The sequence below is a fragment of the Podarcis erhardii genome (genome assembly GCF_964252035.2).
Source record: "Podarcis erhardii genome assembly, chromosome: 5".
NCBI lineage: Eukaryota > Metazoa > Chordata > Lepidosauria > Squamata > Lacertidae > Podarcis > Podarcis erhardii.
The window spans coordinates 21,534,202-21,606,290 of NC_138509.1; the positions used below are offsets into that span (position 1 = coordinate 21,534,202).

The 72,089-nt window shown below is 42.9% G+C and overlaps 1 long non-coding RNA gene across 3 annotated transcripts; it reads right to left on the minus strand.

Annotated features, from left to right (window-relative positions):
* Window positions 1-2,772: 2,772 nt before the first annotated feature.
* Window positions 2,773-34,089, minus strand: LOC309341623. 3 transcript variants are annotated; one of them, XR_014156445.1, is made up of 5 exons: window positions 33,972-34,089; window positions 21,221-21,352; window positions 20,039-20,164; window positions 16,251-16,397; window positions 2,773-3,002 (listed from the first exon to the last, which is right to left on the minus strand). It is a non-coding gene; the product is annotated as an uncharacterized lncRNA (long non-coding RNA). The 3 variants fall into 3 exon arrangements; XR_014156446.1 differs by lacking the exon at window positions 16,251-16,397 and having other exon boundaries at window positions 2,776-3,002; window positions 20,039-20,167; XR_014156447.1 differs by lacking the exon at window positions 16,251-16,397 and having other exon boundaries at window positions 2,778-3,002.
* Window positions 34,090-72,089: the final 38,000 nt, after the last annotated feature.

A 72,089-nucleotide genomic window follows, 5' to 3' on the forward strand; every position in this document is an offset into this window, starting at 1 on the left:
GACTAAGAAGTTGGAAGAATGTGGAGAGCTTTCCTACAGAGTTTTGGGATTTCTTATCACCATAAGAGTCTGGGCAAATGTTAACATAATATGATAAAGTGCTTGGAAAGTTTGTGGTTCCTCTATCCCAACCAGGAGATTGCTTCCCTGTTTTTCATTAGCTTAGATTTTCTGCCTCTCTCTTGTGCCCCAACTTCCTCCCATCAGAAATGACACCCTCCCTGTAGAATACCCTCCCATCAGATGTCAAGCAGATAAATAATTATACAACTTTTAGAAGACATCTGAAGGTTGCCCTGTATCAGTAAGTTTTTAATGTTTGATGTTTTATTGTGTTTTTATATGTGTTGCAAACCACCCAGAATGGGTGGGGCAACTCAGACAGATGGGTGGGGTATAAATAAAAAAGTTGTTGCTGCTGTTTACAGCAACGCATAATGATTGAGTGCCCCTGCCCTCCCATTTTGGCTTCATTTTGGGAGCCAGTGTGGTGTAGTGGTTAAGAGGAGTGGACTCGTAATCTGGTGAACCAGGTTCGCTTCCCCGCTCCTCCACATGCAGCTGCTGGGTGACCTTGGGCTAGTCACACTTCTCTGATGTCTCTCAGCCCCACTCATCTCACAGAGTGTTTGTTGTGGGGGAGGAAGGGAAAAGGAGAATATTAGCAGCTTTGAGACTCCTTTGGGTAGTGATAAAGCAGGATATCAAATCCAAACACTTCTAATTGGACTTGGAAAAACAGAGCTGGAAAATAACCTGGATAATTCTGAGCCCACTTGTGGGCCACATCAGAAGTTGCCATGCCCTCAGTGATGTTGTCCAGGGCATAACAGAAACGCAACCTTCTCTCAGTGAGCTTCCTTATCAAGGAGATGCATAAATATAAGTATTGAACAGAATTAGAGCTCAAATGCAAAGATTATGTAGTCAAAGTGCTATACACTGAATGTGTGGATGATACTGCTTGGACTGGGGACTTCTTGACTGGCTCCATCAGCTTGACCATCAGGCTTCCAATCCAAAACTAGATAATTTCTGCCCTGCCAGTTTATCATCCCCTGCCTGATACTGCTACCACTACTGAGAGCCTGTGTGGTGTAGTGGTTAAGAGCGGTAGTCTCGTAATCTGGGGAACCGGGTTCGCTTCCCTGCTCCTCCACATGCAGCTGCTGGGTGACCTTGGGTTAGTCACACTTCTCTGAAGTCTCTCAGCCTCACACACCTCACAGAGTGTTTGTTGTGGGGAAGGAAGGGAAAGGAGATTGTTAGCTGCTTTGAGACTCCTTAGGGTAGTGATAAAGCGGGATATCAAATCCAAACTCCTTCCTTCCTTCCTTCTCCCTGACCCACAAAACACAATCCCTCCATCTTCCCGGGTGCTCCTAGGCTTAAGGCCCAGTGCATGCATACCTGAGTTGGCAAGAGATTTGTGCATGGTCTAAGCACATGAGGTGGAATTCAGTGTAACGCTAAGTGGGGAATGCATGTGGAGAACTTGGTCCACTTGTACAATTGGATTTTTCCATCCTTTTCTCCAAGAAGGCCACTTCCGCCTAAGGTATTGGCAGTTAGGTATTGGCAGGTATTGGTATTGTTCTGTAGATGGAAGAGGGGAGGTAGCGCCATCACCTGCCCCAGATATTGAAGGGTAGTCCATTAAAGGATTTGGGGGGTTATGGCCCTGTCCGAAGCCTAAGGAGGTTAGGGCCCAAGGCATGCCCCCTTGCAGTGACCCCAGGGGTGTTCCTAGTTGATGTGCATCAGCAGCACTCCCCCTACTGGTGGTTAACCCTTCCCGGACTTCAAGCAGACGGGCTGGAGTCAGATATAGTCGGTTAGGACCAATGCCTTTTTTTAGCCCATTAACCTTAATAATTGTGTCATGTGTCATTATTTCCACCTGGGGGGGGGGTCGGGAACTCGCCATGCAACATGCTCCCTTATTCCATGTACACAACAGCTTAGTTGAATCCTGCCCATTGAGTCTGACTTTTCACAAATGTCCAATTACATTTTTTTAAAAAAAATGGCCTCCATGGGATTGAGTAATCATGCAAAGTCCCCAACCTACAAGCGACAGAATCTCTTTAGTGGACTGGGCAGAGGGCACCCATGTTGCTCCACCATCAGGCAAAGTTTATTGGTGATCCATGCATATAGGAACTGAGCTTTGGTGATAGAGCATCATGTGATCATGTAGGTGATGTTTGCACCATTCAGTGACCACTCTAAGGAATCAAGCAGCCTCGAATCCCTTTCTCAATGAAAAAAAATTACCCAAAGCTCCCACCTTTTGGATTTCAATAAAAAGTTTCTTTTTTTCTTTTCTTTTTGCAAAACTGCCCCCCACCCCCTCGACCCACCACCCTGCAGATCAGCACTAATTGGAGGTGACATGAGATATATCCCTTCCTTGGTCCAAATGTCTGGAAAGGAGAGTATCTATTGTGCTTTTATGTTTATGCCTGTCCTAAATAATAAAGGAAAGGGGAGTCTGACAGCCACAACACTATTATCCCAGTGGGAATCCCTTGCAAAGAAGATAGAAGATAAAGCTGTTGTGTTTTTTTTTAAAAAAGGCAAGGAATAAAAAGGATAAAACAATACAAGTCTGCAAGACTTTCACTGAAAGTTTTTTTTTCTTCCTTTTTAGTATATTTAATACACTGTGAAGAAAATGCATTCTTGCTGAAGGACATTTCCTAGATCTGAAAATGAGAAATTAAATTGCTCCATGATATTTTGATCATTATCAGGTTGGAGACAGTTGCTAAGGTTTTATACTGAAATATCCATTTCCCACATAATCCCCTCTGTCCTTTCATCTCTTCAAGCAGATCTCTCCTTAGCCTTGTGGCTTCTTCTTTCAGGGGAAAAAAAAAGAGGGGAAGAATTTTGCATTTAGAGTTAAGCTTTAATGGAAGATTTCATCTTCTTCAGAGTTTTCAGAGGCTTCTCCTCCACCCCCACTTACATAACTGTTGGGCATCCTGTTGATGAATCTAGAGAAGAAGCAGAAAGGAGTGGAGGGGTGTGGAACGAAGAAAAGAGTGACGAATAAAGACAGGGGTGAAGAGAAGAGGGCTATTAGAGACTGCTCTGGTTCAGTTTGTATTTTGATGCAGACTAAACTAATCCACATACCCTCAACCACTGCATGAAAGTAATACCAAGTTGGACAGAGGGCCTCCACAATAGAGGCCACCATGGGGACATGGTATATTACAAAACAGCTGCCATGGGCATTTGGCGTAACACAAAATGGCTGCTGCAGGGTTGCAGCATAATCTTCATAAGATGCCACATCTATTTATTTTAAAAAAATATTTTTATTGGATTTTATATTTTCATCATTATCACAAGCATGTATAATACAAAAAACAATATCGAAATCCCCCTCCCACCCATGACTTCTCCCAACTTCATCTTCTGGTTTGTTTGTTTTCTGGTACATTTATTTCTTCTGCTTATTTTGTTATTCTTAATTTTTCATTTTCTTATTGGAATTTTTAATATTCTTATCCTTCTAACCTCTTGTTCATAATTTCTATGTTATTTTTCATTGTAAGTGTTCAATCAAACCCTGCTAATGAGTCCATTTCTTTACAATATTTTTTGTAAATAACACATAAATGGTTCCCAGTCTAGTTTTTTTAAGTCTCTATTGTCTTTATCTTTTAATCTCTCAGTTAGTTTCGCCATTTCAGCGTACTCCATCATTTTTTGTTGCCGTTCTCCTTGGTTGGTACCTCATCACTTTTCCATCTTTTGGCTAGTAGTATCCTAGCCGCAGTTGTGGCGTACATCAAGAGATTCTTCTTCTCTATAAGATGCTACATCTAAAAGAGCAGAGAAAGAGAAAGGACCACAAAAGGATGCAAGCACGATGGGGAGAAAGGCACTTAGATCAGGATGTCTGAGTTTTAAGGGAACTGCTATTTATTATTCTACTACTGAAATTGTGCTTGAAGTGGTTTTTGATAAATGGGTGAAACACTTGTTGTTTGGGGGGGCATGGAGATGAAGGAGGGCAGCCAGGATTTATTGAGGAGGGAATGCTCACCAGGTTCAGGTTTTTATCCAAGCTGGGGAAAAAGAGGGGCTTAGAACATTGCCTCTCCTTTGAGGTGGGTTTTTTAAGACCCCAAAGTTCATGATTCGGCTGACTCTCCCCAGAATTTCTAGACGATTCTGGGATAAATTGAGCTAATATAAGGCTGTGTTCTCTTCTGAGAGGTGGTGCAGTTTGGGCCCAGTTGAAGAAGTACAGTGGTACCTCAGGTTAAATGCTTAATTCATTCTGGAGGTCCGTTCTTAATCTGAAACTGTTCTTAACCTGAAGCACCACTTTAGCTAATGGGGCCTCCTGCTGCTGCCGTGCTGCCGGAGCACAATTTCTGTTCTCATCCTGAAGCAAAGTTCTTAACCTGAAGTACCATTTCTGGGTTAGCGGAGTCTGTAACCTGAAGCATATGTAACCCAGGTACCACTGTATATGAATAAGCACCAGCAAAGATAGGGAAGAGGTAGACCTATTCAGGGAGGGGAGGCCACCAAGAACATATTGTCCAACTCCAACCCCTTGGAATTTGAATTGGCTAGTCCACAAGTCCGCTAGCTTCCTGTGTTGCTAGAGGCAATTGTGCAAGTTCTACCTCATGTATGACCTGGCCAGTACAATGTATCCTAAATCAAAGGGGAAGATTCCATGGCTTCCCTCAGCCTATTAATTGTTATTAGATTTTTCTTCCTCCTAACTCAGTGTGAATAATTAAATGGCTCAATCACCAATGCTCATAGGAAGGACTTCTGGACGTACCAATGGCCAAGCTCCGTTCAATTACTTCTAGGGCGAGCTTCCTCACACTTCTACTTTATCATCATCCTTCAAGGAAGATAATGAGCTTTTTTTTTTTCACTTTCCCAAAGTATTTAACTTGTCAGCCTAGCATCATTACAACAGTTTTGAGGAGATCAATGGGAGCAAATTAATCTTACTGGTACAGTATAATAAGGTTCAAAGCAATTCTTGCCTTCAGAGGTTTCTCCAAATTATTCTTTTGATGTAATCGCTATTTAGGCCAGTGGCTTGAAGGGACTGATAAGGGAAAATGGTGGATTGCTCTCCCAGTGGTTTGTGCTAAATATTCCTAAATAGAAACAGCTCACTAGGTCAACAAGCATATTTTATAGCTCGGATTATACACTGATACCTTTCGTTAAATAAAAAGCACATTAAATATGACTAGTAAGAGCTAGTGCACACACACACACACACACACACACACACACACACACACACACATAATAAGGATGTTTTCTTTCAAGATACTGCTCTTATGAGCCAAATTATTCCATGTTTCCGCCACAACATAAACCATGTACAGTTAACATATGGAAATCACAGGAGGCTCTTTCAGATGTACTACTTATTGTGCATTATTCCTGACTTGTTTGCGGGGAGATTAGATGATGCTGACAGCTTAGTGAGCATTCATTCTGATTTGTTTGTAAGGAGGTTAGATGATGTGGCCTCAATGCAAGTGTTATGCCATACTTTCCAGTGCATCCCCCCTTTCTTTAACACAGTAAATCTGAACTTTGGGGGAAGACCGTTTCTTACACAAAAACCTCCCATTCTTTAGTGGATTGCACCCTGAATTTATGGGTGTGTGGTTGAAACGCACCCAAAAATAGTGGACAGTCTGGAAGTGCTCAAGATTTGGTGAGAATGGCAACTAGCTAAGTGTTGTCTCTTTGTTTTTTATGAGACTAGGGAGAAGGACCCTAAGCAATGGTTGCGTGGCAAAACCCTCAAGCCAACCCCCATTGGCATAAAGAAATTCACACAGACACAGAATTTTTGTTTAAGGTTATTGGGCAATTTTTTTGGCCACAACTTTATTGATTACAGGAAATGAGAGCGGTATTGGCTTAGGCATTGGCAAAAGACTATCTCTGACTCCTGCCCCCTTTGCAGGAAGCCTGTAAGGGTAAACCACCCAAAGGGAAATTGCTTCAGGGGAACCCGCCTGCATCTCCCCTGGTGTTCCCAGAGGCCTGGCATGGCCCTAGCCCATCAAGCGGACTTCGGACAAGATCCAGGCCCCAGATTCCTTTAACAGAATACCCTTGAAATGGAGGGGCAGGCGATGGCTGACGTCCCCTCCTCCACTCAACAATAAGCCAATACCTAATCGCCAAACCTTACAAAGTTGTGACAATTGCTAGGAGGTAGGCAAAAACCAAGTGGCCCATGCCAATTTGCCAAATGGAAAAATTCCTACCCGGTCCCCAACCCAAGAAGGACAACCAACCAAAGTCCAAAGCAAGGCCAAAGGACACTTAAATTAAAGGGAGAGTGGGCGAGTGTTTGGCACATGTCGTGCTGCTGCTTTTATACATTCCCCCACGATCACCCATTCAAATTGATTGGGCAATAGCCCTGGGTGATCATGGTGCCACCCTGCATGAGGGTATGGCTCCACCCACGCCAGGGTGGGGGGGACCGGGTTAGGAGCCTGCCCGTAACCAGGACCATCTATTAAGATGATCCCACCTATTAGTCGTTGTAATGGGGTTTGGGGTTGCTTGTGCGTAAGGCGCAAACTGCTCCAAGCTGAGTAGTTTGGTTAAAACTTTCCCCTGGCTGGACAGTCAGTACTCCGTGACTGTCTCAATCACTGGCAGAATCCGTCAGTGGGCGTTTCCTGAATTTCTTCCAACATAAAAGTTCTTTGACACTAAGTCGCCGCCTAGCTTCTCTGCGCGGAAGCTTTCTGCGCAGAGTGGGCGTCCCAAGGGGAGGTCCTGTGCTCTCCCCACTGGTCCCACTGGAAGAGAACTGGAGCCTTCCCTCTGAAGCTCCCTCAGCCTCCCCTTTCTCCCTGGCGTCACGTCTATTTCCTTCCCCAGCGGAAGCTCTCCCTCTCTCCTTGCTGGTTCCCTCTCCAGCGTCATTGGGGAGCCTTACCACCACCCTTGGCTCCGATGGCAATTCCCTGACAGTCGTGCTACACATATAGAACTAAGGGAAGCAGAGCAAAGCGTTCTGAAACCTTGATCCTATGAATGGTGTTAATCCATCAGCTCAAACTGGCTGAAACCTTACATTACCTTTGGTGGTTTCTGATTCTACTCGCCACCCACTATTTCTGCTAGGAAAGCACCTTTTAAACCTCATTCTTTCCAAATAAAGATTTCTTTAATGAAGTAGGGTTTGTTGTATGCAAAGTAGGAAAGATAAGATTGTTTCCCAAATTGACGGCCCTGTGCTCATGCACTCGTGAAATGTTCCCGCTTTGTACCTGGTAATTCAAAGTCTCTGGAAGATCCACTCTTGGAAAAGATAAATTGGAGCTGTTTTGGTTGGGCTAATTGAAATCACCAACCTCCCAGGGATTTGCTTCTCAGCATTTCCCTAGATAAGCCAGGGTGCCACAGCTTTCCATCCACATGTCTCGCTGAACTGCCTTATCTCTTGCATATTCCAATTGTCAATGTCATTAAGGCTTTGCTCATTTCAGGAAAAAACTCGTGCTGGATAAGTAAATCAAAATGCACACACAAAAACCAGGCACTTTAATTACTTCTCCAGGAATGTGCCAACTTTACAAAAGAAGGCAAGGATGCTACAAGATCAACCAAGAATTGGTTTGAGAACTTTCAGGGTGAAGGGATCTCATGTGCTCTATTTATGTGCCTCATCACCAGAGGCCTTTCCCATGGAACCCCACTTTCTGACGTTAGGAAAAGGACGGCAGCCACTGAGTGGCAGTAATTGGAATAGGGGAGCAAGCACTGTTAATTTAGCCTCTCCCTGCTCTATTGTTCCCCACTGCCTCTGCTTCTCTGCTGCCTTCTTTTATGGTAAACAAGGGTTCTCACCCTCCTGTTTACAATCAGCCTTTCTGATTGGTTGCTGTCAAGCTGGCTTGCCGACCCTCCTCAGAGCCAGCTATGCAAAACTGTGTGCCCCATGAGCCTCTATCAATCATTTCTGCTGTATACGTTTGACTTTTCCAAGCAATCTGACAAGGGCAACAGGGAGGAAGAAGTGGATGAAATAAGAAGCATGGTGACAAATAAGCCTGAGTAACTGTAGCTCTTAACTCAAGGCTGACTAACCTTTCGGGGGGGCAGGAGCTGATTTGTTCTCAGCAATCAGTTGGCAGCTATATGCTTATAGCAACTGTGGCTATCCTGACACACACTCGGATGCATACACACCACATGCATGTATACACCACCTTCTGACTCTTCAGATAATCGGTCCAGTGAATGGGAAGGAGACAACTTCCAATTCCATTGTGGGGCTGTGTTTAACTCTTTCTGCCCAGCCCCATGCTGTTGGGAAATAACTTGAGGAAGACCAAGTTAGTCCTGCAGTCCCATGTGTGGGGAAACTACAAAAGAAAAATGGCTGCCTGCCCAAATTCTAAATAATCACTGGACTTGACTCACTTTCTAGTCAAAAGAGCCCCCAGCAGAGTTTAAAACAAAAATATGTGAAGCATTTGCAAATCACGGGAAATATAGGTTGTTAAACTTTGAAATGTCCCAAGAGGAAGCGCTCACAAACGTGCTCCCCTAACTTTAACTGGATGCATCCTTCCATTGCCTGCTAGTGCAAGTAGCTTATATCCTCTTAGCACACACACCCCATAATTGTATTTCATAAATAAATAGCAGATTATCATTTCCACCACGTTCTTATGAACTGCTTCCTATTCAGCAATTTTCATATTGCTGACAAATAACCATCCATCTTATTTTTGAGTGGCCAGATGCCTTTGGCCTGCCCTAACATTTGTCAGTTGACATGCTTTCTAAATGTCTAGTCAATCATTTCTCAGTTAATGTATCTCTATTCTGAAATAATTTATCAAGCAGATCAATGGTGGCAAGTCACTGTGTACCCCGACAATGGGGTGTTCTGTAGATTGTTGTTTGTTCCAATAAAGTACAAAAGAGATGGTTTTCCAGGGGAGAGCAGCAGGGTAAAGGTAAAACCACTCACACCTGTGCTTTCTAGGCATGGGACAAGCAGAAATGTAGATGAGCCCTAAGCTGAAGTCATTTTAACTTGGAAACAGAATGGGATGGAGTGGGCTATCAGTGGATGGGTCCTATTCTCTTGTACTATTTGGCAATGGATGGAGATGGTACCTTAATAAAGGACCTTATCTGGGCCTGGCACACAGCTAGCACCCACACGGACATGCCTTTAGAACATTTGTCATTGGGCAGGCTGGTGAAAGGTGGTCTCCTGGTGCTCAGGGTTCTTTATTGGTCCAATCTACTTAGGAAGTAAGATCAAAGCTTAGTGATGCTGTAAAAGGGAAATGGTTGTAAGGAGACAAACGGTATTAATATGCTCAGCATGTCAACCTGTATCCTGTGTTAGCTGTTCTTTATTTTGTAACTGATGGAATCTCAATGAAAAGAAAAAAAGGAGGGAGGGAGGGAGGGAGGGAGGGAGGGAGAGAGGGAGGGAGGGAGGAAACTATGGGAAAGCATAGCTTTAACTGCTAGTGAAACACACATCCCACCACTGTATCCCGAGGTCTGATTCAGAAATGATAGATTAATAGCTACACAACAGGATCTCAATGCCTATATATATATATATATATATATAGGCATTGAGATCCTGATATATATATATATGAAGATGACGAGTGAGACCTCGTCGAAACGTCGCCTAGACACCCCAACTTTTACACGGGAAGACACCCGAGGACACCAAAACCTGCATATATATATATATATATAAACACACACACACAGCCTGGCAAGGTATCTAGGTCCCAGCATGATCTTGATGATGAAATACAAAAACCTGCCAAGTTAAATATCAATCTATAATAATTATTTTTTAACACTCTCAATTCCCAGTAAGGTAATACAAGTGATATTCCAACTGCAAACACAATATCTATAAACATAAGTCTGTTTGCAAATCTCAGGGTGTTTTATCCTTTCAAATTACTCTGCCGAGTGACAGTAGCTATTTAAACCTGGCTAGAGGGGATTTTTCCCCCCACCCCAGAAGGTACATCAAGTGGGCAGTGTGCTACTTTGTACACTGTGAAGTTCCCAAGGTACTGGTTAGTTTCTTTCCTGGAAAAAAACCCACATATGTATCTTGCTACTGATCATGAAGGAGGAAGTGCCTAATTTCACTATACAAGGGAGTACTGGTCTCTATCAATGCATGGCCGCGCCCACATGTAGGGATGAGAGAATTTGTCCATTTTAGTTTCTCTCTGTAGCTCATTTTTTTCAGTCTTAAGTTCAGTTCTCCACATTTCCACATCATTTCTACTTTTTACATCCTCATGAAAATTTATCAGTGAATTTATCTTAATGTGCACATCTGTATACAATTCCCCTAATATACAGAAGAACCTGCCCAGTTATTGAGCTCCCTCAATAGGTCCTTCTACCTTCTGCCTGATGAACTGAGGCAGATTATGAGCAGCAATCTAATCTTTTCAAGCATAATGATGATGATGATGATGATGATGATTAATTTCTACCCTGCCCATCCCCAATCACTCTAAAGCTACTCTGGGGTGGCTCCTATCTGAGAGCAAGCCATGTGAAGGCCTTGGCATTTCCTCAGGCTATAAAAGACAGATTCCTTTAATCTTCTATCACTTTGGTCCTTTCCCTCAACCCTCCAGGACAGATTTGGGGGTGCAAAAGCGGCTGTAGAGGGAAGGGAGGATTAGTGAAAAATCACCTCTCTTGCTCTGCTGTTAGGACTCTAAGGTTGCTCCCTCTAGAGAAGCCTAGTTAGTAGGATCCCAACCTATGACTGTTTTGACTCCCCAAGGTATGAGGAAAAACCTAAAACTAAACCTATACCCCTGTGGGGTCTGAAATATATTCACTACTGAGAAGAACATTAATCTTGTGGTTACACCAATCATTTTTTAAAACAACAACAACCAAATACTCACAATTCTGGTGGAAATAGAAATTGTGTCAACTATTAACTTTTCTCAGTGCCATTCAGTGAATGTTTTCTATTACTTTTGTCTCATTTCTTTGTCTCTCCTTCATGGATTGGCCATATGGGGTTTTTTCCTCCTCTCTGGATTGGCCATGTTGGTGATGCTAAACCACCAGTGATCACCCAGCAGCCAGGATCAAATCACAACAATATGGTAGCCAGTTAGATCCGTTTGCATAATGTCATCACTGGTAGAATGTGATGGCAATGTTTCTTGGATCACATGGGTGATCTCATGCTGCCAAGAACAATGCAGTGACTGGTATGATGTCACAGTGCTATAAAGCCAATAAGATATGGCTTTCTTATTATTACACTGGAGATGACAGTGAAAGTGAAGTATAAGAAAAAGCAAACGTTTTCACAGAGGGCAAAAGTAGGTGGTTCTGAACTGGCTCTAGCCTTGATGCACTCTTGGAAGTTTCAACCCCCAGGGCTTGTCAGTTCCTCAAAAAAATAAAAATAAAAATGCTTACTCTACATAACACACCCTTCAACTGTTCTAACCAGTGACATTCTTCTATTTTAGCAACTTTTTATTGTGTGTAAGTTCCATTAGAGATGAAATTATGGCTATTATTCTTTACAAAAAAGGGAATCATTTCATGCTTGCTTTAAGCTGCCTCAGAGATATCACTATTCTGTATTGCCACTGCAGAATTGCCTATACGTCTGTCTACTCACTGTGACCAATATTTCTGAAAACCTCATTTTTGTGTGTGTGTGATCACGTTATTTTCTGCTTTGACATTTTCTGTTCCCCTTATCTGGATCAGTGTTTTCATGTCAAAATAAATCTTACAATTAAAGTGCACAGCTGGAATGCAGGACAATCGTGTCACCAACAATGAGGGTGACAATGTATAATTTATGCTTTGAGTTTTACACAAGGAAACAAATTGACACTGTGGTAATACCGAAGTGCATAAATGAGTTTCATAATTTTTTCCCGTCAGATCCAACCATTATTATAGCCTTTACATCTTTTCCTCACTATTTTTCCCCCAGATGAAGTTAAATACAGTTCCCCTTCTTTCATGCACTTGCTGTGAGCAGATTTTTCTTTTTCATTATCGCATTTGGCATTCAAAGTTATTCATTGGAGAACTAATTTTAAATCCATTGAAGCTGGTGGACTTGTGTTGGGGAATAGATTGTATCCTGTGGCTTCTTTTTGTATTATTCAGCTCGCCTAAGATCTTGGCTTGCTGAGCCCTTGATAAACTGGAACATTGGTCTTCTGCTGCAGCCTCAGAAGGATGAGAACTGAATGCTTGGAACTTCTGGAACATCTAAAGCAGGGAGATCAGCAAGCCAGCAGAAGTGATTGGAGAGCAAGTAGAGTGATAGTCAATGACCAACGCCACCGAGTGCAACTGGTGGGCACCAAAGGTGTGTGTGTGTAAGTCAGCATCAAGTGACCACCAGCGGACTGCTTGATGTCATTGGCCTACTTAGGAAACTGCTGCCCACTCTGCAGCCATGCACCTGGACACTGCCAACACTATCAATCCTGCCTCTACCACCACACAGAGCTCCTGGTGAAGGTGTGCATCCTGCCATTGAGTTGCCTCTCTCTGGTGGCTATTGTACCTTCTTTAAAAGTGAGGAACGTGTCCAAGATGACTGGCCAGCTTTTACAAGGTGTGACCAGAAAGTACGGTGAATGGTCACAGAAATCAGACAGCAAGAAATATTTGAACATAGATACTGTCAGGGGTTCAGGGAGAGAGGCGCAGATGAGGGAGGAGACAGAGAGCTAGGGGGAAGGATTCCAGGGTGACGAGGAAGAGGACGACAATGACCCAAGATTGTCCATGAGTCCGTCCAGTGAATCGGAGGACTCCCAAAAGGGAGCCCCTCTGGTCAAGCCAAGGGGAGCTAGAGGGGGAAGCAGTCAGGAGCAGGGGAACGAAGGGGGAACCCCCAGGGGGAGTTGGAGATCAGGACCGGCTTCTCCGCCGGAACGGAGTGAAGGGGCTGGAGTGGCCAGTGTGTCAGAAGGAGCAGAACAGGGAGCAGAGAGGGGAAGGAGATCAGGGCAAGACGTCCTGCCGGAAGGGGCGGAGAGTAGTGCCGAGAGCAGTGTAACACTCGGAGGGAAGGTCAGAAGCAACGTACGCGCGCCAAGTTCAAAATGGGAGGCGCGCGGAAGTGAAGAGAGTCCTGGGGAGGAGCCTGGTCCCAAAGCGCGAAGGAGGGGGGAGGAGGCGCCAGAGGATTCAGCCTCTGGAGAGTCCCGAAGGGAGAGAACACAGGGGGGCAGAAAGACCCTGCGGAAAAGGAAGGAGAGGAAGAGGTGGACCAGTACAAGCCTCTTAAACTGGTGTAGAGGCGGGACTGACTCAGAGGGGACTTCGGCGGTCTAAGCGTAACAGACGTAGAGCCACGGAGCTCGGATGTAAAGCTAAGAATGTTCTTCAATAAAAGCTTTTGTACATAAGCCGGACTGGACTTTGGTCTCTTGTGAGCTGGGACCACGGGTGGCTCTGACAGATACCTTACAGGCCTTCAAAGTAGGCCCCCTTTGATACAATGCACCACTGACAACGTTCGTAGAACTGTTGGAAACTTCCGGAGAAGTCCTTTTTTCATACTGCTTTCAGTTCCCTCATCACAGCAGCTTGGACATGTGAAATGTTGGAAAATCTGTGCCCTTTCAGTGCAGGTTTCAGAAAAAAATCCAGTGGGGCTAGAGATCGGGAGAATTTGGAGGGTGGGACAACTCAGTAATCTCAGTAGTGATTTCACGTGCAATATGCAATTCTTCCGATGATCCTGCATCAATAACTCATGAATTCTATATTTGCCACTGTTCTGCTCATCGATGGTCTGCTAGACCAAGGGTCATCTTCAACGGTTTGCCGCCCTTCACGGAAACACATAAATCACTCATACACTGTCTTTCAAGTTACAGCTTCATCTCCGTACGCAATTGTAAGCATTTTGTGGGTTTCCTATGCTGATTGTATGTTCAAATATTTCTTGCTGTCCAATTTATGTGACCATTCACTGAACTTTCTGGTCACACCTTGTAAGTGCCAGAGGCAATCCTGAGTCTCTGTTGAGTGTAATGGTATGATGCGCACATATTCAAGCACCTGTTTATCTGGGTGTGATTGCATGTTGCACATCACATGGGGCTGCCATTTTAGGCAACAGCTCTGTATTAACTTGCCTACTGTCCTTCTGTAATGTCTAGTCCCCTGTGTCTTTCTCTACTCTCACTCCACATCATGGACTGCCACTGGGACCAGAGCATGCCAGGCACTACTGTCTTCCACTGCCTCCCGCAGTTTGGTCAAACTCATGTTGGTAGCTTCGACAGCATCTTAAAAAGCTAGACCTAGACAGCATCTTAAAAAGCAGAAACATCACCTTGCCAACAAAGGTCCGTATAGTTAAAGCTATGGTTTTCCCAGTAGTGATGTATGGAAGTGAGAGCTGGACCATAAAGAAGGCTGATCGCCGAAGAATTGATGCTTTTGAATTATGGTGCTGGAGGAGACTCTTGAGAGTCCCATGGACTGCAAGAAGATCAAACCTCTCCATTCTTAAGGAAATCAGCCTTGAGTGCTCACTGGAAGGACAGATCATGAAGCTGAGGCTCCAATACTTTGGCCACCTCATGAGAAGGGAAGACTCCCTGGAAAAGACCCTGATGTTGGGAAAGATGGAGGGCACAAGGAGAAGGGGATGACAGAGGACGAGATGGTTGGACAGTGTTCTCGAAGCTACCAGCATGAGTTTGACCAAATTGCAGGAGGCAGTGGAAGACAGGAGTGCCTGGCATGCTCTGGTCCATGGGGTCACAAAGAGTCGGACACAACTAAATGACTAAACAACAACAACAACAAATAAACAATATTATTGCCATAAGACATATATTTATAACTTACTATATTCTGTATAAACTCTTTCCAAATGTCAATATATTTGTCCAAACAATGCCTGCATCTATAAGCAGTCTGTTCGTATTTTGCGAGTGCTGTCATGTCATCAATCCATTGATTAAAGGGGATCATATCTTTATTCTTCCAAATCATCAATACCAGTCTTTTGGTCACCATTAGGACATGTATAATCCACTTTTGTTGTCCAGTTGTCAACTTCCATACAATAGGTATATAATTCAGAAGATTGTTTTCCTCTGAAAAATTTTGGTTCCCCATCCTTCATATACACACCTACAAAATTTTCATTTAAATACACCCTAGCTAAAGAAGCAAGGTGAACCTTTTCTGTAATGGTTTTCAGCAACTAGGCTTTGCAACATGAACATTCATGTCAGGATTATCATCTTAATCATTCATCCATATGCATGTTATGAAAAGTGACTGCCAGTTCATCAGAGGATTGCCCCAAGGGTTAAGCTGTGAGAAGAACCCCCTTGATGCACCACACATCTATCTATTACCCTTTCGTTTCACACCCTTAAGCACTGAGTGAACTTTTGATGTGTTGCCATGCCCGCTTTGGTTTCTAAATAGGTAAGAGAGGCATTTTGTTTTTCTGTGCTTTTTAACCTGTCTCACAGGTGAACTTGTATGTTGTATATTTGGTTTTCTGAGTCAGCAGTCATGCAGATATCCTTATCTGAATAGCTCTGTTCCGAGCCAAAAGAGTGATGCATTTTGGTCAATAGCTCCCCTTCCTTGGTTGATTTTTCAGTTTGGTTCTAAAAGTGACCTGCATGTTGACCTGTTGAAAGTGGCGGTGTTAATGATCCAGAAACAATTGTTCACTATCAACGAGCCTTGTTTGCTCTTCAAGGAGCCATAAGGTAGCCAATGATGGTTTGTTTTGCAGCCTTGTGGCATCATCAAAATCACCACATGGTCCCTGATCAGCAGGGATAATGTAGTGAAGAAAAATAAGCCCTACCAAATGGGGTAAAAAAGAGCACCAGAACAGCAGAAGGCTGGATGAGTTATCGCTGTGAACTGGCCATGAAAAAAGGCGAATATTCTGAGAGGCAGAAATTCAAGAGGCCCAAACCACATCTTTGCTACACCATGGCAACCATGGGAGAGGCTGGAGAAAGTGAACATGGGGGTATGCATGGAAACCCCTAACTAAATGCACAGAGATAAGTGTCATACCTGTTGCTGTACCTACTTTGGCTAAAAAATGTTTCACCCCTGGTGTATAGTGTGGTCAGAGCTTGTGAGTCCTCCTGGCTTGTGGCTTTTGAAGACATTTTTCTCCAGGCCACGAATGGAGCCCTTACCAGAAGAAACATGACTGCAGGCCTTGAGGATCTATGAGCCTCAGATATAGCAGAGGCTTGCTGGGGCTGAGGGGATCAGAGAGTGCTGTTCTGTGCAATGCCCTCCAATGTTGAACTGGATGATGTTATTGTAGATGCAGCAGACATCTTGAAAGAAAGGAAGGATTAAATGAATTACAGAGCTCTCGTGCAAATACGACATCTCTAGCTACTAGACCAGTTTTCAGTACTGAATTTATGTTGGAAAGGAATCAAAAGATTTCCTTGTTTCCATTAGAAAGCAATATTTCAATGTGATGTTTTCTGATCAGAAGCCACATGGCTGCAAAGATGGACCATTTCCAGTATAGAGAGGATGTAAACAAATGGCAGATGATTAAAAAGAAAATAAATTTGACTTTCTACAAATTGTTTAAAGGAGCAAATTATCGGGCAAAGAGTATATTCATCAGACCATTTATTTATTTATTAAAAAGCCTTATTCCTGAAAATTAGACTTCTTTTTTTACTAACGTCTCAAAAGACAATGGAATGAAAGCTTAATTCAAGGTATAACACAGACAGACACTAGCAACCTCAAAATGGCATTACATCTGTCCTAAACTGATAACAACCAGGATGTTCAGAATAAAGGCAGGGATTGGGCTTTAATCTCCCACACTGTGTTCCAGAAAAGCAAGCAAACATTATTTGAAATCTGTGTCTGTTGAAAGGGTTTCCTCCTTGAAATGAACAACAGGTAACAACATATATTGGAAAAGGGCAAAACAATAAAGCCATGGAGGCAGAGGAAGGAAAGGAACAACAAGGGGTGCGTGTGACAAAATGGGCATAACATTGGTACTAAGATATGTTTATAGAATTCCTTTCCTAGGGAGGTCTGTTTCTCCCTCTAGTTCCAATGATCAGGTTATGAATGGTGTTGCTTATGAAGCCAGAACATCACCACTCATACCCAAGAAACAGACATCAGTGGACTTGGGAAAACAGCAAAGTTTACAGAAGAATGGCAAAAATGGGGGAACCCTTGCTGGGGGGCAGGACCACTCAAAGAGCTCAGTGAGGACGAAGCATGCTCAGTGGGCATAGAATGCTGACTCAAGAGTGAAAATGGAAAAACACAGAGAGGGAATGGAATGGAATCCTGAGGATAAACACTCCAGACAGCAGCATATTGTTGCAGATCCTACATATCAATGAAAGCCACCATGGCATAATGGTTAGAGTGTTGGACTAGGAACTGGGAGACTAGGGTTTGAATCCCCACTCATCCATGAAGCTCACTGGGTGACCTTGGGCTAGTCACCATCTCTTAGCCTAGCCTAGCTCACAGGGTTATTGTGAGGATGAAATGGGGAGGATAAATATTATATATCTATATCTATATCTATATCTATATCTATATCTATATCATCTATATCTGGAATAAACCAGTGCTTTTTTCTAAACAAAAATGTTTAGGGGTACTCTCATTTTCCTACACATATTGAAATACTGCCCCTCAATGAGGCCATACTTAGATTCACAAAATGTTTAGAGGTATGCGTACCCAGAGGGAAAAAAATCACTGGAATAAACAAATAAAGATCAGAGCCATTCTCCCTTGGCTTTTAGGAGACTGACAAAACCTCTCTTGGTTCCAAAGGCTCCTGAAGGAGATAGTTGAGGTCTGACCCAGCTGCTGATAATGGACAGAGGTTAGGGCCAAACTACATGCTCTGAAATTAAGGCAATGCTTGTCTGTTACAAAGAAGCCATTTGCAAGGGCAAAACAGGAGGTGGCAGATGCTGTACCTATTGTCCAAGCCTCTCACTGCCTGCAGCTTTAGTCTTGCACTGCTTACTGCCCTCCAACAATGTTCCCAACATGTGCTACTGGTGGAAGACCATAGGAGAAGGCACTGCTGTGTAGGCATTCTAATGTAGTCATGCTCATTGATGTCAGTGGTTTACTATGGGTAAAAGTTAGTAGACTATCACACTGTATGTTATTGTACAGCTGTACTATACTTTGTAGGGGGTTCCTATTAGACCAGTGGTGGGGAATGTGTGGCTCTCCAAAAATTGTTGGACTACAACTCCCATGCTGGTGGGGGCTGGTTGGAGTTGGAGCACAACAACATCTGACTCTCCACTGCTGTACGAAACTCATATTGCCAGGTTACTCTAGTGCCACATCTGTGAACCTTGGAAGTGTATCAACAACTTATGGAAAGTAGAGTAGACTGCCAGGGCAAAGTGCTAATGTGTGGCCTGAGAACCTGGACTTTCCTTACAGTTCCAAAGCTTGGTTGTTTCTTTATGTTTACCCTAGGCTCTCCACTAAACATCAAAGCCAGCAGGATTCAGCTGGAGTTAAGTCTGTGCAATGCAGACCTTGAAGGAAGCAAAAGCTTGCAATCTGTGGACTAAAATTATTCACTAGGCAGACCAGAACCATATAAATGTATATGTATGCTATAAGATAGTAAAGAAAAGAGAATGCAGGAAGATTAAAAAAAACTACATCCACAGCAAAGTTCATTTATGGTTAATTTTTCTTTTAAGTTCATATTGGTAGTGGAGGGAGGGAAATCTGGGTCAGGGAGTTCCACTCACTTGCAAAGAGAAGCAGCAGCCACTCTGCATAAAGGACTATAACATTTTAAAAAAAATCTGATACAAAGATATTGAAGCCAAGGATCCAAATTATAGTATAGATAAATGTATTATTTGGTATGTCAAAGTTTTATAGGGGATGCGGGTGGCGCTGTGGGTTAAACCACAGAGCCTAGGACTTGCTGATCAGAAGGTCGGCGGTTTGAATCCCCGCGATGGGGTGAGCTCCCGTTGCTCGCTCCCTGTTCCTGCCAACCTAGCAGTTCGAAGGCATGAAGTGCAAGTAGATCAATAGGTACCGCTCCAGCGGAAAGGTAAACAGCATTTCCGTGTGCTGCTCTGGTTTGCCAGAAGCGGCTTAGTCATGCTGGCCACATGACCTGGAAGCTGTATGCCGGCTCCCTCGGCCAATAAAGCGAGATGAGCGCCGCAACCCCAGAGTCGGTCATGACTAGACTTAATGGTCAGGGGTCCCTTTACCTTTACCAAAGTTTTATAACAACAAACTTACATTTTATTTACCACAAAATCCTTTCTTTATTGTTTGCACACCCCATTTTTCCTCCATTGAGAACAAAATAAACACCTAAACATTTTGTCTCTTTCCAAATGTTTAGGCCATGTGCCTTTTACCTTACCTATGTTGTTAGCCACTCTGAGCATGTCTTTGTGCAGAAAAAGTGGACTGTACATTTTGACATAACTGATGGCCTACGACTATCCTATGAATACACAGTAAAGTCTTACAACGTCATTTTGCTTCATGGCTCGTTGGGAATAATTTATTATTGCCATTTATAGGTGCAACATTATTTTTCCTTGTGAAAAGCAAATCTCTTAAAACATGTCAGGTATACATATTCTAATCAGAGTTGCAATGTTCAACTGAACAATCATTTAGATTAGTCCATTAAAACAATTTTTAATTGACTAAGATGTTGCTCTGGTTATTCAGACAGCAGCATTTTAGTTTATATATATATATGTTTATATATATGTGTGTGTGTGTGCGCGCGCGCTTCTAAAAACTGAAGGTGGCAAGCACCATTGTTGTAAAAGAGGTTCCCTCCATTTTCTCATACAGATGAGTTCCTCCTCTAAGGCACAAATTATGTATGGTTCTTACTTCAGAAGTACTGTTTACCCAATATGCACATTTATGGATATTTCATTAATCGACTAAAACTCACATGATTAATCGACCAAAATTTCTGTCAACGGGTTGCAGCCTTAATTGAATGGACAGTATGTTATTCATAAGTTGTTTGGTTTTTCTTTGGAATTCTGCATCCCTTCCTCTCTCCCTCCATCAATACCTGCTTTGAAAACAGAAGATCAGCCTTCCCCATCAGTCTTTCCCAGCCTGGTACCCTTCAGAAACATTGGACTACAGTGCCCATGTGTGCCATCCACTATGATTATGGGATCCAGCAACAACTGATGGGTCACCAGCTCCCCCTCTCCCAGTTTAAAATAATCTAATGTGATAAACATTTGGAAAGATCCCTGCCTCGGGCTTGGGTGAGAGACTGCCACTTAAAGCATGCAATGTTGTGCATAGATGGGCCAGTCTTGGCAATGGGACAATCCCCACCACTGCACCAAATGTATGTTTTAATCCAGGGATGTCCAACAGGTCGATCGCGATCTACTGGTAGATCCCCGTGAGGTTTTGGTAGATCCTGGTCGATCTCTGGCTCCCTTTCCTTAGTATCGCTAAAACTGACTCCTGCCCCACCCCATCACCCTGCATTGCTGTATGATCTATGGAAGGGAAGACAGAGCTTTCTCTGTGCTGCTGTTTTGATCCATCGCGATCTTTTTGTGAGTGACTTTACCACTTTGCCCCTTGCCTTTAACCCTCCCCCCAAAATGAAACTTTCTCCTCCCCTCAAAAAGCTGTACAACTTTGAGCTGCCCTCCCAAATGGGGCTTTTCTCCTCCGTAAAACAAGCCCAACAACTTTGAGCTGAACCCCCCAGAAATGGGGTAGATCACTGTCATTTTTTAATTCTGAAAGTAGATTGCAGTCTCTTGAGAGTTGGCCACCCCTGTTCTAATCTGTTCTAAATCCAAAACTTCATCTCTTGTTTAAAACTGCCATCATCTCACATAGGCAGAGAGATTGTACCAGCAAGTCTCTCCCCTCACGCTCTCAGACATACCAATGTGCATTCACAAAGAGACAGATGGCATTTTCCTTCCCCCCCCCCCCTGCACTATAAAAAGGTTTCAGCGGTCAGGGAGAGGTCTTGGGTTAAATGTGTTGTGGGCTGAGTAAAAAAAAGAAAAAAGACCGTGGGTAGTGCCTTTCAGGGGGGGAAGAGTGCTTAACTGCCTCCTGCAATATTCATTTCATTTTGATACAATACCTTGGGAAGGTTCTGATTTCTCCATTTCTTTCATGAATGGGTCATCCGTCTCTCCAGTTGCTGCTTCATTCACAAAGATCCTTATGCAATATTGATGTCGCACTCCATAAAGGCAGGAGGGAACTTTCTTTCCTGCAAATGGCAAAAACCTTGCCGTAATGTCCAGGGATGTCTGAAGCATATTTCCAAATATGCCAAAGAGGTTCACTATGTGTAACAAACAAGAAATGCTGCATTGCAGCATATTTTCTCATTATTCAACAACACCAAAAGGGGAAAGGAGACTACGATCTTGCCTTTGCCTAGCCTTGGCTCTGGGTTGGGACTCTTTGCTCTGAAGAGAACATCTAGAGCATCATCCAACATAATGGGCAGGGTTTCAAAGTCCCACATGAAGACCTGCGCCCAGTGGGAGGGTGAGGTTGGTTAGGAATGAAAGAATGGGTCAGACTGCCATGTTCCTCCATGTTACTCCACACACACACACACACACACACACACACACACACACTAATTTTGCCCCTCAGTGCTAAGGTCTGATTATGAGGCTCTGCACATGTCGAAGATGCCAGTGAAAGACGAAGCAGATGGTGGGCAGAGATGAGGGAGAAACTCATACAGTTTGCATTTTAATCAGAGTCGGTCTAACTCACACATCCCAAACCAACACATGAACACAGCTTATATTTTGAAGATCACACCTCTCTGAATTTTTTTTTGTTGCAGCACCCCAACCAAGGAATTCGCACCCAAAAGCAAACATGCACATTAGGGGGGAAGCGTGTGCACAAATGATAATATAAGATGTGCAAAAATGTGACATTGTGAATTGAGCAAAATGGAAGGTGAGAGATGGAGGGTGTCAAATTTTGGGCTTGCACGGGGCACCACTGAAATATGAAATACCAAAGTTTGCCGCTGATGTGCTAATTAGACTTAAGCATGTTCCTTATATGAGGTCTTCTATCTTACAGGAATTTGATAGAGTCCCTGAGGGCAACCATTGTGGTATTTGCATCACAGTGGAGCCTAGTGCATTGGAACAAATGGGGCATTCAGCCTGCCTTCATTCACCCCCCCTCCCCAATCTGCCTGCCTGTCTTCTTACAACTAGCCCTGCCTGGCAGCTTGTAGGGCCTTGTAGGGAGGAGGAGGAGGAGGAGGAGAACAAAGCTTGAATTAACTGACTCTGCCTGCCATTGGCTCTGGCTCCACTCACTGTTGACCTGTCTGCCACTGTTGACCTGTCTATCAGTTCTAATGGGCACCAGCCACCACTGTGGCATCACATACATCTCGGCCATATTTATTTCCTGCAGCTTAGCTCTGCTTCAGAACTACATGATCCTTGCACAGACCCTCTCCCTGTGCGTGAGCATCTCATTACAATTTCCACATAGGCATGCACTGTATGCCAGTTTTAAAAATGGATGGAAGCGTTCCTCTGGGGCCAGTAGTGAGAGATGTTCCTTTTAGAACATTAGCTACTCTGTATGGCTAAAGTTAATGAGCCACTTTATGTCAGGCTCCCAAAGCCATTTATGCATGTAGCCTTTCAATTAGCTTTGTTGATGAATCAATTAATACAGTTCAAACCTTTTAGAATATTGTGAGTGTGAAAGCAGGGTTTTATTCTTTAGTCACCAGGAAAACGTAGCATTGCAACTTTACAAACTGCTCTGAGTAGAACTAAGCCAAGGGTATTCAATTTTTCACAATTGCTGAAAGCTGTCTTTCCTTCCTCCCTTTCCTTACTTACTGGTCAATCTGAAATGTTCACCAGAGCTACTGTGCATTGTGGAAATAATAATAATAATAATAATAATAATAATAATAATAATAATACCTAAAGGAGCGTCTCCACCCCCATTGTTCTACCTGGACACTGAGGTCCGGCGCCGAGGGTCTTCTGGCAGTTCCCTCCCCGCAAGAAGCAAAGCTACAGGGAACCAGGCAGAGGGCCTTCTCGGTAGTGGCACCTGCCCTGTGAAATGCCCTCCCACCAGATGTCAAAGGGAACAACAACTACCAGACTTTTAGAAGACATCTGAAGGCAGCCCTGTTTAGGGAAGCTTTTAATGTTTGATGAACTACTGCATTTTAATATTTTGTTGGAAGCCACCCAGAGTGGCTGGGAAAACCCAGCCAGATGGGCGGGGTATAAATAGATGGTTGTTGTTGTTGTTGTTGTTGTTGTTGTTGTTGTTGTTGTTGTTGTTGTTGTTGTTGTAATACATCACCCATCTGACTGTGTTGCCCCAGCCACTCTGGACCGCTTCCAGCATATACAGAAACATAATAAAATATCAATCATTAAAAACTTTGCTATACAGGGCTGTCTTCAGATGCCTTCTAAAGGTTGCATAGTTACTTATCTCCTTGACATATGATGGGAGGGTGTTCCACAGGGTGGGCACGATTACTGAGAAGGCACTCTTCCTGGTTCCCTATAACCTCACTTCTCTCAGTGTATGACAAAATGATGTATGACAAAAAACAAAGAATGTCATTTGCCGTCAATCAGTCCATGTGATGTAAGAGCTAAAGCTCACTAATCTACTGCAATGTTTCCTGTGTGTAAAGCGGCAGCCGACCATGTACTTCATTTTACCTTATTTGGTTGCATAAGCCCCTGTGAAAACATTGCCTGCCATAAATAGTGCTGCCAACCCCCCCCCCCCCCACATCTCCTGTATTTTTTTTAACCACAGTTTTTTACTGCTTTTTTGTAATTGTGTAAATGTTGCATGCTGTATGTTTTAATAATTTTTAAAAAACACACAACAAGAAAAACAACAACAATGCATACCCCTCAATTAATAAGAAAAGAAATTGCATTCAAATATTATCAAACAAACACATTTAAGGTTTGGAAGAATTGGCAAGAATGCCTTTCCCCAACTGGCTCACCATTATTCCCACTTGGTCATAAATTGACTACAATCAACTATCAACTTTGTCACATATTGGCAGCTAAGTTACTTAAAGCACAGGCTAATGGATTTCTGATTAATTTGAGTCCATTGCATCACAAAGGCAAAGAACTGGTCTCTATTATTTACAGACTGGTCCCTTCATGGGCCTTAAATCTCAGGGGAATCTCAGGAGAAATCACTGTGTGGTCAGCTAAGCCTGACAAATCTGTTTCATCACATGTGAGAGAATTTTCCCTCAGAATTCTGCATAGATGGCATTGTATACCTGGACAGATGTCTCATGTCACATCAAGAAGAAGAGTTTGGATTTGATTTCCTGCCTTTCACTCCCCTTTCAGGAGTCTCAAAACGGCTAACATTCTCCTTTCCCTTCCTCCCCCACAACAAACACTCTGTGAGGTGAGTGGGGCTGAGAGACTTCAAAGAAGTGTGACTGGCCCAAGGTCACCCATCAGCTGCATGTGGAGGAGCGGAGACTCGAACCCGGTTCCCCAGATTACGAGACTACCGCTCTTAACCACTACACCACACTGGCTCTCTGTTCACAGTCAGAACAGAATTGCAAGTGGGGCTGTGGGCTCTGGGGGACATTTTCCCATCGTTCTGGTCTCAAGTCTATCAAGAAATATATGAAATAATTAAATGACCTGTTTAGGCTTCTCTGCAACCACCTCACAATGATAAAGGAAGCTCAAACTCTCACAACCCTAAATAAATTCTAAAGGACATGGGCAGGGGGGGGGGGAATTAAACCTCCTTCACAGGGGAAGAAAACTTTTGAGAAACTGGAGGAGATATTTCAGTGTGGCACTAGTCATAATGTACTTGCTATGGAATATCACAGAGGGTGGAAACTCTCTTGCACTACCATGAGAAGGGTTATCCTTAATGACGTGCCAAAAACATTTGAATGAAAATCATTTTAAATAGGAGCATGCTTTAATTCAGCAATCGGTTCTCATCCCACTAGGCTTTTCGGAGATTGATGAAGAGCTGCAGATATAATTTTAAAAGGGCTGCTTTCTGTTAAAAAAAAGAAGAAGTGATGTTGGAATGTCAGAGTAATTATTCAGCCTAAAATAACAGGGTGACATAGTCTTCATAAATTACTTAGCTCACCTGCAATAGCAGGCTGCCAAAGTTCTAATTCTCACTACTTAAGTGCTTCAGAATATTTTTTGCTTCTGTCCTCCGGAGACAGTTGTAGATGGATTTTACCTTTGAGGAAGGTCATATGTCTATTAGAAAACAGAACTCTGTGCTTTTTTTATTTTATTTTTAAGGGTACATCTCGCTCTTCTTTTGTACCCTTCCCCTGCTACTAGATCAAGTCTCTCCTTGCCAAAACACCATGACAAGTGTAAACTTCCTGTCCCTTGAAACAGTTTGCCATGCATCCAGAGCAAACCGCAGAAGAGTCGTTGCTGAAAGAACCGACAATCCAAAGTGACAACATGCACTTGCCTGCAGGAACTCAATCATGTTAGGGTGTTTTTAACATGGAGGCTAATGTGTGCTGCCATTGGACTGTATGTAATAAGCAGAGATTAGAGGATGAAGGAATGTCCTTGAGGCAGCAACTGAATTGGCCTCTTTGCAGAATGCCATGCAGGGTAAAATGTCGGCAGCTGAAGTAACAGGCCTCCTCTGTATCAACACTCTGCCAAGTAAGTGAAGCTGGCAATGGGTGACTTAGATCCAGATGTTCATTGAGATGCAGATGTGCATCTGGATGGACCTTCATATGCAATGTGATCCCACAGGCACACAAATGTATTTATTTTAAGAATGTCTACATTGCCCAAACTGAAATTGACCAATTCTATGAAGACTTACAAGACCTTATAGAAGTGACACCAAAGAAGGATGTTCTTCTCATTATAGGAGATTGGAATGCTAAAGTAGGGAATCAAGAGATAAAAGGAACAACTGGCAAGTTTGGCCTTGGAGATCAAAACGAAGCAGGCAAAGACTAATAGAGTTCTGTCAAGAGAACAAGCTGGTCATCACAAACACGCTTTTCCAACAACACAAGAGACGACTCTACACATGGACATCACCAGATGGGCAGCATCGGAATCAGATTGATTATATTCGCTGCAGCCAAAGATGAAGAAGCTCTATACAGTCAGCAAAAACAAGACCTGGAGCGGACTGTGGCTCAGATCATCAGCTTCTTATAGCAAAATTCAAGCTTAAACTGAAGAAAGTAGGAAAAACCACTGCGCTGGTATGATACATTCTAAGTCAAATCCCTTATGAATACACAGCAGAAGTGAGGAACAGGTTTAAGGATTTAGATTTGCTGGACAGAGTGCCTGAAGAACTATGGGTGGAGGCTCGCAACATTATACAGGAGGCAGCAACGAAAACCATCCCAATGAAAAAGAAATGCAAGAAAGCAAAGTGGCTGTCCAACGAGGCCTTACAAATAGCAGGGGAGAGAAGGCAAGCAAAATGCGAGGGAGATAGTGAAAGATACAGGAAATTGAATGCAGATTTCCAAAAAATAGCAAGTAGAGACAAGAAGGCCTTCTTAAACAAGCAATGCAAAGAAATAGAGGAAAACAACAGAATGGGAAGAACCAGAGATCTGTTCAAGAAAATTGGAGATATGAAAGGAACATTTCGTACAAAGATTAACATAATAAAGGACAAAAGTGGTAAGGACCTAAGAGAAGCAGAAGACATCAAGAAGAAGTGTCAAGAATACACAGAGGAATTATACCAGAAGGATATGGATGGCTCGTACACCCCAGGTAGTGTGGTTGCTGACCTTGAGCCAGACATCCTGGAGAGTGAACTCAAATGGGCCTTAGAAAGCACTGCAAATAACAAGGCCAGTGGAAGTGATGGTATTCCAGCTGAACTATTTAAAATTTTAAAAGATTATGCAATAAGGTGCTACACTCAATATGCCAGCAAGTTTGGAAAACTCAGCAGTGGCCAAAGGATTGGAGAAGATCAGTCTACATCCCAATCCCAAAGAAGGGCAGTGCCAAAGAATGCTCCAACTACCGCACAATTGCACTTATTTCACACACTAGCAAGGTTATGCTTAAAATTCTAGAAGGAAGGCTCAAGCAGTATGTGGACCGAGAACTCCCAGAAGTGCAAGCTGGATTTAGAAGAGGCAGAGGAACCAGAGACCAAATTGCAAACATGCGCTGGATTATGGAGAAAGCTAGAGAGTTCCAGAAAGACATCTGCTTCTGCTTCATTGACTATGCAAAAGCCTTTGACTGTGTCGACCACAGCAAACTATGGCAAGTTCTTAAAGAAATGGGAGTGCCTGATCACCTCATCTGTCTCCTGAGAAATCTCTATGTGGGACAAGAAGCTACAGTTAGAACTGGATATGGAACAACTGATTGGTTCAAAATTGGGAAAGGAGTACGGCAAGGCTGTATATTGTCTCCCTGCTTATTTAACTTATATGCAGGATTCATCATGCGAAAGGCTGGGCTGGATGAATCCCAAGCCGGAATTAAGATCGCCGGAAGAAATATCAATAACCTCAGATATGCAGATGACACAACCTTGATGGCAGAAAGTGAGGAGGAATTAAAGAACCTCTTAATGAGGGTGAAAGAGGAGAGCGCAAAATATGGTCTGAAGCTCAACATCAAAAAACCAAACATCATGGCAACTGGTCCCATCACCTCCTGGCAAATAGAAGGGGAAGAAATAGAGGCAGTGAGAGATTTTAATTTCTTGGGCTATATGGTCACTGCAGATGGTGACAGCAGCCACGAAATTAAAAGACGCCTGCTTCTTGGGAGAAAAGCAATGACAAACTTAGACAGCATCTTAAAAAGTAGAGACATCACCTTGCCAGCAAAGGTCTGTATAGTAAAAGCTATGGTTTTCCCAGTAGTGATGTATGGAAGTGAAAGCTGGACCATAAAAAGGCTGATCGCCGAAGAATTGATGCTTTTGAATTATGGTGCTGGAGGAGACTCTTGAGAGTCCCATGGACTGCAAGAAGATCAAACCTCTCCATTCTTAAGGAAATCAGCCCTGAGTGCTCACTGGAAGGACTGATCGTGAAGCTGAGGCTCCAATACTTTGGCCACCTCATGAGAAGAGAAGACTCCCTGGAAAAGACCCTGATGTTGGGAAATATGGAGGGCACAAGGAGAAGGGGATGACAGAGGACGAGATGGTTGGATAGTGTTCTCGAGGCTACCAGCATGAGTTTGAGCAAACTGCGGGAGGCAGTGGAAGACAGAAGTGCCTGGCGTGCTCTGGTCCATGTGGTCACGAAGAGTCGGAGACAACTAACCGACTAAACAACAACAACATTGCCCAATGTGGTTCACGACTCAACCTGCCTACCTACTTGGTGTCAGGCTTTGGGGAATCAGCTCTTCCCCCGTGGTCGTAAATGAGCAGATCAAATGAAAGGAATTCTTACCAGTTAGTTTCTTTAATAAATACAGTGAAGGACAAAATAAAGTTTCCACCCAGAATGGCAGCGCTCCCAATTAAGCTTACACCCCCTACGTCCCTATTCATCTACTCACTCCTACATTTTGTAATCTGAGCTTGTACCCTCTGTGCTGTCTGTTCTGAAACTTTCTGAGCTCTTCGTGACCTTGGGGAGATCAGAGGAATGCTGTCCAGTGACTGTGAATTTATTAACCCTCTCTCTTCCAGTGTCACTTCTCCTAACTGTTCCCCATCCAGTATTTCCCAGCTTCTGCCTTCTGAACTATGCCCCTCTGCAAACCACTGTTCCAAATCTATACTGTCCTCCTGCTCCTAGGAAGATTCAGGACCAGGAGCAAGAGCAGGGGGAGGGGGTGTCTCCCACCATTCCTCCTCAGTGCAGCACGGTCCCTGACACTTGGACTGCGCACAGTAATTCATACGCAAAGGATATAGAATGGGCAGCATACAGTAATTCAAGTTTGCAAAGGGATTTTTCCAGTGATTCTATCTGTTGCAGTCCCTCATAGCCACTGAAAAGACACTCAGAAGGGTCAGAGGGAACCTCTGGAGAAGGAAACAATGTCATAAAGAGAGACACAATAAATAGGAAATCAGCCATTCCCCTGATAGATGAGCATAGGACTCAGGATGGGAAATGGCATGCTAATTATCCTTTCCCATCCCTAGCCACCAGACCCAGCTCTGAACGAAAGCATCTTACACAATGCCTGCAATCTCACCCAGAATATGCCCAGAGGAGAGTATTTCGGATTGAAGAATGAAACTCAAATGTAGCACAATGTAAAGCTTGTATCCAACTGTGTCCCTCTGCTGGCAGAAGGCTCTTTGATCCAGGAGAAGTTTGCATGAGTGGAAGAGTGGGTAGGTGATTCTTAGTCATTCCCCACTCCTCCCACACCCTCCCTCTCAAATCTCAAATTAAGAGTAGGAAAGCATTTCTCTTAACCAGCCAATGCACTCATCTCCTGTACTCCGCCAGAAAACAGAAGCCTTTCTCATGGGAATTATAAGGATAGAACTCCCAAAACTCTATAGAAATTTATTCATCTATGCGACCGCAGAGACAAGAATGTTACTTGCCCAAAAATGGAAAGAAGAAGAAGTCCCAGCAAAGGAAGAATGGATACAAAAAAATATGGAATATGCAGAAATGGCAAAACTTACCGGAAGAATAAGAAATCAAGATAACAAACTTTTTATAAAAGAATGGAAATGGTTTATTGAATATTTACAGACAAATTGCAAACAGATAAAAACACTGGCAGGATTGTTGTAATAACCTGCAGTTACATGAGAGTATATATTTAAAGAAGATAAATAAATGAGAAAGTTGAGTTAATTTGGAGATGCAGAAGATATTTAAAATTAATTTAAGGAACCGCAGAAAGAGGGGGAAGGAAGTCAAGTTTTAAAATGTCAAAATGACTGTAAAATCAATTAAATGTATATATCTGAAAAGAATAAATTAAATTAGAACAAAACAAACCAAAAACAAATGTCCTATGGATGAAAGAATAGTGGGTAGATATTTGATATATTCTACATCAGTACTTTGCTGTCGCAGTCGACACTGAAAGGAACCTGAAGTACCATAATGGAGTCAACAGATAGTATTGAACAGTCCCCAACATTTAGCAGCCAACATTTGACAGTATCTGATAACTGACAGACAGCAGCAGTCAGTATTCAACAATATCTCCTATGTAGTGTTCAACTATTTGACACTAGTTGATAGCTGACAAACACAGTAGCTATCAGAATTTGACAGTATCTGATGTGTATCTTGAGAGGTTTCTCGTATGTTTCTTTTATTGTGTCTTTAAGAAACATGAAGATGATATTGTATACCCTGCCCTCATTGGACCTTTCTTCCAAGTAAGTGCCCTTAAGGTCATGTGCATGTTGTCATCAGTTTTGAAAGCCCAGGGGATGACCAAAACAAGAAATATCTTATACCCAAGTTGTGAGTGCTCTGCACTATAACAATTCAAAAGGTGAATTATTAGATGCATGCACGTTGTGTAAATCAAGGAAATGCTTTGCTCTCGATTTGTGCAACTTATTTTGTTATTTTTACTATTTTGCTGATAGGCATGTGGAAAGGGAACATGGACTTATACAAGGCGGTGAAGCCCTGCCTTCAGGCCACAGGAAATTTTATTCATCAATTCAAATGAGATTTGAGATTCAGCAAGTGCTGTCCCTACACTTTCATGGATATCTTCACAGATCTTCAAAAATCTGAATATTTTAAAAGCAATAAACAAGCACAAACACCTGGGATTCTTAGGGAATGGGATTTTGTGGCAAGTAGCAAGCTTGGAGAATTGTGTGCCAGACATGCAGCCCTGAGTATATTGCTCATGCAGCTAATAGATTTGCATGAGCAAAGCTAAGCCTGTGCCAATACGTTTCACTTTTGAACATTTATGAGGGAGGAGGGGCAAAATGAAATTACCATTGCTATTGTGGAGGAAATTTCAGGGGGTGCACAGATTTCACATTTACCTTAAGTCTCCATAACATTATGATGTAACTAAGTTTTGTGTGTCTGCATTCTTGTCTGAATTTTTAAAACAATTATTGTGCTGTATTCTGCAGCCTTCCTGGCTGCCAGCATTTCCCGCAAGCATTTGAGAGGACCACAAAGTGTAGGCAGCCCAGAAGGCTGCCTGTGGAGGGGCCTAAGAGCAACACATTTTTTTAAAAAAAGATAAAAGGAATTCCTTTCAAATTGTTTTTAACTTTTGTCACCAGATATAAGGCACTCCACAGACAGCCTCCAGGGTTGTCTGCACTTTGAGGTCCTCTCTTCTCAGGGGCTTTCAGGAAGCTATGAGGTCTAGAAGGCAGCCATATTTTAAGCAGGGACACATGCAAACACAATCGATGGCTACCTCATAATGCCTTGAAGCCTTAAGGTAGTCCATCTTTAAAAACAAAGTTTGCTTCCCCTCTTTCACTGAATAAGGAAGATAACAACTGCATCTTTTGCAGGGGGGGAGAGGGAAGAAAGATGCACTATAAGTGAGAGTTCTGCCTGAAACCAAATATGAAGCACCACCTTTTAAGAATGCATTAACTTTTCATTTTGAAGACAGGTTTTGGAAGTGTGTCAAGCAAGAGTTTTCACAAACTGAAAATGCTACAAAGAGGTGATAGTGGCGCAGACAAGGATACCTTGTTGGAGTGACATATTCTTGAATCTGATTTGGGTGTTCAGACCCAGAAACCTCCTCCTTAAATAAATTCACACTTGACTCAAATTTTTGGTTTGCTATTGGCAGAATTTAGGCCACAACTTTATTGATTACAGAAAGTGAATGGTTGCATAGGCTCTGGTTCCAGCATAGGTCAGCCAAGGGTGAACACCTGGATAAGTGGAAAGCTGGGAACAGGCTATCTCCACCACCCAAATGTCCCCCTGGACTCAGGCACGGGCACAACCTCCTTGCAGAGGTTGACCAAACCGTCAATTTCATAGACTCATAGTATCATAAATTGTAGAGTTAGAAGGGATCCCACTGCAATGCAGGTGTCTCAGCTACAGCATCCATAATGGATGGCCATCCAACCTCTGCTTAATATCCTCAAGAAAGGAGAGTCTACAACCTCCTGAGGAAGTCTGTTCCACTGCCAAACAGCTCTTATTGTCATAAAGTTCTTCTTGACGTTCATTCGGAATCTCCTTTCTTGTAAGTCAAAGCCATTGGTTTGAGCCCTACCCTCCAGTACAGGAGAAAACAAGCTTGTACCCTCCTCCTTGTGACAGCCCTTGATATATTTGAAGATGGCTATCATATCTCGTCTGTCTCCTCCTTTCCAGGCTAAACATATCCAGTTCCTTCAACTGCTCCTCATACGGCTTGGTTTAGAATTTTAATGTAGAATTTTAGTCCTTGGTTTCCAGCAGAGCAGTGGGGAGTTGGGAAACAAAATCAAAAGGCACCCGTCCCTTGATTTGTGTAACACACCATAGTGACCAAGAAAGAAAGAAGCAACGAGAATAGACAGCAACCAAGGCCACCAAATCAACATGCAAGGCAGGGAGCTGACTCACATTTACAAGATATATAGGCAGTCTTCCAAAGTGACTTCTCTGTGTAATAAAAACTAATGGCAGTCACAAACTATTGAACAGGGTAACTGATAAGAATTACCTTTGACTTTATTTGTATTGTTACTGGCCAAGGCGTTTCTATAAAGCCATGTGCCTGCCATAAGATAGACAATGAGTCAAGTCCATTTCCAATTAAACTACTGATGGGTGTGCCCCAGAGCCTGCAAATATACAATGCAAATAAATCGCCCAAGACACTGTTCTCTGTCCAACTAAGCACATGACAAACATGGTTGGTGACCTCTCAGGCCATTAGTGATTCACTTGCAGTCCTCCTATGGAAGGATATGTGCAATGAAGACTCTCAGCTAATAGTGAGCTTTAGTTCTCATAGCTAGTATAGGCAATCATGGGTAGGGGTACGGGCCAATCAGATGGGAGACTGCTTGGGAACTAGGGGTCATCGAGGGATTTGTCCCTAGCAGTGGCGTAGCGTGGGTTGTCAGCACCCGGGGCAAGGCAAGTAATTTGCGCCCCCTAATCTGTGGATTTGCGCCCCCTAACCCTAACCCCCAGATGTTGCGCCCGGTGCGGCTGCCCACCCCCCTGCACCCCCTACGCTACGCCACTGGTCCCTAGCAAATTCTCATACAAAACTGGTGTGATCCACACCTCCTAGATGTGAATGGATCAGAATGCAGTTACCTTTCAGATAACATTTGGTGGTTCCCTCATTGCAAGAAGTAACCAGGCATAGGGCCTTCTCTGTAGCTCTGCCCACCCTGTGGAATTCCTCCCATCAGGTGTCAAGGACATGAATAATTGTATAACCTTTAGGAGACATCTGAAGCATAGCTGTCAACGTTTTCCCTTTTTAAAGGGAAATTCCCTTATTCCAAATAGGATTCCTTGCAAGAAAAGGGAAAAGTTGACAGCTATGATCTGAAGGCAGTCCTGTATAGAGAAGCTTTTTAAGGTTTAATGTTTTACTATGTTTTTATATATGGTGGAAACTGCCCAGAGTGGCTGGAGCAACCCAATCAGATGAGCAGCGTATTGACAACAACAACATCAACAACAACATCATCATTATCATCATCATCACCACCCCAATCACCATCACCATCGTCATGTTTTCTTATATTCTGTTGGAAGCCACCAGGAATGGGGCAGGGTACAAAATTATCATCATCATCATCATCTTAGCCCAAGCTACAGATCCATTTATGAGTCTTCACATGCAGTTACAAAGGCAAGTTTTCCATGCAACCATTGTGTCAATACACTTAACCTTACTTACAGTGATATGCTTGAGGCTCCTGATCAAAACATATAAAACACTTTATCTTCCTGAAAAATGTAACTTAGCAGAATTCTCTGGGGACCAAATAGCTCAATCCTTTTCTGGGAAAACCTCCATAAGTAAGGTACACAAATATTACCTAGGCAACCACATCTCTACCCACCCATGTGTGAGGTCACAAAAGGCTAATGAAACAAGCATATGAAACTGTCTCACCCTGAGTCAAAATTCTGGTCCATCTGATTCAATATTGCCTACTTTGGAAGCAGCTCCCAAAGGTTTCAGGCAGAGATCTACCCCAGTCCTGCAATCAGATCTTCTTTAACTGGAAATATTAAGGATTGGACATGGGATCTTCTGTGTGGACATGTATAAATCTCAGGTTGGTTGAAGCCCTTACTTGCAAGCTGAGAGTCAAGGACCAGGCATCTCAAAATACTTCTTCCCCTAACACTTGATGATGTTGGAACACCACCCATTCAAAGTTTTTGTATCCCCAAGGTGAGTGTCCTTTTTTGTACTCAATTTATTCCTCCCTGTCCCACCTCTTCTATGAGATTTCCTCGCAGCAGCAGCAATTCTGACACTGGAACAACTTCACTGCAAAGAAGTGGGTTCTGATACAGAGAAGGTGAGTCCCATTTATCTTCTGAGCAACAAATTCCTGCAGCCTCAAAGCCTCATTCTTCATGAAGGGACTTCCAAGGAATTTCAAGGGAAGCAAAAATAGTTTCAGTAAGTGACATTTCTCAAGGGAGCTCTGCAGATCCTTATCTATTACAGACAGGAGGGAAATTATGTGCATTATGGATGAGAGATACGCAGCCTTCAGAATACCCATGCACAATGTATTCATGGTGAATTAGCATATATTCTAATATGTTCTATCCCTCTGTTATGTTTTTAAACCACCCTTCATCCCAAGGAGATCCCAGGTCAGCAAATTGTAAGGAATACACACAATTGTGTGTATTCCTTACAAGTGTGTGTGTGTGTGTGTGTGTACACACAACTAAAAATCAAGACAAAGCAGAACATTATCAGCTCACTTTCTGAAGGAGCAGTAACATCATTCCCTGATGATGAATGCCTGGTAACACGAGGGCGGTCTTTTGAAGAGAAGAGGGTTCTACAACCAGGGTGCCACAGAAAATAAGGTCCTATCCCGGGTCACTGAATTGCAAACCACAGCCATAGGCAGGAGCACGAGTAGGGTCTCCTCCACAGATCATAAGGCTCAGGGTGGAAGATAATGGAAAATATTTGCTTATATAAAAAAGGGCAAATCAGGGGAGGATTGGCTGGGCAAGTGCAGAGAGTCAGTAATGGGTGGTAGTTATCTAAAACCTCAGAATCCAGGTAGGTCCTCTTAAAGAAGATATGTACCCTCCCCACCACTTTTAGATTGATTATAGGAGATTATATCTTCTCCCAATGAGGCAGTCTTGACTGTCTGCACTCGCCTGGCCAGCCCTTCCTGGCTTGCTCTTTAATGCCAAGATGGGCAAGTGTCAAGAGAACCAATGACTTTTAAAGCAATGTTAGTATAATTCTGACTGTCTGTGAGCTCATATGTGGGTGGGTGGGTGTTCCGGGACAGAACAGATCCTGTTACATTCCTGATTACATCATCAGAGATTGAAATTGGGCTCAGAATCAGACCTGGAATAAACCAAGATATTGCCCAAGTTTGTTTGTATTAAAATCTTTTTTCCAAGCCTGACTGGGTGAGTTCTTTCTTTCAATAGTAACTCTGCACACCTAGTAGCAAGCTATATTTTAAGGACGCTGTCTGTCACTGCTGATCATTTCACATTGGAACTCCCAGGAATGCAGATCAGAATGCTTGCTGCATTTGGGTCACAGATGGTAACAAACGGTGGAATTCAACATAAAGCTAATACAACGATTCCATCAGCGTAACCATTTCTGCTTGCCAGGTGGAACAATCTCCCCTCTCCCTGTTAGCTGTTGTGGGGGTTCAACCTGGCCCAGCTTGCTTTAGGGGACACAGGGGGGCTGTGAGGGAAGAAGAAGGTGGAAACCCCATTGCACAAGTGGGAATCATTGAGCTGGCTTCCGCTAGTGCAATTATTTAATGGAATCCAGCCTTTCAAGCAGCCTGGATTTTTGTTGAAGTGGTGAGGAATGCCCTCTGGCCATTATGCAACAGCCAATCCCTATGCTGCTTTGCCCTCGGATAAGAGGCAGTCACGGGGACGCGGGTGGTGCTGTGGGTTAAACCACAGAGCCTAGGACTTGCTGATCAGAAGGTCGGCGGTTCAAATCCCCGCGACGGGGTGAGCTCCCGTTGCTCGGTCCCAGCTCCTGCCAACCTAGCAGTTCGAAAGCACGTCAAAGTGCAAGTAGATCAATAGGTACCGCTCTGGTGGGAAGGTAAACGGCGTTTCCATGCACTGCTCTGGTTCACCAGAAGCGGCTTAGTCATGCTGGCCACATGACCCGGAAGCTGTACGCCGGCTCCCTCGGCCAATAAAGTGAGATGAGCGCCACAACCCCAGAGTCAGTCACAACTGGACCTAATGGTCAGGGGTCCCTTTACCTTTAAGAGGCAATCACAGCTGCAGGCAACACCAGAATGGGCCTTTTCTGCGGTGGTTCTCCATTTGTTGAATGCTCACCTTCACTACACATCTTTAGGCGTCAGGCAAAGACCTTCCTCCATAACCAGGCCTTTAGCCTTTAACTATATTTGGCCTCTTTCCTCTTGGTTTTAATATATCTGTGTGGTTTATTGTCTGTCTGGTTTGTAAGTCACTTTGGGTTGCCCTGGGCAAAATCAAGCAACTAACAAATTTAACAAATAATAATAATGTACAGACATATGAATGTACATGTGAATGGCCCAGATAACATATGACATCACACACACTGTGAGTTCCTGCATAGTCCATATGCCCTGAAGTTCTCTTAAAGTTCAAATGAGTTAAAATTCACTTTGAAAATTCTAAAATGCAATCCATTCTATAGTTCCAGGGATTTTACAATGCAATGTCATGTCATGAGTTGTCTTTGAAGATCTGAAATACATAGTTAAAAATATTCCCTCCTTATCCATCAATTTTCCATGGAACGAAAGACAGGCTCGGGCAAAGCAAGTCAAGACTTTCTCAATGACAGATTCCATGTTTTATTAAAGGACAGTTCAGCATGCCTCCATTAGCTGATATTACTTTCTGTACTCAATTTTGCAGATTCTTCGACTTGGCTTATCTTTATTAAACATACTTTTCCTTTGTTGTTCTGAGTTTCCTCATAGCTTCATCTCCAGAGTAAAGGAAGGAAGCTTTCACTTTTTTTTTTTTAGAACAGGTAAAAGCAGCTCTTAACTTGTACAACTGATTCAATCATTGTTTTGTTTTGTTTTTTGAAACATTTTTACCAAAGTTTGGTAAAAAGTTTGACATTTTTTTAAAAAAGAAAATACCTGTGAAAATATTTTTACATTTACTTGCATAGCCACTTTTTCTGTCTCTCACTTAGTGTCATGGAGGTCAAAAGAACTCAATTAAGCAGTCAAATTTGATTAGTTGTCCATTACAGTGATGCCATCCCATTCTCCACTTGATCCCTGTGTGGTTGGGATCCCACCCCCTTCAATCTGACTAATTCTGGAAAGAAATCAAAAGAGTAAGAACCCAGGTTGTGCAGAAGGATGGTAGCACTGTAGCAGCTGAAGTAAACTGTGGCACTGAAGAGGTTTGGAAAATGTGAATGTTCTCACAATCAAAGGAGTCTTGAGGAATTCCTCCCCCTTTAAATATCTATTTGTGATCTGAGAACAAGCTGTGTCAGGGGATTCCCCTGCAAATGGACGCAGAAGCAGAAATTGCTGTAGTTCTTTTTTTTTAAATATAATTTTTATTGAATGATTTTATGTTACAAAAAACAATACAACCATACCACCACCAAACATAATCAAGAAATAAAAATTACATACGTCAATATTTAGTTTGTTATTTGTTATTTGCCATCTTATTTCCTCCCGAACATTGCATACAAAAACACTCATATGTGCAGACTCCCCCACCCCCACACCCCCACACAAAATGATAATAATGAAAGTAAATATTTTTCCAACTTTTATCTTCCAAAATCTTTTCTTCAACTTTGACTTCCTGTCAAGTCCCTTTGCATATATTTTATCTTAAATTTGAATGTACACAAAACAATAAACCTTTCTATATAATTTTTCTGATACATTCTGAAAACATAATAAATCCTTAATTGTTGTCCACCTCCTTTTAGTTCCTTTATCACTCTAATGCTAGCACGGAGTCAAAACTATTTTTGTATTTTTGAACATATCCTCTATAACCATCCCATTTTTCTGCAAATTTCTGCTTTGAGATTCCTCTGAGTTTGCTAGTCAATTAAGCCGTCTCCACCAATTCCTGTAATTTGATTTGCCAATCTGTTATTTTTGGAGCCTCATGATCTTTCCATCCCTTGGCCACAAGTATACGAGCTGCTGCGGTTGCATACAAAAATACCTCTCTTAATTTTTTTGGGATCTCTTTGTCTAAAATACTTAATAGAAATGCCTCCATTTTTTTAGTAAAAGTTATCCCCATCATCTTTTTTAATTCATCGTATATTTTTCCCCAAAATATCTTAATCTTTTCACTGTAGTTCTTGTGTTCATCTATGATCAGGAACGTGACTCAATTGAGCAATTGGGCTCACAACGGTGCTGTATAAAAGCTGGAAAACAGTGCACAATTGATGAGGTTGTTTTTAAAAATTGTTTGGGCACCTCCTTTATATTGCAAGGTTGAGCAGAGGAACATGGGCACTCAGTCCACCAAGCAGGTTTGAACACGCACACACTCACACCTATCAGAGTTAAATCCTGCTTTCTGAATGGTTGAGCTCAATTTGGGAGCTCCCTGCAGGATTTTCACACATGCAGTCAAACCAAGGAGGATTGGACCCACCCCACATCGGCTGATCAGCTGGGGTTAAATCCTGCTTCCTGCAGGGTTGAGCGGTGCCAGCAACAATAATTAAGACAGAAAGCCAACAGAAATGCTTTTGTAGGAGACTGATTCACCCCCAATTCATCCATAATTCATTCACGCTGTTCTAGAGCAGCTAACATATGATAACATATGAGGGGTAAAAAATTTTTTCTTTCAGTAATCATGTTCCCACCAAATCAAGTAGATTTCCCTAACTGTAATATCACTATTAAGATGCATCTTAAATGCAGCATAAATGCTTTCCATATTGCATTGTTTGTTGTTGTTTAGTCGTTTAGTCGTGTCCAACTCTTCGTGACCCCATGGACCAGAGCACACCAGGCACCCCTGTCCTCCACTGCCCCCCCGCAGCCTGGCCAAACCCATGCCGGCAACCTCGAAAACACTATCCAACCATCTCGTCCTCTGTCGCCCCCTTCTTCATGTGCCTTCCATCTTTCCCAACATCAGGGTCTTCTCCAGGGAGTCTTCTCTTCTCATGAGGTGGCCAAAGTACTGGAGCCTCAGCTTTACATTGTACCAGCTAGTTATATGTCAATAATGTTTGTGTTTGTGTGTGTGTGTGTGTGTGTGTTAACATCCATTTGGAATATTGCATGTAGAGTTGCCACTGATTTACAGATTGCCTAAAATAAATTTTAATGCAAATGTAGCACTGTGGGATATTTTGCATGTTTTACTGAAGATATTAAGGGGGGGGGGAGGATTCCAGTCCAGGTTATGTAATTTTGTGATTCATTAATTCAGCTTTTCTGGTGGAGGAATATGCTCAAAGCTTCATTATACATCAAAGGAACACATTGATAAAAGAAATTTATAATATGCAATGTGCTAGATATGGAATAACAGCAATGCTAGTACATTTTGGAATGGGTGGACTCTCTAAAGTTATGGGTTGAAAATTTACAGAATTTTTATTTCTGGGTATGGAATTGAAAAAAAGATGAAATTAACTTATAAACTCACTGATATACTGAGCATACTTTTATGTGCAATCTCAATCCTACATGGATCATAGAATGTTATTCAAGAGCTGTTATGTAATGACTAAAGATGTTTACACTGTGAAGTAAAAGTGGATTAGTGGACATTTCTTCACCCAAAAGAAGCCTAGAAACTAGTTCTTTTAGAGTGGTTAGGAATTTATAATGGACAATTCTCATCAACCTCATCAAGTTAAAGCAATATATTTTAAGGATTGCTTTGGAAGATGCCATGCTCGCATATAAAATTTGGGAAGTTTAATTTCATTATTGAGGGGCTCCTTTGCTTACATATTTCCTCCACTTATGTGCAAAGGGGGGGAAGGAATTATAGCCAATTTTTGATCTGGCTGGCTAGGTGGGTGTCCTCTTCCTCCCTAACCTCTCCATGTGCATCCCTCCCAAAGTTGAGTGCTCTATCGAAGAGGAGGACCATCCCACATATAAGGAATGTACCATTATTGTCCTGATATCTGGGATGGTCCTCCTCTTCGATGGAGCACTCAACTTTTTTTGTCAAGGGACGCGGGTGGCGCTGTGGGTAAAACCTCAGTGCCTCGGACTTGCTGATCGCATGGTCGGTGGTTCGAATCCCCGCGGCGGTGTGAGCTCCCGTCTTTTGATCCCAGCTCCTGCCCACCTAGCAGTTCAAAAGCACCCCCAAGTGCAAGTAGATAAATAGGTACCACTTTATAGAGGGAAGGTAAACGGCGTTTCCGTGTGCTGCACTGGTGCTGGCTCGCCAGAGCAGCTCCGTCACGCTGGCCACGTGACCCGGAAATGTCTCCGGACAGCCCCCAGCCTCTTAAGTGAGATGGGCGCACAACCCGAGAGTCGGACACGACTGGCCTGTACGGGCAGGGGTACCTTTACCTTTACCTTTACCTTTTACCATTATTGGCAGTTGGGGCAAAAAAAGATTTTTCGATTTAGCATTATCTGATTCGTTACTGAATAGCGAATCTAATCAGAGTGACACAGAATGCATCCAAAACAGATCAGGCTGCTCCTAAATGCTACAGATACAAAGGGAATCTTGTGATTGCTGCATTTCTCTGGAATACACACATTTTTCTTTGAATCTCCTGCTAATGTACACATTTTTCGACATGTTTATTGGTAGACAGCTATATCACAAAATTCAGAGGAGGGCAAGTTTTGAAGAATAGCTGCATTTCAGTTTGCATGCTGGTTCACCTCCTGAAATTCCCTCTTCCACACCACTAATAAAGGTACAGCAACTCTTTCCTCTTTTCCACCTAAATGCAGCACCACAATTTCCCCTGATTTAGCACCATTTCCCTCTTGACTTGCTGCTCCCTTTTCCTTTCTGGAATAATATCATCCATAGCTTCACCCAGTTAGTAATGATGTAATGAACAGGATTCCATTCAGCCAGCCTGATTTGGCTTTGTGATTATTTCGCTTAGGAAAGGCAATGTAGAGTTACAAATGGAGGAAATTTAAATAAATGGGGACTACCCTTAAAATGGTCCAAAAGCTACAATTATTGCAGAATGCAGCTGCATATAGACTGTTGATATTCTCATCAGATGTCAAGGAAATAAGTAACTATCCTACTTTTAAAAGACATCTGAAGGCAACGCTGTTTAGGGAAATTTTATAATGTTTAATGCTGTACAGTGTTAGCTCGGGTTACAAACACCTTGGGTTACAAACACCTCAGGTTACAGACTCTGCTAACCCAGAAGTAGTACCTCAAGTTAAGAACTTTGCCCCAGGATGAGAACAGAAATTGTGCGGCGGTGCGTCTGGAGCGGGAGGACCCATTAGCTAAAGTGGTACCTCAGGTTAAGAACGGTTTCAGGTTAAGAACGGACCTCCGGAACGAATTAAGTTCATAACCAGATGTACCACTGTATTTGTTTTTAATATTTGATTGGGAGCTGCCCAGAGTGGCTGGGGAAACCCAGCCAGATGGGTGGGGTATAAATAATAAATTATTATTACGTTATTATATATATAGCTCAAAAATGCTTTTAAAATCTACAATGGCTACCTATTTGCTTCTGGGCTAAATAAAAGCTGCTAATTTCTGAATTTGTTGGCATCTGTCTGTCTTGAGATACAATGAGTACACCTCTGGGTGGGGTGAAGTTAAACCACTGGAGAATCACAGCGCCTGCTGTGGCTGCTTCCTCTGTTGTTTTTCCTGCTTTAGCAGTTCCAAAGCGACTTCCCAGGGGTGTGAGCCTGAGCAGTGTGTCTGGAGGTCCTGGGCTGCCCAGATGACAAGGCCCCACTCTTGGCCTTACTGATGCAGTCCAAAGGAAAGCGGAGCAAAACATTTGGCACCAGCTTGACTGCAGAACTTGTTGAAGAGGTGTACAAGACACCATTCATCCGGACTCCAGATTCATGTAGAGTTTACTCCTTAGCCCTTTCTTCTCCTAAAGACTGCCTTCAAAGCAGCAGGTAAATTACTTGGAACCCAGCTATTGGGGGCAGTGGACGGTGGACACACTCCTCCCTGTGTCAGCCTGTCCAGGTTGTCAGGTCTAGAGAGCTAGTGTCTGGATCTCAAATTTCAGCAGCACCCTGTGTGATGCTAAAATTTGGCACCTCTGCCTCTCACACTCCATCCTAAATCCTATTTATGATGTTCCCTTCTGGCTCCCCCAAGGCTCCACACCTAGTGCCACCAAAGCAGTCCTGCTCCCCTAAATCCACCTCTATTTGGCAATTGTAAAAAATGTTCACCCAAAGGCAAGGTATTGTTTCTGCCTGGAATAAACAAGAGTCTATGATTATAGACAATAATCAGTGCAGGTTATCAAATGGCTCTTTCCTGCCCTCACCCCCCAGGGGGGGTCACTTGCAGCAGAATCCTGCATATGTCTATCCAAAAGAAAACTCTATTTAGTAGCATACTCTGCTGAAAATCAAGAAACGAAAGCGGGTATTGGAATATGCCTCTGCCAACATCATACGAAGCCCTAAAGTTTTCATCCTCACGTAGCCGCATGTTTTATCATCCTTCTTTGCATTTACACATTGTAGGCACCAAATGAAACTAATAAAATGTGCCTTTGATCCTTCAAAGGAGTAATTAAGCTGAAACACAGAGAAAAAATATTGCATTATGAGGAAATGAATGTAGGCTTTTCAAGAAGTCGGGAACATCATTACATTGAAAGGTGCCAAGATGTTAATTTCTGTACTCAGTGCGGAGTTCTGAGACCTGCCAGTCTCTTTGTTTTTTTATCAAATTTTACTTCATTGCAGATTAGCAGAAAAAGATTTTAGATCAGATTACCGCATTTGAAGTAATTTGCTTAATTACCAAGCTGAGGTTTGAATAATGGTGATTGAATTAAAACTGCTTGGGTGGGATGGGGGCAGAAAAGAGCTTGTGGATGTCATTTTAAAATAATAATAATAATTGTGTAGCAGAAAAATCTATTATTGGCTGGCAGCTAGTCAAAATATATAAGCCACTCATAATTATGACTGTCAGTATACGTGTGTATATAAAATGAGCAGCCTTTAGGGGAGGGGGCAAAAATCTGTTCTGCTGCTTTGGTGACCCCAATCTCTGGGGCAGGTTTTGTCTCCTCTGCGCCCCCAATCACAGCCCACAAAGTTTAGACGAAGCCAAGAATTTATCAAGTGAGCAACTTCATCTAACAGCCCAATTTGTGCTTCCTAGTGGGTGTTTGTGCCTGGCAACGCAAGGCAAAACAGCAGAAAGGATTCTGAGGCGATAAATGTTAATTATCTCTCTTTTTGTTGTTGTTATTAGTCTTAGCTATTGTCTCTTCGCTGCCTGTTCTCATGCCTCAACTCTTAACATTTATAGGTTCCCATTTCTCGAATATAACCTCTGTAGATACTGAGGCAAAGTGATGTAGCCCCATGCATGCTTCCGCAGGCATGAGATCAGTGACCTGGCAGAGACTCACATTCTCCTGCTAGTGTGTCATGATCATCTGTAGAGTTATGCCCTTGCAAGGCATTCATTCATTGTATCTAAGGAGCAACAGCATGTGTCGACCTAGTCTCCTCCATCCCCAGTCTTCCAGCATTGAGTGGGAAGGTCTGAACAGGGACTTGCATTTTGCAAGATGTATTTAGTCACCCCCATGCTCAAGAATGTGGGTGGCGCTGTGGTCTAAACCACAGAGCCTAGGGCTTGCCGATCGGAAGGTTGGAAGTTTGAATCCCTGCGATGGGGTGAGCTCCCGTTGTTCGGTCCCAGTTCCGGCCCACCTAGCTGTTCAAAAGCACATCAAAGTGCAAGTAGATAAATAGGTACCGCTCCGGTGGGAAGGTAAATGGCATTTCCGTGTGCTGCTCTGGTTCGCTAGAAGTGGTTTAGTCATGCTGGCCACATGGCCCGGAAGCTGTCTGCGGACAAACGCCGGCTCCCTCGGCTTAAAGAGCAAGATGAGCGCGCAACCCTAGAGTCGGTCCGCGACTGAACCTAACGGTCGGGGGGTACCTTTACCTTTACCTTTATGATCAGGAAGCCTGATCCTGAAGGATGCCCACTCAGTGAAGGAAGGTTGGGGCAGAGTACAGCCCTGCAGCCCATTCACAGGCACAGTTAGCAAATTCCTGAACAGGGCCTTAGAACATCATTGTTATTTATTTTAGGAATTGCTTCTCATAAAGCATCCCAAAACAATTTATAACAGTGTTGCATGCCACCCAAATCTCTGAGCGGTGCGAGATTCTAGGTGTTCCAGGCTTCAGTTTCTTTAGAGTGATGGACAGCAAAGACTGTGGTGTCTTTAAGATATATGGTTTATTTACACAGATATACAACCTGAGCCCATGGTGGACGGGATCACAGCATCAACACTCTAAGAGGGTCTTGCTTCTCCCATAAGCAGCTGCCTTGGATTCAAGCAGAAGTCAAACATCTATCTCTCTCTCTGGTTTCTGCCAGATTTTAGCTCACACACCGCAACTCTGCCATTTGTCTTAACTACCAGACAGTTGAAGGAGAGCGGTCCATCCATTTGTTCTCTGGCGCAGAGCCACTTCCTTTGTTACCTTAACAACCCATGATTAGACCATTAACAAGAAACTTCCCTGGCTATTCCAGCACTCGGAACCTTGTTGGATCCAGAAATTAGAAGGAACTCAGGCATACAGCTTACCCCCCCTCAAAACACTATAATAAAAATTCTATAGATAGATAGAGAGGTGTAATGATATTTTGCTACTGGATGCAGGGCTGAACAACTCTTGAGTGAGTCAGGATTCCAACTAAGTGCTGCTCCTCACACTCCAAGACCCAGATATATCGAGTTTTCTCTCTCCATCTGATGTCATCCTGACATGATCAAAGTTCTACTGCTGCTATCTTCCCGAGAGTGCAAAGGCATCACCTGGTTTGCAATCACCTCCCCTGCTGCCATTGTATCTCTGTGGTCCACTGGGGGACTTAGGAGTCGCCCATATCATATATTTCTAGGAGGCATAACTCAACTATAGGATTTGTGTATTCAATGTTGTACAAACGGTGCTCTCATGTGCTTTGGTCTAATATTCCCTATGGGTTTTCCATTCCTGAATTTTAGATATCTGATTGTTTGCCCTCTATAAAGTTGCTAGTTTGTTTCATTTTGGTTTTTTACATAGTCATTGTATAGCATAAACAGCAAATTTGATATTACGTGGAGTAACGTCTCTCAGAATATATTCCTTCGCAGCAGCAGGGTTTAAAAATTGCAATATTTACATGAGATATTTGATTTCTTCAGTCTCTGTGTCATGAAAATGACTGGAAGCTACTGATGCCTCTGGTTGTAGAGTCTCTTAGGTCAAGAAACAGTTGCCAAAGAAATATGGTAATGAATTATTTATTGATTAGAACAATAACTGCCTAGTCGGTGTTAACAGATCTCGCCCATCGACACCACCACTATAAAAACAAAATGGGGGTAGCAGTTAATGGAATATAGAATCCCCTTTTAGGCATTCTAAATTCCTCAAACATTGAAGGAGAGTATGGGAGAATGAGGATAGATCCATCTTGGCATACTGCTGTCTGTGTCACCTTCCACATGCTTCTAAGGAAATTTCAGCAATGTGAACCTTGCTCTCCTCATGTAAGTTCTACCCTTAATTTAGAACCCTGGAAAAACAGGGGGACCAAACCCAGAAGAAGCCTAGTTCTGTGAGTGACAGGGAAGGTGATGGGCAGGATAGATGGTATACTCATCCTTGTTCTCTCTCATCACATGAGGGGCTTGGAAGACCTGAATTGTTGCTGGCATCTGTCTGTCCTGAGAAACAATGGAGTGTGCCTCTGGGGGTCAAGTCAAACCACTGTGTCAGCAGCATCTCTCTGGGGTCAGGCAGGGGTGCCAACTTGGATACAACATGGGGGGCAGGTAAGCCCTGCCCCACATAATTGATCACAAGATGGTGCACACAAACCATTTGAATGGCAATGCCCATCAACTTTTGGAAGGCCCTTGGGGAGCCAAAGGGACCACAGCCCCTAGGAATTGGCAAGTCTGGGCGTTATGTTCAAAGGTGCTGGTCTGCCCAGATGACAAGACCCCCTCCCCTTGGCCTCGTTGATGTGGTCCGAAGGAAAGCAGAGCAAGTGATACATTTCACAGTAGTTTGACTGCTGGGGCACCAGACGGAGGCGCCATCCAATCTTCTTAGGGACTCCACTCTGGATATGTGCAGGGTTTACTCCCTAGCTTTTTCTTCTCCCAAAGTAAAGCTTCGTACACCTGAATAGGCTTACAGTACCTCTAAATCACCTGTAAACTAAAGTTGATCTCTGCATGTGGTAGGTGATAGACAACTATACAGCAATAATACGCAGGTGGCGCTGTGGGTTAAACCACAGAGCCTAGAACTTGCCGATCAGAAGGTTGGCAGTTCGAATCCCCGCGACAGGGTGAGCTCCCGTTGCTCGGTCCCTGCTCCTGCCAACCTAGCAGTTCAAAAGCACGTCAAAGTGCACATAGATAAATAGGTACTGCTCCAGCGGGAAGGTAAACGGCGTTTCCGTGCGCTGCTCTGGTTCGCCAGAAGTGGCTTAGTCATGCTGGCCACATGACTCGGAAGCTGTATGCCGGCTCCCTTGGCCAATAAAGCAAGATGAACGCCGTAACCCCAGAGTCGGTCATGACTGGACCTAATGGTCAGGGGTCCCTTTACCTTTACCTTAACTGTGCACATGTCTCAGACATAAGTCTCATCGTCACCAATGGGACTTCTCCCCAGCTAAGTGTGTATAGGATTGCTGTCTAACACATGGAGCTGTGACCCATCAATAATCTCACTGATGCGATGAACACCCTAGGCCAGGGATGGGGAACATGTTGGACTGAAACTCCCAGAATCCTTGACCATTGACCATTCTAGCAGTCCAAGAACCCATGGAGGGTCGCAGGTTCCCCATCCCTGCTGTTGTCCATTTTAGACAAGCCATTATTACTCATTCCCCATATGCAATGCAGGGTTAATAATACAAACCTAATTCACAGGACTATATAAGGATAGTGAAAATATAATACATGTGAAGCAAACGTTAAGGTGTTGTATTATTATTATTATTATTATTATTATTATTACTATTACTAGTGATGATGATGGTGATGATACAAATGGATGGTACATGGGTTCTGAGATATTTCTACAAGATTTAAAGGATCTCTCTCACAAGTACTTGGAAAAAATTTCGCCACGTTGGTGAACAAATATTGATCAGTGATGGCTTTGAAGTTCAATAACATCTGGCTCACCGCATGAATTTGCCTAGCCTTCAGTATGTGGATGTATTCAAAGGTGAGCTCTGTTGGCCCTTAAGATGGTTTTTTGCTCACAATTTAAACTGAGGATATGGTTTTTTCATTGTGTGCCCGTTTTGTGCCTGTGTGTTCTGCATTAGGCAGTCTAGACGCTCAACAAGGCCGCTGCTTGTGTTGGTGGTTGGTTGACCAATTGCATTGCAGAAATTGATTTAAACTCCTTAAAATGGGCTTGTTATTAACAGAGCACTACCGTGGCTCTTCACATATGCCCCAAGGGCAGGCCATACATCATGTAAATATGACCTTTGAAAAAGCAAACCAAGCACACATGTGCTGGCTAGGTTTTCTAGAGGTACTTCCAAAGTTCTCCTCATCCAAAATTAGCCCAGGATTTTGGGAGGTCTAAACTAACTGGTTGTATCTCAAAAGTGGTATCAGTGTCTTAGGAATTCTTAATTCCTCCTTTCCCACCCACCCCAAGACACCTTGAAAACAGATGGGGTTATTTTTTTGAGTAAATACATAGGGGGGAATTCAACTTTCCAACTTTCCAGAGAGAACAATCCTCTATTTCCCCTGAATACTGTTCTGGGTGGTGTTTGTGTGTCTGTGTGCCCTTTTGCAAGCCTTCCACTGATGAGGCTCCCTAGGTGAATTCCACGCATATGATTCTACTGTTCAGCATTTTGCTTTCAGTATACAAATCACGGAATCATTGAGTTGTAGAGTGGGAAGGGAGCCCTTGCAATGATATGTGTACATGGCTTCAAACATCAGTGGTGGGAGCATGGCGGATGAGGAGTAAAAGCATCATAGTCTCAATTTATCTAGGACGAAGCCTCATTGAACGCCATGAGACTTACTTTTGAGTGCAGGATTGCACTGTGTAAATTCCTCCTCCTCTGCTCACAACATGATTTAAGACAAATACAGACCCATTGCCCTTTCACAAACTTGTTCAACCTTCCCCACTGCCATTTCTGTAGTAAGGCACCCAGAGCATTAAATTACTTAAGAGGGTTAATGACTAAAAAGTCTTTTTAGCTGCCAAATTATCAGATCATTTTCTGTGAAAATGAATGAGAATCATTTGAGGGGTTTCCACAGCAACATTTATTACTACGAAAAGAGAAGTTGAAGCCATTTGTAGAGCAAATGATGACAAACTTACTGCGCAATTTCCAAAGCAGAGAAAGCGGCAAGGGTTATAGTATAGTCCAGGATGGCTCTGCAGTGATTTGGTCTCCAGATGCAGGGCCACCACTGCAGTGTTGCCCAGTTCCACTTCTTGGCCCTCATTCTCTGAACCTGGTTGTTGACAGCTTGGGGGCTTGGATGCAGATGGAGGAATGTGTTCTCTTCTAAATGGAGGTGTAGCATTGAGGTTCCATAAGAAGATCTCTGCCAAAGGCACATCTAGCCCAACGTCCTGTTTTACAGTGGCCAACCAGATGCCTATGGGAAGTCTGCAAGTACACAATAGCCCTCTCCCACTTGTGATACTCAGTAATTGATAATTGCTTGGATGGCCATCTGTCAGGTATGAGTTGGCTGAGATTCTTGCACTTCAGGCATTTGATCTAGATGACCCTTGGGGTCCCTTCCAACTCTACAATTCCGCTGTCTCTGACAGTGGAGGTAAAGGATCCACACTAAGGAGGTCCTGTGAAACATCTTTGGGGACCCCAAAAGAAGATATTTGTTCACATGGTAATGGTGATGATGATGAGGTTGTCTCTGGGGATGGGGCCAATTGTATCAACTGGCAAGGGCAGCAACACTGACACTAATATGCCTCTGGGAAACTCGCAAGCAGGGCTTGAAGGCAACACTTGTTCTCCTTGTAAGCCCAGCTTCTAGTATACGGCCTCTGAACATGGACATTCCCAATTAGCTATTCAGGACACAGAACTGCTGATATAACTATCCTCTTGAATTTGTCTGTTCTCCTTTCAAAGCTGTTTTAGCTAGCAGCCAGTACCATCCTGTGGCACCCTGAGTTCCATAATTTATCTGTAAATATTCCATAATTTATCTGCAATTTATCTGTAAATATTCAATAAACCAGTTCCATTCTTTTATATAAAAAAATAAAATAAAATAAAATAAAATGAATGGCTTCTTTAAGAGCTGGTGAAGCTCCATAGCTAAAATATGACTTATGAGCTGAGGAACACCCAAGTTCAAAACTCACAGTAGTAGACATGAGCTCAGAAGCAACTCTATTGTAGGAGTAACCAACCTTTTGAGGCCTGTGGGTGCATTTGTAAACAAGAGAAGCTATCATGGAAACCACAACCAAGCACATACTGTAACCTATCTTGTTTCCTACAAGAGAATGCTAGTTTTAAGCCTAGTTGCAGTGGAAGATAGATAGGGGGTGGACCCTGTGCACATCAGGGAAGCCCTCTGGGGGCACATATACACTGGCAGGTGCCAAGTTGGCAAACTCTGCCCAGGAGCAGCCTTGCTAATATGCTGCCCTGTGCAAGGCAATTTGATGCCCTTCCACCAGCCTTCATGGCACTGGCTTAAGTCAGGCTTTAGGAAGTGTGGGATGTAACATAAGCAGTCAAGTACAACACTTTCTGTTTACCCAGAGTGGGCATGCAGGGGGGTGTTACTCCAGCCAGGAGGACTTCCTGTCACACCTGGTCTGGAGCTTCCTCCTCCTGTGTGTGACCAGGTAGGTGGGCATGATTCTGGGCGACCCCATAAAAGGGGCTGGTCATGCAGCCATCTCCCTCTTTTGACTCTTCTTCTTGATGCCATGCTCTTGTGATACTGATGTATTTTGCTGTCTGCTGGCTCTCAGTCACCAGGACATGGGCTCATTCCCATATGGGATGAATTCAAACCCTTTCCTGTAACTCTAAGCTAAAGCCTGCCTTCAGGGATCCAACTGTGAACTGAACGTGAGTAAACTTCTTATTACTTTTAAAAGAAGACTGTTGTGTCTTTATTCTTTTTAGGAGGGATAAAAGACGACTTACCAAGAACCAAACCCAATCTGAACAAAGCCAAATTGGATCACTTAAGTAAAGAGATTCAAATGAATCTACTAACTAGCTTCCTGCTATATATTGGGGAATGCACTCTGCTGCTGACTCACAAGCATGAGTTAGGAAGGATACTATTAAATCAATATATCCTCCCCTACTATCCTTAACGTTCCCACAGGAAGGAGGTGCAAAACTCTGGCAAGGTCCTAGAGTCCTCACACCTCCTTCCCAAAGCCTGCTAAGCACTTGGCCAGTTCTGAGGAAGAGACAGGTGGACTTTAGGACCCTGTCAAGAGCTCTCACACCTCCTTCCTGAACCTCGGCAAGCACTTACAGTGGTACCTTGGTTTACGAACTTAATCCGTTCTGGAAGTCAGTTCTTAAACCAAAGCATTCTTAAACCAAGGCGTGCTTTCCCATAGCTGTGGGGGACTCAATTTACAAATGGAACACACTCAACAGGAAGTGAAACATGTTCTTATTTCAAGGCAAAGTTCACAAACCAAAACACCTACTTCCAGGTTTGCAGTGTTCTTAATCCAGGTTGTTCATAAACTAAGCTCCAGTTACAGATAGGTAGCCGTGTTGGTCTGCCATGGTCAAAACAAAATAAAAAAATTCCTTCCAGTAGCACCTTAAAGACCAACTGAGTTAGTTCTAGGTATGAGCTTTCGTGTGCATGCACACTTCTTCAGATACAGATGTGTATCTGAAGAAGTGTGCATGCACACGAAAGCTCATACCTAGAACTAACTCAGTTGGTCTTTAAGGTGCTACTGGAAGGAATTTTTTTATTTTGTTTTGACCATAAACTAAGCTGTTCTTAAACCAAGGTACCACTGTACTGGGCTTTGAGAAGGAACCCTCCTTAGCTGCACACACAGTGTGACTGCACCTCATGCCCTAAATCTGCCTCTGCTCTGCACTCAGTTTCCATCTGGGATACAGTGACAAAAATAAAACTGACTAACCCTGCAGAGCTACTGGTGCATGAAGTTTCAAATGCTGGTATATAAATGCCAACACAACAACTTTGTTATTTCATGCCAGTGACTTCTGCCACCCCTGCTTATTCCACAGCAATAGCCTTTTCCTCCTTGGTCAAATATTATGTTTGGGGCTGAACTCTGAAAAGAATGCTGGACTCTCCTGTGAATGAATGTTTTCCCCAGCTGCACAATCCTCTCAAAAATACGAGAGCAGAGTGCTGGGCTAAGTACACATTGCTTCCCGTTCTAATGCTCCCTTGGGGGCTTAAAACAAAATTGTACAAACACCATCCCAGAGTAGGAAGCGAGTGCTCTCTGCAGCCATTCTTTTTGATATACAGGAAACCAGTAGGAGAGCACAATATAAAAATTGACCTTTACGCTTCCTAATGATATGTAGGAAATCAAATGTGTCCTTTTCTAAAGTAAACCTTCTACCTCAAATGATAAGTTATGGGAGATAACAGAAAGTTGACAGGCATGAATTGAATTGCTAATTCAGGATATCATTGCATTCACGTTTTCAAAACAGGAGAAACAACCATTTATTATGATGTCATTATTCTCCCCAGAGTAAGATTTGAAACTAGTATTTAAAGCTTCCTGCTTAACACCTGATTTTTTTATTTTTTAAAAAATGCTCATTTTTGTATAAACCAGTTCCTCTCTATCATAAGTCTTTATTCAAAATAATTGCTTGCAAAGAAATTATTACAATTATTACAAGCTGTTTTAGTGTTCAGAAAATGTGTTGAAATTATTGACAAGCTTATTCTATTTCTTTTTGCAACTTATTTAAGAATGATGATTGGCCAATAGGCATAGTCTAATTGTCAAAGTCCTATTTATCTAGAGGAAAGTGCAATACAGGAGATACTTAGATTTGGTGTGGGAAGTGTGTGTGTGGCCATAAAGAAGAGAAAGTACAATAATTTGAGACACTGACATATAAGAACAGTTCTGTTGGATCAGGCCAAAGGCCCATCAGGTTCAGTACCCTAGCCAAATGACCATAATTAGGACATGAGAACAACAACCGGGGTGTGCAGGTATATTTGCGCGTCGAGGTCCCCAAGACACCCCAAATAAGAACACAATGACACTTGATTTTTGTTTAAGGTTTTGGCATAATTTTGGCCACAACTTTATTAAAAATACAGCAATGTGAGTGGTTGCTTAGGCATTGCAGCAACTAACTGACCCCACATGGGGATAGTCTGATATTCGCACTCCCCGTGAAGTCAGAAAGGGTAAGTCACCCAGGGAGAGAGACGGGACTGGGAATCATGCCTCACCTCTCCCCAAATGCTCCCAGGGGCTCTTGCATGGCTCTAGCCCCTTGCCAGGGTGTTCAGACAAAAGCATGGCGAGCCCCTGGGTTCCTTTAATGGAAAACCCTTGCAGCAGCAGCATTTTAGAGGGGCAGGCACAGCCAAATCCATACCCCTCCACCAACCAATTCCCAAACCAATGCCTAACCGCAACCTTACAAGTTGTGACGATTTGCTACGCAGTAGGCAAAAACCAAATGGCACCAGCCAATCAGACAAATGGACAAAATTCCTACCAGGCCACTGCCCCAAAGCAGATGACCCCACGATAGGCATAGCAAGGTCAAGCAAACAGCCTAACATTAGGGAAGGAGGGCAGGTAATCCGAAGCACTCAGTGAAAAGAGGAGGCTCGTCGCTGCGTGCAGAGTATTTAACAAACAGGGCTGTCAATCAATAAATGGCAACATATAAATCTCCCCAGTAACAGCCCGTCCCTGCCTAAAGATGGCCAAACTCTTTTGCCCAGCAACAGTGAGGTGTCTTGTGAGCCCCCACCGCAACATGTGCTCTCCATGAGGGAGAACACGTTTAAGCCCACAAGTGTTCACCTGAATAGGGCTTATAGAAGATCGAGCTAGGATAGCTCAGCTGGTAGAGCATGAGACTCTTAATCTTAGTGTCATGGTTTCGAGCCCCCTGTTGGGTGAAAGATTCCTGCATTGCAGGGGGTTGGACTAGATGACCTTTGTGGCCTCTTCCAACTCTACAATTCTATGATTCTACAAAGAATCACATGTGCAAACGTGCTTGGCAAGAGTAAAAACATTCAGAGAAATGTCAAGATTTCCAAATGAGCATTCTCTCCTCCCTCGAATATTTGCTTTTCTAAAAAACATCATGGATTTATTCCAGATTCACACCTCCTCATTGTTAGAATAACTAAATCAAGAGCAGGAGTATATCTGGCAAAGGGAATGAGGAGTTTGTCACATGTGTGGTAATCCCCAATGCAAATAGCAGCTTCATAGCAGTAGCTTCTCTTCAACCAGGCCTTTGGCTGATTAATATTCCACAGCCTTTTGCACGTGTCTATGGGAAGGGCTTTTGCTGGTTTGTTTTTAATTATTTGCTTGTATATTCCTGTATTTTATCCTGAGAACTGTCCTGAGATCTTATGATGAAGGGTGATACAGAAATTGAATAAATAAAATTAAATTTTTAAAAATTGGATAGTGGGGTTGGGATTCTAAGCTATGTGTTTGCTGTCATGTGTAATTTGACCCACAAGACTAAACGTTGCGAGGAGAGTTTTTAAATTAGAAATCATTTCCTCATCTCAATTGTCTTTAGTTGAATTGTCTGGAGAGGCAGTGAGGCTTTATGTACTATCCCAAAAGTGAAGATGTTTAAAAATGGGGTTGGGGTGGTATGGTTTCTTTTCTACTCTTGCATCTATATTGCTGCTCTTACCATCACTATTGCATGGACCCATTGAGTGAATGGGGAATAAAACAAAAGGAAGGGCTTGTCGAAACCTCCGTTTGGCCTGCTGCTTTCCTCCAGGAAAACTTGTGGTTTCCCACTGAATTGCGCCGAATGGCAACCAGGTGTTCCACAAATCGGCTCCTCCCTTAAAGAGGGCACCTATTTTGGTCAGACCTGGACACTGAAATCCTGTGTTGTGGGTGGGTATGATTGGTCAGCCACAACACCTGATTGGTAGGTCCCTCGTAGCTGGGTGCAATCTGGCCAATGGGACGCAGTCAAAACGGTTCGAGGGACCTATTTATACCCATGCATGTGACCCAGAGCTTCCTCTTTCGGCGTGTGCATTCGGAACACCCGCCCACCTCTCCCTACTTTTAGGGCATTTTGCGATTGACCTTGCTATGCCGTCATGTGTCATCTGTCGTTGGGACAGGGGCATGGCAGGAATTTTCCCCACTTGGCTGATGGGCTGTTGCCATTTGGGTTTCACCTGCCACTTAGCAAATCGTCACAACTTGTAAGTTTGCGGATAGGCTCTGGTTCAGCTGATAGGGATGGGAGAACACTCTCACCATCCCTATGTGAAGGATATTCCATTAAAGGAATCCAGGGATTCGATGGTTTGGTCAACCCCTGAGAGGGGGTTGTGCCTGTGCCTGAATCCAGGGGGACATTTGGGTGGTGGAGATAGCCTGTTCATGGCTTTCCTCTTATCCAGGTGTTCACCCTTGGCTGACCTATGCTGGAACCCTGGGTTCTGGATTACCAGAACATGTACCACCATGGTGAGATAGTGTGCAGGCAAGTAGAGCTTCAGCCAGTGCACCAGATGGAGCTGGTAGACAGCTTCCATAGACACAGAATTGACCTGTGGACAGCTGTGAGTCCAAAATGGTGGAAGGCATTTCATTTTTACTACCCTGCCAAGACACTGGTCATCTGCATTTTGGTGCTGTCCCTCTTCTGTGGCCAGTTTAGAAACACCACTTACAAGTGTCTTCATAGGCTAGTCAAATATTTTGTGGCCTAGCAATGTTGATGGGCTTATTTACAAGGTTGGTTAGTGCTATCCTTGAACACTCAAGCATAAATGTGCCAAATCCTGCTCTCTGTGCTGAATCCTACTAAAACACTCCCTAAAGTTAAGAACCCCTTCATGGATCACTGCCTTGCCGTGGCGAAGGGGCTTGAATAACTCGGAGAAGCTATGAGCTATGCCGTGCAGGGCCACCTAAGATGGACAGGTCATAGTGGAGAGTTTTGACCAAACGTGATCCAGCTGGAGCAAGCCACTCCAGTATCCCTGCCAAGAAAACTCCATAGACAAAGACAAAAGGCATATAAAAGTTATGATGCTGGAAGATGAGCCACTTAGTTCGGAAGGCGTCCAACATGCTACCGAGGAAGAGCAGAGGACAAGTAGAAGTAGATTCAGAGCTGATGAAGCGGCTGGGCCAAAGCCGAAAGGACGCTTAGTTGCGGATATGCCTGGAAGCGAAAGGAAAGTCCAATGTTGTAAAGAAAAATATTGAATAGGAACCTGGAATGTAAGAACTATGAACCTTGGTAAGTTGGATGTGGTCAAAAATGAGATGGCAAGAATAAATATTGACATTCTGGACATCAGTGAACTAAAATGGATGGGAATGGGCGAATTCAGTTCGGATGGCCATCATTTCTACTACTGTGGGCAAGAATTCCATAAAAGAAATGGAGTGGCCCTCATAATTAACAAAAGAGTGGCAAAAGCTATATTGGGATGCAATCTCAAAAATGATAGAATGATCTTGATACTAATCCAAGGCAGACCTTTTAACATCACAGTAATCCAAGTTTATGCACCAATCACTGGGGCTGAAGAAACTGAAATTGACCAATTCTATGAAGACTTACAACACCTTATAGAATTGACACCAAAGAAGGATGTTCTTCTCATTATAGGGGATTAGAATGCTAAAGTAGGGAATCAAGAGATAAAAGGAACAACTGGCAAGTTTGGCCTTGGAGTTCAAAATGAAGCAGGGCAAAGGCTAATAGAGTTCTGCCAAGAGAACAAGCTGGTCATCACAAACACTCTTTTCCAACAACACAAGAGACGACTCTACACATGGACATCACCAGATGGGCAGCATCGAAATCAGATTGACTATATTCTCTGCAGCCAAAGATGGAGAAGCTCTATACAGTCAGCAAAAACAAGACCTGGAGCAGACTGTGGCTCAGATCATCAGCTTCTTATAGCAAAATTCAAGCTTAAACTGAAGAAAGTAGGAAAAACCACTGGGCCGGTAAGATACAATCTAAGTCAAATCCCTTATGAATACACAGTGGAAGTGAGGAACAGGTTTAAGGATTGAGATTTGGTGGACAGAGTGCCTGAAGAACTATGGATGGAGGCTCACAACATTATACAGGAGGCAGCAACGAAAACCATCCCAATGAAAAGGAAATGCAAGAAAGCAAAGTGACTGTCCAACGAGGCCTTACAAATAGCAGAGGAGAGAAGGCAAGTGAGGGAGATAGTGAAAGATACAGAAAATTGAATGCAGATTTCCAAAAAAAATAGCAAGGAGAGACAAGAAGGCCTTCTTAAACGAGCAGTGCAAAGAAATAGAGGATAACAACAGAATGGGAAGAACAGAGATCTGTTCAAGAAAATTGGAGATATGAAAGGGACATTTCGTACAAAGATTACCATAATAAAGGACAAAAGGGGTAAGGACCTAACAAAAGCAGAAGACATCAAGAAGAGGTGGCAAGAATACACAGAGGAATTGTACCAGAAAGATGGCCAGAGGATTGGAGAAGATCAGTCTACATCCCAAATCCAAAGAAGGGCAGTGCCAAAGAATGTTCCAACTACCGCACAATTGCACTCATTTCACACGCTAGCAAGGTTATGCTTAAAATTCTACAAGGAAGGCTCAAGCAGTATGTGGACCGAGAACTCCCAGAAGTGCAAGCTGGATTTAGAAGAGGCAGAGGAACCAGAGACCAAATTGCAAACATGCGCTGGATTATGGAGAAAGCTAGAGAGTTCCAGAAAGAAATCTACTTTTGCTTCATTGACTATGCAAAAGCCTTTTACTGTGTCAACCACAGCAAACTATGGCAAGTTCTTAAAGAAATGGGAGTGCCTGATCACCTCATCTGTCTCCTGAGAAATCCCTATGTGGGACAAGAAGCTACAGTTAGAACTGGATATGGAACAACTGATTGGTTCAAAATTGGGAAAGGAGTACGGCAAGGCTGCATATTGTCTCCCTGCTTATTTAACTTATATGCAGAATTCATCATGTGAAAGGCTGGGCTGGATGAATCCCAAACCGGAATTAAGATTGCTGGAAGAAATATCAACAACCTCAGATATGCAGATGACACAACCTTGATGGCAGAAAGTGAGGAGGAATTAAAGAACCTTTTAATGAGGGTGAAAGAGGAGAGTGCAAAATATGGTCTGAAGCTCAACATCAAAAAAAATGAAGATCATGGCCACTGGGCCCATCACCTCCTGGCAAATAGAAGAGGAAGAAATGGAGGCAGTGAGAGATTTTACTTTCTTGGGCTCCATGATCACTGCAGATGGTGACAGCAGTCACGAAATTAAAAGAAGCCTGCTCCTTGGGAGAAAGGCGATGGCAAACCTAGACAACATCTTAAAAAGCAAAGACATCACCTTGCCAACAAAGGTCCGTATAGTTAAAGCCATGGTTTTCCCAGTAGTGATGTATGGAAGTGAGAGCTGGACCATAAAGAAGGCTGATCGCCGAAGAATTGATGCTTTTGAATTATGGTGCTGGAGGAGACTCTTGAGAGTCCCATGGTTTGATCAAGAAGATCAAACGCATCCATTCTTAAGGAAATTAGCCGTGAGTGCTCACTGGAAGGACAGACTGTGAAGCTGAGGCTCCAATACTTTGGCCACCTCATGAGAAGAGAAGACTCCCTGGAAAAGACCCTGATGTTGGGAAAGATTGATGGCACAAGGAGAAGGGGACGACAGAGGACGAGATGGTTGGACAGTGTTCTCGATGCTACAAACATGAGTCTGACCAAACTGCGGGAGACAGTGGAAGACAGAAGTGCCTGGCGTGCTCTGGTCCATGGGGTCACGAAGAGTCGGACATGACTAAACGACTAAACAACAACAACAAAGTTAAGACTAAGGCAGCATTTCCTACTCATCAGATGACAGCAAGGCACTGGCCATACCCACTCTAACATCAGAGCAGCTCATCCAATGGCACAACTGCCCCTCTGTGACACCAGGAAACCAACACAAAATCCCTTAGTCTTAGTGCATAACAAAATATATTTTCCAATTTAGGACCCAATATTCTCAAAGTCCCTTGAACTCTGTGAAAGCCCCTATAGGAAAGCGGCTTCAGGATTTTAGCCAAAGGGTTACATATTCTGAAAGCATATTTCCAAGCCTACCTTTTTAAAAAACATGTTGCGGATTCCAGCAAACCTTGAAGCGCCTTCGCTCAGAAATTAATTACTGTTTGTACACCATTCTGACTTCTTTAGATAAAAGGCCTTGGGAAACTGCAGCCTACTATGACTGCCATGAGCATTTATATCTGTTCGTTGAAATGGCTCCTTTTAAAAATTCTTTTCTGGTTCATTCAAAATACAGCCGTGAGTCTAATTACTACAACAAATGTAACTATCTGAAATTCAATCAGATGAAAAAATAATGGGAGTTTAATTTTTCTAATGAGAATTTTATGAAACTTCTTACTCTACAAAGAGACAATTGGTAGCAAATTGGATTGCAGAACCTCACAGAACAATATGACTCAGGAAGGATTGCTCTTAATTAATTTAATCTTCGGGATGAGTGAGCTGCTTCAAACCTTGACTCTCTATTTTGTTTCCTTCTTTTTGTTTGTCTAATGAGGACAGAGTTTGTTAAAAGGGTTCCTGTTCCATTTTCTTATTCTAGTTTCCATCTCTCCCAGAGCCAGCCCGAATTTCGAAGGGTAAATTCATACATGATTGTGTAATAATTGTGTGCATGCCATTCCAGTTAATGCTTGTGAAAATGTAAGATCCACAGCTGTATGACTGGATCCCATGATACCCACATTAATTTCTGCAAACAGGATCCACATGGATCAGAGAAATAACACGGCTACTTTCCATTCTGATGTCATCAGCCCACAAGGAAAGACAATTGACCAACTGAGGAAAGCATGGATCTGGACTACTGAGCATCATTAAGGCTGGGCAAAGGTCTTAGAGAAGGTATTTCAGTCGAAGATGGCTCAGCCTTGGCTCAGTCAGATCAGGAAATAGCAGGACTTTTAATATTTAAACTTTTAATAGTTGTAGTTGGCTTTCCCACCTACAAAGCAGATAGCAAAACTATTAATATTATTTTGAAAAGAGCATGTAATGGCAGATAACCACCTATTATAATCACACACAAAAAATATCACAAAAAGCCAGGCTGCAATCCTGCCTATGAGAATGAATAAAGAGACAAAGGGAGAACTGAAGGAGGGGAACAGGACAGCCTACAAAGTGAAGAAAGGCTATCACAAAGACAATACTGGGAGTCTGGGAAAGGAGAAGGACTGAGAACAAGGAGTGTGGAGCTCGTAACCCCGGTGGCAAGTCAGTGAGAGGGAAAAGGAATGGTGGACAGATAGAAACAGACACTGGGGAGCGAGAAAACAGAGAAGCTGAACTTGGCAGAAAGGGTAAGTGAAAACAAAGACCCCCATTAGCTGGATCCTGAAGGGAAGAGACCACCTGGGGTTCCAAGAACTTCTGGGACCTTGGAAAGGTAGGAGCTGACAGTTGTCTACCACATTTTTATATTAAAAGGTGATGTAAACAACAGATATCTAAGTGTATGTTGGCAGTGCGCTTCCATTGCTGTGAGGTGTTTGGTCTGGATGCAACAATTATTAAAGTTATCACTTCTTTAGATTTCATATTCATGTCATCAAAAATACATAACAGCAAAAGCGGGGCTGCAGAAGTGACAATCTTTTATGCAGTGCTTTTTTTTTCTTAAACAATGTTTAGGGGTACTCTCCTTTTCCTCCTCATATTAAAATACTGCCACTCAATGAGGTCAAACTTAGATTAACAAAATGTTTAGGGGTATGCGTACCCCTGCATACCCCTGGGGGGGGGGAAGCACTGCCTTTATGCAATAACTTTCCCTGCACCTCACTTCTGGGTGCAGATGGAAGTTGCAAATTGTATGACACTGGAAAGCTGCCAACTTTTATAATGGCTGAAATGGCAGGTGTGGGTATGTTGGCTGCCCCTTGGGGAATCAGAATACTTGCATGGCCCTTAAATGGTGATGAAAAATAATGTGACCTCCAACTTGGTAGCAGGAGCTACAGCAGCATCATATTTATAAATGGGGTGGCAAATCTTGCATTCTTTGGCAAGGCATAGTTTTACCAAGGACTTGGATACCTTAGTCAAAAATCGGCATTATGAATGCATTATAAACATGCAAAACCCTAGTTTTGATCTTACAGGAGCCAGAATCTAGTATGAAAAGGGCATTACAACTGATTCAAGACTTTGGTCGGGTGGCGGGTTTTAAATTAAACAAACAAAAAACTAAGGTATTGGGGAAAAAAATGACAGTTTCAGAGTTAGAAAGGTTTCAGAAAGAGACAGAGTTAAATGTGGTTAAAAAAGTAAAATATCTAGGGGTGAACATAACAGCAAAAAATCTGAATTTATTTAAAGACAATTATGAAAAGTGCTGGTCAGAAATTAAGAGAGATTTAGAAAGTTGGTCAAGACTGAAACTTTCCTTGTTGGGCCGAATTGCTGCTATAAAAATAAATGTATTGCCAAGGATGCTGTTTCTTTTTCAGACCTTACAGATTGTGGATAAAATGGAGTGTTTCGGGAGGTGGCAAAGAGATATCTCTAAATTTGTCTGGCAGGGCAAAAAGCCCAGAATTAAGTTTAAAATATTAACTGATGCTAAAGAAAGAGGGGGGTTTGCCCTGCCAGACTTAAGGCTGTATTATGAATCAGCAGCTTTTTGCTGGCTGAAAGATTGGCTGCTTCTTGAAAACAGTGATGTTTTAGATTTGGAAGGATTTAACAATGCTTTTGGATGGCATGCATATCTGTGGTATGACAAGGTTAAGATTCACAAGAATTTTAAGAACCATATTGTAAGGAAAGCAGTGTTTAATGTCTGGACAAAATATAAAGACTTATTAGAAAATAAGACCCCAAGGTGGTTATCACCTATGGAAGCTAAGGCTGTGAAAAGACCCAATATGGAGGTCAAATGGCCGAAATATTGGGAAATATTAGAAAGAGATGGAGACAATTGGAGATTGCAGAGTTTGGAGAAACTAAAAGATAAAGTGCGAGATTGGTTACATTATGCTCAGATTAAAGAAGCTTTCAAATTGGATAAAAAGCTAGGATTCCAGGTGGAAAAATCGAAATTGGAAACAGAACTGTTAGAACCTAAGACTAAATTACTTTCAAGAATGTATAACTTGCTGCTGAGGTGGAATACACAGGATGAAACGGTTAAATCAGCTATGATAAAGTGGGCACAGGACATTGGGTATAATATCATGTTTGCTGACTGGGAAAAGTTATGGACCACCGGTATGAAGTTTACGGCATGTAATGCCTTGAAAGAAAACATTATGAAAATGATACATAGGTGGTACATGACCCCAGTCAAGCTAGCAAAAATATATCACCTGTCAGATAATAAGTGTTGGAAATGTAAGGAAACTGAAGGAACGTTCTTTCACCTCTGGTGGACTTGCCCCAGGGTTAAGGCCTTCTGGGAAATGATATATAATGAGCTGAAAAAGGTATTTAAGTATACCTTCCCTAAGAAACCAGAGGCCCTCCTTTTGGGCATTGTTGGCCAGAGGGTGTTAAAGAATGATCGAACATTATTTATGTATGCAACAACAGCAGCAAGGATACTTGTTGCCAAATATTGGAAAACTCAAGATTTGCCCATGCTGGAAGAATGGCAGATGCAACTGATGGACTACATGGAGCTAGCAGAAATGACCGACAGAATCCGAGACCTGGGAGAGGAAGCAGTGGAAGAGGATTGGAAGAAATTTAAGGACTACCTACAAAAACACTGTAAACTATATGAGTGTTAAGAAGGATGAGAGATTTGAAAACAACAGGGCACCATAAAGTTAGCTGAAAAGATTATGAGAATGAGTGAATTTTATGAGGAAAAAAAATAAATTTTGAATAAATACTATGTTAAAATTAGGTATCTAAGACCTAGATAAAAATATTCAAAGTTAGGGACAAAATATTGGAAATCTGTATAATAAGAATGGAAACAAGGTGATAAGTTGCTGGTTAAGTTTTTACGAATTGGGAACGCAGGAGCGAGAGATGTGAGGAAGTCCAAAAATGAAGAAAAGATGGGTATCACAAGATGTTAAATTTTATGTTTGTTTCTTTTTTGTCTATTTTCTGTTTACTCTGTCTTTTCTCTTTATTGTATTAACAAAATTCTTAATAAAAATTTATAAAAAAAAATAAACATGCAAAACCAGATGGTGATGGAGAGCAAAAAAAAAAATTCTCTAGTATTTTCAATAGCATCCCCCCTCCCTTTTCTTATAACAATTTAATTTCTGAATTATTTATGGCATTTCACACCCTATGTGTAAATCCACCTTAAGTCTCTTTGGGAAAGTGTTTCTTACACTGGCCACTTGCAATGTTGTACTGTAGGCATCTTGTTCTCAAAATAGCAATACACAATATTTCAGCTGACTTGCAACATCTTAAAGACTTAACTTCTCCTAGTAACAGACTGGGGTCTTCAACTTTTTCTCAACTCAGCGGTGCATCCTCAATGAAGCTTTCAACATTTTTGTAGCCTACAATTTGTGCATGAGTAAATGTAGCCTTTTGCCAAGTCACTTAGAACGGAGCCATTAGATGCTCAGTGACTTAGGCTTGATAGTTTGAGCTCACCTGCTCCAAGTTAATCAACAGCTTTCCTAATAGTCCAAGTCTGCAAACTCACACAGGTTGATCGATACAGTATTGGGTCTCAGTGAAAGATCTCCGTATATATCCTCTCAAAAATCGACAATGCATGACTGTTTGCTCATCATGCTCAGTTCCTGTTTTCAGTAGTTTAGCCTCCCCTTAAACATGCTCTCATTTAATGGAATGCCAGGACTGGATACCAATCCTCCCTTCTGTTAAGAACAAAGCAGAAGTGAAAAGTAGGACAGAGCTGAAGTTTTACAGTGGCTCTGGTTTATCTCAGGATGGTTGAGGATGGACCCAACACATAACCTCAAGGTTAGATTACTGCAATGTGTTATACATAGGACTGCCTCTGAAGACGGTTTGGAAACTTCACCTGGTGCAGAATTCAGCAGCCAGGTTGCTTACCAGAAGCAAGATGGTCTGAGCATATTACACCGATTCTGGTCCAACTGCACTAGCTACCTAGTTTCCGGGCCCAATTCAAAGTGATGGTTTTGACTTATAAAGCCTTAAACGGCTCAGAAGCATAATACCTCAAGGACCGCCTCTTTCCATATGAACCTACCCAGACTCTGAGATCACCTTCTGAGGCCCTCCTTCATGTGCTGCCTCCTCAAGAGGTCCGGAGGGCGGCAACATAAGAACGGGCCTTCTCTGCAGTGGCTCCCCATCTGTGGAATGCTCTCCCCAGGGAAGTTCGCCTGGCGCCTTCATTATACACCTTTAGGCACCAGGCAAAAACGTTCCTTTTTAACCAGGCCTTTTAAAATGTGGCTCTTTTCAGGGAGATATTATTGGGTTATTGCTTTTATTTTTATTTTATATACTGTGATCTTTTTATGTGAGCCGCCCTGAGACCTCTGGGTATAGGGTGGTATATAAATTCAACAACAACAACAACAACAACAACAATAATAATAATAATAATTGGTTCCCAATGCGAATTGGGGGACCATGCACAATTCAATTAGCGTTTAAAACCCTATTTAAACATGTGGTCAGAAGGAGGGCATTGGAGACTGTGCGTGTCTCCTCCTTCCCACCCTCCTAACGGCTAATTAATTCTTACCAAGACTAAACTAAGGCCACATTTACGCCATACATTTAAATACTGTGATACCACTTTAAACAGTCATAACTTCTTCCAAAGAATGTTGGGAGCTGTTGTTTCTAAGAGTGCTGAGACCCCTATTCCTCCTTCCTAGAGCTACAATTCTCAGAGTGGTTTAACAACCAATTCCTCTCCCCAGGGAACTCTGGGAATTGTAGTTCTTTGAGGGGAACAGGGGCCTCCTCGCATCGCTCAGCATCCTTAACAAACTACAACTCCCAGAATTATTTGGGGGAAGCTGTCACTGTTTAAAGTGGTATCCCAGTGCTTTAAATGTATGTGTGAATGTGGCCACACACAACACCCAGGAAGGAGCAAGCATGCAAGGTATAAAGAGAGGATGACCAGGTCTAAGGAAGGCAGTGTGGGGTTTGGGGGGAAAGGTGTTGCTAAAAGACATATGTACTCCTCTGGTTTTTCTCCCTGGGTTTACAATGCAGATTATGCCTCAGGCATGTGCAGCTGGCATGAATTTACAGGAAGGCTGATTTAGGGAAGGACTAAAATACTTGTCTAAAACACAGTCGCACAGAGATAGGAAGATGGAGTAAATGCATCCAGCAGACAGGACAGAGAGCAAAGTTACATTTCCAACCCTGATGAGGAATAAAATTGGGTACATCAAAACTCCTGGGTTAGGCAGGTAGGGCAAGTAGGCAAGTAGCTGCCCTGAGAAGGACTTTTGAGCCAACTGGAACAAGGATATCTGCTTGAGCAAGCAGGAATGGAGAGAATCAGGAACTGAAGAGGAGCCCTAAAACAGACTTATGAAGCAGCTACAATACAGCAAGCAGAGACTCAGAGGAGCAGGAACCAGAGGCAGGGAAGGAAACGGAAAGGAAGATAATGCTGTCACACCCCAGGTTCTGGTTGGCAGCATCAATGATTTTCAGCTGGAAAGTGATCCAGCAGAAAGAATGATGCCAAACAGGGCAATTTTGGGCTGAGAAATCTGGAGTTTTGTTACTTTCTTGATAGATGTTTCAAAGCAAATTCCAAAATTCATTGGCTGTAGGAAGGCATAATTCCTGCATGGCCTTTACTCTCCTCTACCTAGTATGGCTCTGCATTTTGTGGGAATAAGTGGGCAGCCCTCCTCCCTGATAGAATTTTCTTTTTGAAGACCAGTAGTGATAGTCAGCTTTTCAGTAGCCTGATTAGATTTAGATGTGAACAATGGGCACATCACCTGAGGGGCACCCTACTGTAATGATAATTTGACTGCATCCCATCATTGCTCAAATCTACGTCCTGTGTACAAGATTTGTGACATCACCTCTTTTGAGATTATCAGTATCCATCAGGCAAGGATTGCTGCAGCCTCCTTGCTTTTATTGAAAAGCAAAGCAGGCTGAAGCCATTTTTTAAAATGACACAGACAGTACTGGAGTGGAGTGTCTTTCAGGCTCTTGCAGATAGCAGCCTGCCAACAGGGTTCAGTAGCTGGTAACCACCATCCATCAACTGCCATCATAGGCTGCTCATTTAAGCAAGCATCTTCTAGGCATCAGTGCCCATTAAAGAAACATCTTTAGTTGTTAACCATACCAAAGACTGAGAAAAGGTCATCTCCTCCCTTGACAGCCATGCCAGTTTGCTGCAAACTTGATTTGTAGAACTGTCCCATTGATATCAGAGTAAAAACAATGAGAATCGGGCTGCAAGTACGTCAGTACAGATTACTGCCACTTGCTATCCGTGCCAAAGTATTCTACTGCTTACAAGACTGAACTGAGATCTCAAGACAAATGGAATTTGATTTCAATTTTCTTTGCATCATTTTTGACTTCTGGACAGACAAGCTGCCAATCAGTTTAAAAAGATAACCCGGACATTGGAGAAATAGGAGATCAGTGATTGCAGGGGTTGTTTGCTTGAATGTTGCGATGCAATGGAGCTCCTCTCTATATTGAAATGTCGTCCTCAATATCCTAATTTGCCACAAGCAAATTGTGCAAAGAATCTATTGTGCAAAGAATCCTACCCCCGAGAAAGGATGGCTACATGAGAAATGTTTCAACATTACAGGCCTTCCTAACCTCAGTGTTGCTGCCTTAGGACTCAGCTATACAGCTGCAAATAAAACGTTTTAAGTGTGTTTTAAGTGCAATATACAATGCGACACTAGATGGCGTTGGTGAGCCTTACGGAAAATTCAATGTATTTTTTAAAATGCTGTTTCAAAAAGCATTTTCAAAATGGTTTTTATATGTGTCTAGATTCCACCTATGATGTAGGGGGGAAACAGAACAAATAGAACACAGGCAGTCACACCATTGGTTCATCTAGCTCCCTATTGTTTCTCCACTTTTTCTTACTATCTCCAGTTGGTTGTTGAGCTGTTGAGCTTTGGAATTGAAGACTTAAATGCTGCATAGCTTCTCTATCCAACAAGAAACAGATTGTGTCAACCAGTGGCAATGGAACAAAATGCTATTCCCCTTGTGCTCCAATAGAGATGGGGGGTATTTGAATTAAATCAGCATAATGGGCTACAATGGCCTGGAGTACACTTTGCTACCCTTATTGGGATATGTTGTGTCCAATGCCATATGAACTTTTGGCACCAGAGTTTGCTCATCACTTATCTCCCAAGTTTCTTTATAAACCAACCTTTCCGTTATCCTGTTGACAATTGGGTTTCGCCTGCTGTGTAGAATATCGTCACAACTTGTAAGGTTGCGGATATGCACTGGTTCAGGTGATAAGGGATGGGAGAGCGGTCTCGTCATCCCTATGTGAAGGGTATTCCCTTAAAGAAATCCAGGGACTCAGCTGGTTTGGTCAACCCCCGAGAGGGGGTGGTGCCCGCGCCTGAGTCCAGGGGGGCATCTGGGGGGTGAACATAGTCTGTTTCCAGCTTTCTGCTTATCCAAGTGTTCACCTTTGGCTGACCTATGCTGGTGCCCTGTGTTAGCGCTGCCTGCAAGGGTGCAGGGAGCTAGTCGAACCAGAGTCTATTCAACTACTCACTCTTTGTAATCAATAAAGTTGTGGCCTAAATTCTGCCAAAAACCAAAACTAAAATTTGAGTCATTCGTGAATTTATTTAGGGGGGAGTTCTCAGGGTCTGAACACGCAATTTATTCCCCCATGTCGCTGCTCCGCATGGAGACTTTTAAGTGCATTAATTGAGGGACTGGTGCAAAGCTGGAACTGTTGCTCTGACGGCTAAGCTTAATTTGATTTTATTCATTTTTGTGGTTTGTTTTACCACTTTTTGTTGTATATTGTTAACTCTCCTCGATTAGTCTGAAACAAGGCAAGATATTAACAGCATTGGTAAATACGCTGATCACATTGCCACGCGATTATGGCACTGAGGGCCACTTAAACAAATAGGCAAACATTTTTGCAACAAGCAGTGGAAAATATTAAGCCATTGTCAGCACTGGCAACCGTGCTCACCATAGTTAGGGAATAGTTGCAGCTCAGCTTTAGCCCTAGGCCAGGCTCATGAACCAAAGTAGGGTTCAGGAAGCAATCCTGATATAATTTTCTCAACAAGGGAGGTATCAGTTAAAAGGAAGCTGAAAGAGAGAGTCCACCTTCTCGGAGCTTAATAAATGCTGCTATAATAGGAGCACAGCTAAAATGTTTACCACAGATTGGGAAGTCTATCAACAACTCATCACGGTTCATGAGCCTAGTCCTGAAAGCTACAAAAGACAAGAAGCCTGCACTGTTTAAATAAGAAAAACAAGCAGCTTTAAAAAGTCAACACACATAAATGTGAGCAACCAGCAAGAGGTGAATGGGGGAAGACTGTGTTTCTTGACAACAAAGTTAAGTGTTTTTAATTTTCTTGTACCCTCACACTTTTGTCCAAATCAATTTGTGAGGAAGTCCTGTGATTATTGTGCAAAAAATCCACCATGAACAGCACCAATCCATTCTGATCAGAAACTTGATATGGTTATTTTTCAAAGGATGTTTGTGGTTTTGAGACACAGTCGACAAGGTATACTTTCAGCTATTGGAGTTTTGCTTCACTAGGCAATATGGAACAACTCAGGCTGTTTTATGTGAGCCTTTGTACTGATAACAAGAAGAGACTGGAGCTTGTCCACTTTCCTTCTTCCCAATAAAAGCCAACATTTCTGAGGGCACTAAGGCCTTTTATTTTAAAAGTGATTTAAAAGAGAACTGAATTGGAAAATCTCTGCTTCCGCTAGCCTTTTTCTCCAAAGGGTTGTTGCTATCACATACTGATTCCATTCCTGTTTACTTTGCTGGGGAGATATCTGGCTCCAAAGACTTTCATTGCAACCATCTTCATTTCTAATTATTGTGCTCCCAGAAATAGCCAACTTTTGTAGATTATTTCTAATTCCACTGGCAAGTTGTGCTTTGAGCTGAGGGAGGACAATATTTAATGGGTTTTCAGATGAATTTGTAAACATTTCCTTCCCTAGAAAAAAGAGAGAAAAAAACCCATTTCCTTTGGTCCCCAGTTTATGTACCATGACAGCTGCATGGTAGCTGTTTTCCATGTTGCTGAAGAAGCTGAGAAGACTAGAACATGTCATTATTATTTTTCTCCACCCAGTCACCACCCATCTTTTAAGCACCCCTCATGTAGCAGTATGGGGACAACCTTTTCCAATGGTGCAGTCTCAAAGGTACACAAGAATATTGGAATTATCTGGGGGAGATGTGTTGTGTAAAACTTTCCCATCCAATCAACAGCCACCAAGGAGAGAAAGGAACAATTGGATAGGAAAAACTCAGGCAATCGGACCCAGCCACAGAGTTCTGATATTAACACACATACATGGTATGGGATAGTACGACAAATAATCGGTTCCCACAGGGTTGTGAGTAGTGATGGGAAAATTGGTCAATTTAGGTTTCTCTCAGTTTCTCATTTGTCCAATCTTGAACTCAGTTCTCCACATCAGATCAGTTTGTGGATTTTCAAGCCCTCTTGAAAACAAAACCAGTGTTTTAGTGTGAAATTTGCACATTACACACATTTTTGTATTCAATTTTGCCTTATAGACATATGCTCAAAGCCTCATATACTTTTGCCTAATATGGGGGGGGGGGTTGCACTTTTGTATGCTACTTTCACTAATATTCATTTTAATGCATGGTTTTACCTAGCATATTTTTCCCTACATATTCATGGGCTGGAGAACTGTACTGCAAGAATCAGAGAAGTATGGACTTGGAAGAATGGGTGTGGTTTGGTTTGTGTGTCGTTTCAGAAATGCAAAAATAGGTGGGCTCACCTTAAAATGTGAAATGGATAAGAATTTCTCCCCCTAGTGTCTGAAGGGGACCTTAAAATAAGGCCTTTCCAGGGTGAATTATTATCAAAGGGATAAGAATCTGTCACTGGCTCTGAGAGCCAGTGTGGTGTAGTGGTTAAGAGCGGCAGTCTCGTAATCTGGGGAACCGGGTTCGCGTCTCCGCTCCTCCACATGCAGCTGCTGGGTGACCTTGGGCCAGTCACACTTCTTTGAAGTCTCTCAGCCCCACTCACCTCACAGAGTGTTTGTTGTGGGGGAGGAAGGGAAAGGAGAATGTTAGCCGCTTTGAGACTCCTTAAAGGGAGTGAAAGGCGGGATATCAAATCCAAACTCTTCTTCTTCTTCTTCTTCACTATCTCCATGCCCAAATGCTTCACTTGCTCAATTTCCTGCAAAGAAGGTGTGCCCCCCCCCACATTTGCTAAAGACAGTAGATGAGAGATGGTTAAAACAACAACCTGACAAGCTTACATGTGCTCCTCCAGTTACAAACAGACTACTTGCAAGTAGGTTTCGACTCATTATTAGTCATTGCATCTTGCAGGGGCAGGCAATAAACATTGCTTGGGGGGGGGGCAAAATCCACAGGGCAGAGGTTTTCTTCCCAGGACTTCAGTAGCTGCCACTTGGGTATATGGGGGTAGTGGTGAGGGAGCACCTGGAGCACAATGATATCATGTAATGCATTTTATTTTGGTAAATGTTACATGTGTGTGTGTGTGTGTGTGTGTGTGTGTGTGTGTAGGATGTACTCAGGTCTCTTTTCAGCTGCACTTAGGATTTTCTCGTAATATCTAATTTGGGCTCAAGCTATAGCCCTATTCAGGTGTTCTGCTAAATCATGCGTTGGGGGGGGGGACCTGTTGTTCCGCAGAATTCTAAATTATATGGAGAGCCTCACTTCGGAAGTCGTCCCTCCAAAGTGCGGGAGGTGGTGACGGTGTTGTGACAGAGGGGTAGAGCGAGTGGGCACCCCCCTTCTTCCTCTCAAATACCGTATTTTTCGCCCTATAGGATGCACTTTTTCCCCTCCAAAAATGAAGGGGAAATGTGTGTGCTTCCTATGGGGTGAATGCTGGCTTCAGGAGAGCCCCACCGCCAGCCCCACAAGCTTGGGGGACAGCGGGGAGGCGGAACGCCGCCATCCCGCTGTCCCCCGACCTGGTTTGGAGGCCGGCGGCGGGGAGAAGCTTGCTGCTCCCCGCTGCCAGCCCCGCAAGCTCGGGGGTCAGCTTCCCGCCCCAGCCCCGCACCTGGGGGGGGGATAAAAAAAATTTCTTTATTTCTCCCCCGCCAAAACTAGGTGCGTCCTATGGGCCGGTGCGCCTTATGGGGCAAAAAATACGGTAGTTGGAATAAGGTCAACCTGAACACCCAAGCTGGGTTTCTGTAAATAAGGACACTCTGAACATCTGTATTGTGAAGCGGCATAGCGTAGGTTGCCAGCACCCTGGGCTGCGAGGAGGGTGAGTGGGAGGGAGGAAAATGGATGGAGTACATATGCACTTTCAACTGCCTAATGACATCCACATCACCCAGAGCATTGTTGTTGTTGTTGTTTAGTCGTTCAGTTGTGTCCGACTCTTCGTGACCCCATGGACCAGAGCACGCCAGGCACTTCTGTCTTCCATTGCGTCCCGCAGTTTTTTTTTTATAATAATATTTATTAAGTTTTCCGACATAAGAAAAATTACAAAAATAGAAAAAAAGAAAACAAAAGAATACACAAAATACAAAATAGAAATAGCAAAGAAAAATAAAAAAGTTAAAACTAAATCCCTCTTTCTATTATCTTACCACACATTTGCTTATTTTCTTGACTTCCTCGCACCTCCCTTTTTTGTATTCTATTTAATAATTGGTTCAGCAAATCCATATCCTCTTAGTTTATCCTTAATTTCTTATCTTCACATATTATAAACTTTGATTTTTCGTCTAAAATCAATCCATTTTTACATATTCCTTTGCCTTATTGCTAAAACCTCTTCATTTCATTTCAACATCATTAACATTCAATAATTTTATAGTGTTTCTGTAAATAGTCTTTAAATTTCTTCCAATCTTCTTCCACCAACTCCTCTCCCTGGTCTCGGATTCTGCCAGTCATTTCCGCCAATTCCATATAGTCCATTACTTTCATCTGCCATTCTTCCAAGGTGGGTAAGTCTTGTGTCTTCCAATGCTTTGCAATGAGTATTCTTGCTGCTGCTGTAGCATACATAAAAAAAGTTCTATCCTTCTTTGGCACCAATTGGCTGACCAT